Source organism: Cenococcum geophilum, assembly GCF_001692895.1.
Source record: "Cenococcum geophilum 1.58 unplaced genomic scaffold K441scaffold_44, whole genome shotgun sequence".
Lineage (NCBI taxonomy): Eukaryota > Fungi > Ascomycota > Dothideomycetes > Gloniales > Gloniaceae > Cenococcum > Cenococcum geophilum.
Window position 1 is genome coordinate 1,396,139 of NW_027137602.1, and position 72,089 is coordinate 1,468,227.

At 36.7% G+C, this 72,089-nt stretch overlaps 6 protein-coding genes across 6 annotated transcripts; 3 read left to right on the forward strand and 3 right to left on the reverse strand.

The window, feature by feature from the left end:
- Positions 1-8,814: 8,814 nt before the first annotated feature.
- K441DRAFT_577650 (uncharacterized protein) lies at positions 8,815-9,129 on the forward strand (the record flags this gene model as incomplete). Its single annotated transcript, XM_067644250.1, has 1 exon — positions 8,815-9,129. A coding segment is annotated over one exon (315 nt), but the record flags the coding sequence as incomplete, so codon positions are not given.
- A 7,946-nt stretch (positions 9,130-17,075) lies between these two features.
- K441DRAFT_577748 (uncharacterized protein) lies at positions 17,076-17,681 on the reverse strand (the record flags this gene model as incomplete). Its single annotated transcript, XM_067644258.1, has 2 exons — positions 17,076-17,237; positions 17,634-17,681. Coding segments are annotated over 2 exons (210 nt in total), but the record flags the coding sequence as incomplete, so codon positions are not given.
- A 22,833-nt stretch (positions 17,682-40,514) lies between these two features.
- K441DRAFT_577938 (kinase-like protein) lies at positions 40,515-40,778 on the forward strand (the record flags this gene model as incomplete). Its single annotated transcript, XM_067644270.1, has 1 exon — positions 40,515-40,778. A coding segment is annotated over one exon (264 nt), but the record flags the coding sequence as incomplete, so codon positions are not given.
- A 317-nt stretch (positions 40,779-41,095) lies between these two features.
- K441DRAFT_577491 (uncharacterized protein) lies at positions 41,096-41,326 on the forward strand (the record flags this gene model as incomplete). Its single annotated transcript, XM_067644243.1, has 1 exon — positions 41,096-41,326. A coding segment is annotated over one exon (231 nt), but the record flags the coding sequence as incomplete, so codon positions are not given.
- A 2,381-nt stretch (positions 41,327-43,707) lies between these two features.
- On the reverse strand, positions 43,708-44,087 carry K441DRAFT_577710 (uncharacterized protein; the record flags this gene model as incomplete). Its single annotated transcript, XM_067644255.1, has 2 exons — positions 43,708-43,918; positions 43,966-44,087. 2 exons carry the CDS (start codon positions 44,085-44,087, stop codon positions 43,708-43,710), a joined length of 333 nt encoding a protein of 110 aa, XP_067500385.1.
- A 10,686-nt stretch (positions 44,088-54,773) lies between these two features.
- On the reverse strand, positions 54,774-55,001 carry K441DRAFT_577860 (uncharacterized protein; the record flags this gene model as incomplete). The annotated part of the gene is made up of 1 exon (XM_067644266.1): positions 54,774-55,001. A coding segment is annotated over one exon (228 nt), but the record flags the coding sequence as incomplete, so codon positions are not given.
- Positions 55,002-72,089: the final 17,088 nt, after the last annotated feature.

Consider the following 72,089-nt stretch of genomic DNA (forward strand, 5'->3'; position numbering starts at 1 on the left):
CCTAAAAAGAGAAATAGGGGAGTACCTCTTTTTCCCCTAAAAAGTCAAGAAGCACTAGAAGCTTAGGCACTTAATAGCATATTATTCCACTTAGGGCCTTAATTAGAGATTCCGTCTAATAAAGCGCCTATAGACCCTACGTATAATTACAAAAAGGCTTATAATAAGTATTATAAGAATGACGAGGATGACGAGGATAACGAGGAAGATTTCTATGGGGATAGAAATGACAGTCAAGTCTCTAGGGGAAGTAGTTAAGGTAATTATCCTAACAATTACCCTACTACTTCCCCTCTTTCCCCAGCAGTTCTAAATATGTAGTTTTAACGACTAGTAGCAAATCTAATAGTTATTAAAGACAATATAGCCGATCTAGACTCAGAAGCTAAGGGCGATAAAGCTAGTAATGCTAATAATAAAGCCAACGAAGTTGACAAAGCTAGTAAAGCCGATAACCGACCAATACCTTATAAATTGGGTATATACTTCCCCCTTTAATCTATAATAGCCCTGTTTAACAATTAGTAAATAACGGGAATAACGGCAGTAATAAGGACAATGAAGAAGATAAAGAGCTGTCTTCGTTAGAAGCGTTATAAGAGGAGGTACGCGCACCTACGCACAATTATACTACACCTTCAACGCTAGACGGAAATTAAACTAATAATTTAGCTAAGGGGCATCGCATCAGAACCGCTCCGCGGTTTAGGTAAGAGCTTAGGACATTAGTAAGCGTTAGTTAAGAGTCTTTAGGAGCTAAGAAGTTAAAGAAGCGGAGGTTTAATTAGCTTAAGCAACCAAATAACACTGATTATATCTCCGATACTTCCGTTAGCAAGGGCAGCAAGGGCAGTAAGGGCCTACGACTTAGAAAGTAACGAAGATTACTAGCTTCCCGGAGGGCCTTGCCTCCCAGCCCTCCTACCCCTAACCTTAACGGTGGCGATGACCGTATTAAGGAGCGAGCGGCCTCTACTACGCGGCCTATTAGCCCTTTACTTCAGCAATCTTCGTCTTTCCGTAATATTAGACCACCATAAGATAAGGTTAACAGCTTATCCGAAAAATGCGATTATAGCAATAATAATAAGGACGGCGAGAACGTTATAGACGAAGGCAAGGCCAAGAACTATAGCGACAGAAGTGATGACAGCGGCGATACGGTTAATGATAACGCTGGGGGCGGCGACGGCGACGGCGGCGACAGCAGCGATAGCGACAATAGTAGCGATGCCCGCGGTTGTGTAGGGCGACAAAAATTGCCAGCCTCTATTAGTAGTTAATTAAAGCTAAAGCGTGCTGCAAAGCACCTCTAGCGGTCTTACTACTCCTCTTTAATTTTATCTATGTATACGTCCGACCAGAGCACTGCGCTTATTAGCGATTATTATAAGCAGGTTAGATTCCCTATATAAAATCGCCTCTATACCTAAAAACCGCTATTAAACTCTAACTCTAGTAAAACGATACCAGAAGCCATATTAAATAATTTAAAAGAATTATTAATTTGGGCAGTTTTTAGGCGCTAGAAAGATGGGTCGTACATACTAGATATACTTGCTTAATAACTCTACTTACTAGTTAACCTGGTTAAGCAATCTCAAGAACTAAAGCCTTAAAAATTAAAGCCTTAAAAACTAAAGCCTAGAATAAAATTTATAAAAGAGGAAGACGCGCTACTTACTAATTTAAAGGGGGAATAGAATCTTTTATGGGAATAGATTAAAGACCGCTTTCTAAATAGAAGTCTTAGATCACTACAGGCGCATTACTATTTGAAATTAAAGGCCTGGCCTGCCGTGTAGAAGAAAAGGGGCCGGCCTACTAGGCGGAAGAGATAGCAATGACGGTGGTGCCCTTTTTCTAGCTTAGAGGTCTATTTCTTATTATATATTCTATTTCTAGCTTGATCTATTTATGGCGCATTTCCTATTATATAAAGGATGAATAAAAAGGTCCTCAAGAGCATTACTTTTCAAGGGCGGTAAGCAAAAGCCATTTATATCACTACTTATAACGCTATAAACAATAAAGAATGCAAGGCTGAAACTACGTTTACGACTTAGCCAGCCAATTTAAATTATGTAATACAGCTGAAACCGAGCGGCAGTCCGAATAATATAAAGTTAGGCGTTAATAATTGATTAACTTATGTATATAACGTAAAGGCGCATAAACTGGCTGCAGTTAATTTGCCTTATAAATAAGAACGAGCCATAAAAATCCAATCCTTATAAGATATTTTATTCGGCAGAGGGGCTATATATATTTAGTAACTCTAATATATAGCTAAAATGCGCGTTATAGCGGACGCCTTACCCATTCTACTGTTCGGCTAGTGGCCTAATTATATATATAATGTTCTGCGCTTAAAAGCTTTAATAGTAGGGCAGGGTAAATCCGGCTATAGCTCAGCCCAAAAGGTAGCCGCTTAGCAATTCTTTTATATAAGCCTTCCCGTCGGGCACCAACCTCTAAGCAGCCATAAACCTATCAGCTATAGTAATACCTCTATTTTCCCTTATAAATTTCCTCTAACCCTACTCCGCTAACCGTCTATAGCGCAGCTCTATAAAGCCGCTCTCTATTTAAGCCTACAATCCACCTCTTTTTATATTTCTTACGTTCCGCCTTTTACAATTATCTAAAAATTCCATTCTCGCCATTAAGGTAAATATTAGCTTAGCTATTTTATCCTATACAGTATATGCCTAATTACTTATATCTTCTATAATAGTTATACTTTAATGCGCATATGCTTTACGGCCTTTTATTCTAAACAAGTTTCTAAATTAGCCGCTATTCCTCCTTAGACGACTATCTATAATTGAGAACGCTTTACAAAAGACAGTATTTACTTAATATTTCACGTCTACAGAACACCTAATCCTAAGGTGCGTCCTTAGTAATACTTAAATCGCGGACCAAACCCGCTATATCCTTAATGCCGGTCTCCATCACAGCCCTAGAGTTTAAAGCTGAAATATTTAAAAGTTATCTGTATAATATAAGTAAAGTCAGCTTAAGAGGTCTAGCTAGGGTTAAACTTCTGGGGTTTATATCTATATGTGACGTAACGTGCTTATATCGCTGACTTAAATAAGTTAAAACTGGGGGTGCTAGCTATATGTTAGTAACTACTCACCATATATTATAGACTATATCGCTTCCCGTAAAAATATTTCTTACTATAATAGCATATATAGCTTAGGTCCCTAATTAGTATACTTAAATCCTATATACCCTCAAAATCCTATTTGCCGGTGGCTCCTATATCTTTAAGTGCGCCAACCCCTCTCTACTATAATAGGGCAGCCTATGTTCTAAGTAAATCTAGAGGGAGACCTTGCGCCAGTACCTGGCGCTGGCTTAGTCTATATTGGCAGTCGTAGTAATAATAGGGAGGGAATAGGTAGACGGCTAATAACGGCCATACACGCTTAAATTCTAAAAATAGTTAACCCATTTATAACCACTAGAGAGAGGAAGCTTCTAGAAGAACGCGCTATAACTAACTTATTTTGGTATAATATAAAATATAGTACGACTAGCTAATATATAGTATCTTATTATATAAGCACGCTAAATCCTTACGCTAAAATATAAAGCATACCTCGGCACGGAGAAACTTTAAAATGCATACCTTTTAAGGGCTAAGCGTCTTTAAATCTTAAAATTATTCTTCTCTCCTAATAGGAGTACTATATTAAGGTACCAAAATAAAATATTACGTAAATAGTTATAGTAGAGCAGGGGTATAAAGTAAATGCAATTCTAGGCGCTCTAAAAAGAACGACCAACAGCATAATTAAGAGCGTAGTATTTTTTTTAGCCGTATAATAGCTTTCTAGGGAGAAATATCTAAAGAATAGTACTAACGTCCGTCCCTGGGTTACGTAAAACCCACTATACCGCAAAATATAAGGGGTACTTTAACTTTAAGCGACTATAATCCTGCGCATACGCTAATATTTACTATAATTCTATATAAGTCGTATACAGCTACTTTTACATATTTAGAACCTCTCCTACTAAAAAATTACGTTTATATTATCGCCTTCGCGCCTAATACGCAGAGAGCCTTAATTTAGAGTATAATAATATTCCTTCTCTAGAGCACTGCTGTTAAGCTCTTAGTACTCCATAATACTTATAAACAGTCTTATTTAAGTCTTAAAGACTTACTATAATGCTAAAAAGTTATTATCAGCCTTATGTCTACTGTGGCGCGCAAATTTATATATAATCGCTACCCCGGCTAGTACTTCTAATTAAAGCGGTTTCCAATCCTAGCTAGTGTGAAACAACCCTATACATCTAACACAATCATCGCCTATATAATTTACTTATGTTATCTAGTAAGCCGGGCTTATAGCTGTCGGGTATATAGCTATACAAAGACTTAGCAAGAGGGCCGTTTCAGCCCTACAGCCTAGCGATCTAACTTAACCTTAGCTACTATAAGCCTCCCATTAACTAACTTACTTTTATAGATTCGCTACCTTATAAAGGTCTAGTTAGTGCGGCTCGGCCACCCTCCCTACTAGCAGGGGCGAACTTAAAGTATTTTATGCTTTAATTACCTACTATAAATACCGCTAATTATGCTGCTACTGGGCCCGTCTTATACTAAGTTAAAGTACGGGCGTTAGTATAGTCGCTAGCGAAACCAGCTTCCCCCTTTTAGCCCTACCTAACAAATCTAGTTAAGTATTAGGTGCTTAATTACATTACTAAAACTAAGCTTATTATTAAGGCGTTGTTTTTAAAAGCTTTAAACACGTATAAGAATATATATTTTGCTCTTTATAACGTAGGTAATAGAGTTATAGCAATTGTAATAGTTATAACAGTTCCTAAAAAATTTCGTCTGTGCGTAGTAGGAACTCCTCGCATATAGGCTGTAACACTCATATATAGTTATACTAAATAGCCCTAAGAACTGCAATTGCATCTATATATAGCCATCGGCGTTATATCTCGTTATTTATAGAGGTAGACACTCTACACTTGCATAAGCAAGCGAAAGGTCGTAAAAGGTAAAAATAATATTATGGGCTCGTAAAGTTATTTATTGGATTTCAGACTCCTACCCTCCGACTTAGGCACCCTTCCACTTCCGGTATAGCCCCCCTTACTTACGCTTACTTATCCTAAGCTATGGCTTGAAAATTGATTATACTAGTCTAAGAGCGCTAGTACGGTTTTACGCTTAGCCTTACGTTTGCTAACACCTAAGCTTTATATTACTCTATTGCTATAACTTAGTCTTAACGATAACGCCGTATATTCGCTAATCTCAAACCTAGCGAGACCCCCTCCGTCCTTTACCTACATAATATTACAATAAAGACACTTGCTATTATTGGCCTTCTTAGAAACATTATTTAGTTTATAAACTTTAGCGGCAAGCTAATCTCAAAGTTAATACAATACTCCTCCCCCAACGCCTATTTTACCTATCTCTATCACTTACACATTTAGCCCTTCCGCCTCCTTTCACCGTCTTTAATTCCAGTAGGTAGATACTAGGTTGGCTATACTGATAGTATAAAAGGATGCTCCTTCCTAATACCTTTACCTATATATCCATTACTTGCACAAACAGCTCTTTAACATCTCACTATAACGCCTATATTCGTTTCGGGCGCTTTGCCGTGTTTAGGTAGATCTTATTTACCTTTTTTAGAGATTTAAATAAAGGATTTGCTTTAGCTTTAGGTATTTATTAGCCGATAATGAGATTTCCTAGCAAAGTAAGAGCCAGAATTGCACCCCTAACTAGCGTATTACGGAGACTACTAAGGGCATCTAGCTGGGGAAGAGAGCTATACCGATATATAGTGATGCGGGTCTCGCACTCCGTAAGGTGAAAAGGCCTTAAGAAACTGCGCTAGAAAATGCATAAATTTAAATATATAGATAACGTAGGTAATAGGGTTATAAAGGTGACCCTAGTTATAAAGGTTTGCAGGTTTTGCAAACAAATTTCGTCTATGCGCTTTACTTTATCTATACTCTAACACTTTAATATTTAACTAGGGTCACCTTTATAACCCCATTACCTACGTTAAGTAGTTATATTATTATTTTAAGACTGGGTTAAGTTAACAGATATATAGGCTACTAATTAACTAATCCTTTTAAAAGCAGTATTAATTTCTAAGCGGAGTTAATTTCTAAGCGGAGTTAATTTCTAAGCAGAGTTATCTCAGGCCTAGACCTTCTTCCGATATTTAACCGCGTACTAAGCCGTTTTGGGCTTTACCTTTATTAGAAGGTCTAGTATACGCTTTTGATTTTCGGTAGAAAGAAACAGGCTAAAAGGGCCAAAATACACCTTTCTACTCCCAAATCTATTAACTACTATAACACTTAAAGCTCTTTATAATAGCTAGAATAACTAAATCAACTGCGATTAATAAGACTACATTATCCAATTTCCTAAATTCGAGTTTATTGTCGCGCTACTGCGTACGTCAAACTATAGACCCTATTCTATAAGGCTCTATATAAAGGCTCTACATAAAGGCTCTATATAAAGGCTCTGCATAAAGGCTCTATATAAAGGCTCTATATAAAGACTCTATATATAGAGGCTCTGCATATAAAGGCTCTATATAGAGAGGCTCTATATACAAAGCTTTTATATATAGAGCCTCTATACGTAGAGCCTTTGCATAGGGCCTTTAGATATAACCCTAAATTCTGCAATAACTACTAGGCCAAATTAGATAATTTTTGCTGCGTTTAATTCGCCTTATCCAGTTTTATAATATAACGTTGGCCGTTAGTTCATATAGGTATTAGTTAGTAGTTAATTAGTAGGAGATGTTAAGTAGAGAGATATAGGGCAATTAGGCCAAAATAGACCTCTCTACTCCTAAATCTATTAACTACCATAATACTTAAGGCTATTTATAATAGCTAGAATAACTAAATTAACTGCGATCAATAAGACTATATTATTTGATTTCTTAAATTCAAGCTTATTATTGCGTCGTTACGTAAAAGGTCTCCCTACAGCGTATATATCCCTATCCTATACGCTATTAATAAAGGTTTAGTAGTAAGCAAACCAACTAAATCGTTTAGATTTAACGCAGTCTTAGTAAAATAAAGCTAAAGATTTAATTAATTAATCGCGATACTAATTCGTGATAATAAATCTCAAAATCGATCTATACTTTATTCCACGGTCTATTAGTTTAATTAAGGCATCCCCGCACGTCTACGACCCGTTATAGTAATATAATCTAGGTAAGAAGCTATAAATTCTACAGTAGGCGTTCGTTTAAAATTTTAGTATTTACGTACGGGCCATATTCGCTACTAGACCTCAACAGCGTATAGGATAGCGTGTATGTGCATTTACCCATAAGATAGAAAACTTTAAAATTAATTATCTCTATTAATTCTTTACCAAATTACATAAAAATGAATTCATTATCTTTATAAAACGTGCCTCTTTTAGCTCCTACAACGCTAGTACGACAGCCCTATTGTATAACACTCATAAGGCGCGTATAAGGTAAAATTAACCTATAGTATATCTACCGGGACAATATCTTATTACTATTAGCATAACAGCAGCTTACCTTAGTAAATAAGATTAATCGATTAACTAATTAAGGGCTACCTCCTACTTATATAATGGTCCGAAACTTTGCTAAGGATATAGTTAAAAAACGCCCTAGAAAAAATTGGGCGTATAAGTTTATTAAGCGGCATTAAAAGGTCTTAAAATCTGGCTTCCTAGCGGCGGTAGATTTAAGCCGTAAAAAGGCGGATAATGTATATTAATATACTCTTTATTATAAGCTAGTTTATAGCCTCCTAAATACTAGTATTTGTACTAATATTTTAAAGGTTTAGGCTAAAATTAAGTAATATAACGTCCTTCCGTAAAATATATATAATATAGATAAAAAAGGCTTCCTAATTAGTATCCTTTAAAAAGTAAAGAGGATATTTAATAAGGATTTAGAAAAAAGGGGTAAATTAATTAGTACTAGCTAGGATGGTAATTATAAATAGATTACGTGCCTAGTAACAATCTGTATAGACGGGATATATATTCTACCCTCCCTTATCTACTAGGCTATAATAGGCAACATCTAAAATACCTAGCTTAATAATTTCGAGCCTAACGAGCTAGATGCGGCCTATTTTGCAAGTTTACCTTTAGGGTAGACAAATAACAAGCTAGGGATGGCGTAGTTAATTACCGTTTTTAATTGCTTCTCTTTATTAATAGGCACGGTAGCCACGCAAATTGCACTTAAATTCGCCTATTAATTACAAAAGAGATAGCCGGACTACTTAGTGTTCTAGATACCAGTAACAAATATTAAGAGCATACTAGAAGTATACCTAGAAATTAGTAAGTAGCTATAGATCCCTAATGTCGAGCAGGAGTAGGGAAACGTTTAAAAGCTTATTTAATATCGCTTAAGCCAAAAGAGCTCTGGGGAATAGCTATTAGTGTTTAACAACGCGGACAATATAGCTATTTAAATAGATAAAGTGGACAATATAACCGGCTTAGGCCGTCTAATTGATTTCCTACCAAAGAGCAAACATAGCTCTATTCTATTTACAACCTAAAGTCAAAAAGCTATAGTAAAGTTAGTAGGCAAGAATATGGTCTTAGTTAGTAAGATAGACAATACTATAACAAAGGACTTGCTTAAGAAATCCTTAATCGACTAAGACCTGTTAAATGATAATTAAGCTATAGCGGATTTGCTCTAAAAACTTACCTATCTCCCCCTTACCGTTATCTAAGCGGCTGTATATATTAATAAGAACTAAATAACGTTCTTTAAGTATATAGTACTCCTTGATAATATAGAGCAGAATATTATTAATATCCTTGGCGAAGAGTTTAAGGATAAAGAAAGATATAAAGATACTAAGAACCTAATTACGATAACTTGGCTCATTTTATTCAAGCAAATTCAGACTTGCGACTTATTAGCGGCGGAGTATTTATTATTTATGTCGTGCGTTAAAGCGAAGGATATTCCGCATTTACTTCTCCCGCCAGCGCAGTTATCTAAAATAGCTGTTAATACTATTAGGACGCTAAGCGCTTACTCCTTTATTACTAAATATAAGATAAATTAGCTGTTAGACCTTTACTGACTTATATATCTTATAACTAGAAACTAGTTACAAACGGAGGGCTCTCTTAGATAGTAGACGGCTAAGGCTTTTAACTAACTAGAGGAGGTGTTTCTAAACAGTGACTATAGAAATAGGAGCGTATAGAGGATATATTTACCATATATTTATTACACTCTTAAGACCTAGCTGGATATAGATATAGTATTTAATAAGACGCCGTTACTCTAGAAATTCGGGAAGTGCGCCTATAGAGATGGGAGATATAAGGAGGCAGAAAAGGCTTTTATGTAAGTAATACAAACTTAAAAGAGAAAGCTAGGTATAGAGTATCTTTCTACGCTATAGAGTATAAGGTACCTAGGGTCGACGTATAGGAATTAAGGGCGGTAGAAGGAAGTTAAAGAGCTAGACGTATAAGTAATGGAGACGAGTTTAAGGGTACTTAGGGCGGAGTATCCTTTTACGCTGACTAGTATGGCTAACCTAGGGTCGATATATAGGAATTAAGGGCGGTAGAAGGAGGCTGAAGAGCTAGACGTGTAAGTAATAGAGATAAGAAAGAGGGTGCTTAGAGCGGAGTATCCTTTTACGCTAACCAGTATAGCTAACCTGGCGTCGACGTTTTGGAATTAAGGGCGGTAAAAGGAGGCTGAAGAGCTAGACGTACAAGTGATAGAGATAAGTTTGAGGGTGCTTAGGGCGGAGCATCTAGATACACTAACTAGTATAGCCAACCTAGCGTCAATATATAGAAATTAAGGGCGGTAGAAGGAGGCCGAAGAGCTAGACGTGTAAGTAATAGAGATGAGAAAGAGGGTGCTTAGGGCGGAGTATCTAAACACGCTGACCAGCATAGCTAACTTAGCGTCGACGTATAGGAATTAAGGGCGGTAGAAGGAGGCTAAAGAGCTAGATGTATAAGTAATAGAGACGAGTTCGAGGGTGCTTAGGGCGGAGTATCTAGATATACTGACCAGTATAGCCAACCTAGCGTCAACGTATAGGAATTAAGGGCGGTGGAAGGAAGCCGAAGAGCTAGATATATAGGCGTCGGTAGCGGCTAGCGGAGGCGTAGCAGGATTAGGGATAACTTTTTCGTAAATAATAAGCGCCGGGGACCCTTATAAGGAGCCTAACGGTCAGCTAGTGATTAATATTAGCTAAGCGGGATAGGGAGTAATAGAGAAGGTGGTAAATACGGAGGTAGTAAAACAAACTATTATATAGGGTATAAGTGATGTTAAGAGACTTACGGGGGCCACAATTAAGGACTTCCGCGTATGGCGAGCGAATGACAATATAAGCGTTATTAAATTCTTAGTAGAAAAGGACAAAGAGGCTATATTCCGGCAAACGACTACATAGTAGCTTAAACCGCATATCCCTAGGGCAAGACTTATCGGACCTAAGTGGTATGCGGTTAAAGTAGACTAGATTGAAGTAGCTCTAGCAATAGACATTAACAGCGGGAAAGTAAGCAAGTTAGCTATAGAGCGGTTTGGGGAGGAGAACGGGGTGGAGGTATATATAATAAAATAGCTCGGAAGACTAAGGCCTAGTAGCCAGCACGCGTTAGTAGTTGTTAAGGTAGCGATAAAGGAGGACACGGAGAAGCTTCTTAGGCTAAACAGTATATCATTTAGTAAAGGTGCGATTGTAGTGTCGCCATTTAAAGAGCGACGCACTCTAGTAGTATATTTTAAATATAGAAGGTTTAGACATAGAGCTAAAGACTATATATAACCCAACACGTGCGATATATATAGCTAAGAAGGTTATCTTTAATACGAGATAGTAAACCTACGCTATATAAACTGCCGAGGCCTATATTAAGCCTTACGCCGTAAATACCTAGTATATAGGAAAGAGAAGGACAGAATTCTTACAATTTAGCAGCATAGGTAACCGGGTCCGTATCCTTATCCTCTATCGAATTTCGTTTTAGATCTCGCCTTAATACGCAATCGCCGCCACCCTCTTAACCTACTTATTAGCATTAGGCCGTTTAAGAATAATATAACTTAGTAAACTGCTACTAAGGGAAGCAGCTATTATAGTTATCGGCAATAGTAGCTAAGGAGGCGCTCCTTAAGGGTATAAACGGATATAGGTAGGTTATAGGATGGAATTTCGATATATATATACGCTCTTTATCTCTTAGGTTTGTATACTCTCTCTTTATTTCCTATATTAATCACAGCGTTAAAAGACAAAGAAATAGCCCTTATAGTTAGCTACTAAATTAAAGCAGGTATAATTCGTATCAGTTTACTCTAGTTAGCGCTTAGTAACGGCTTATACCTAAGTTAGACGGTATATGGCTATAATAGAACATATATACATATATATATATATATAAGAGGCGGATAGAGCTAGAGGGCTAGAGCCTACCAAGAAGTAGTTACAGAGATCTTAAAGAAGCTTTAGCTAAGCAATATCACGCTATACTAGATTTTAGGCCACTTAGGGTTTATAGGAAATAAGAAGGCCAATAAGCTTACTAAAGCAGCGACAAGACTAAAGAGCGAGGAGCTACTATAGAGCGACGGCCTCCTATAATACCTTGTAACGCAAGCCTTAAAAAAAGCTAAAATAATAATAGGACCGCTTTTAATAGGAAGATCTAATACAGGCAAGTTTATAAGGAAGATTGACGCAGCACTCTACCTTAGAAGGGCTATAGGATTATACTAGTAGCTAATTAGCTCTGAAGCTGCTATCCTTACGCAGCTATAGACCGGTAAGACATTTCTAAAGAAATATCTCCATAAAATTAATGTATTAGAGACGGCGTTATGCAACTATAGGCTTATAGAATTAATATAGCACTTCCTCTTCTCTTACAAGAGGTGGGCATAGTAGAGGATTAAACTAAGAGAGTAGTATAGAGATTGATTTGGGGACCTATTATATGCATTAGGAGGCTACTTACGCAGATAAGAAGGAGGCAGGAATATTAACGGCCCAATTAAGCGCTAGAAGCCAGACATTAGCGTAGTTAAAGCTATAATTGAATTTATAAAGGAGACTAAACGTTTATACCTTAGCGTATAAGATACAGAGAGTATAAAAGCCAACGTTAATAAGCAAAAACTCTTAAGAATTCCTCCTTTAATTACCTAACCGAATATACCACGAGCCTCCTCTATACATACCTCCACTAATACATCGCCGATTAAAAAGCATATAACGCTAGAATAGCCCTGCGGACATAAGGCGTCAAAAACTACTTACTTAGGCTTGCCTCTAAACTCCAACTTTCTTCTAAATAGTAATATATTACTTTCCTTTATTTCTTTAGTTAAGTATGGCGTTAAGTAATAGATATATAGTTTTTATAGTTGGCTTCTAAACTAGAGCAAGCATATTAATAGTAGAAAGTATTTAGTTAGCGCTCTATAATGGCCTATACCCTAAATAGTGCATAGCTATAATAGAATATATATATATACATATATACATATATACAAGAGGCGTTAAATTTCCTAAAAACCTATAAGATGGAGTTATAATAGTTATTACTACTAGGTCGGCGGACGCCAAGACACTATAAGCATAGCCTTTAGCCATAACTAGATAAGATTACAAGTAGTTTAGACTAGGTACCTAGAACAGGTCCTACTATAGGAACTAAAACGGGCCTATAGTTAGCCACGACCAAAAATCGGTAGGTAATGACTTAGAAGTAAGAAGTGAATTCGTATTATATAGCTGTTCCGTATAGTAAAAAACGAGCGACTTAATCTAATTAAATGCTATTACTCTAGGGTATCTAACTTATTACTTACCTGCTAGAGAATAGACTTTATACAAAAATAGAGCTATCGATCCTCCCTTAGCTATTGCTTTCCCTCTAGGAAAACTACTTTCCGCAGCTCTTTTATGTAAGGGATTAATAATACATAGTAAGTCGTAACGTTCTTATTTACTTCCTTTATAAACTTATCCTCTTTATCTATAGAGCCTTTCTTAATCTTTATAAGGGTTTTAGTACTTTTAAAATTCCACGACTAAAACTTTAACACACAACAGTGCCTATTTAAACTAGTGTAATAAACATAAGCCCAAAATAACACCTAAAAGAACAATTCTAGGTCGTATATAAAGCTATAGTCTTTACTATAAAGCGCGCCAATCGCTATAAATACCTTAGTCCTAGTTTTGCTCAGAGCTCTAAATGCATTTTTACGGTCGGTTTTAATAGCAAGGTCAAGATCAATTAAAAATCCGTCGTCCTCTACTATATTTAGCATAATATTCCCAATAAAGATATCTTAGTAGAGGATACTCGCATCTAGTAGCGACTCGTGCCCTAAGAAATTAGCTATGGCTTGGAAAGCTTTGCCAGGCACTTACCTTTTATACCACTAAGTAATCCCACCAATATACCACGTGGAGAACTTAATTTATAAACGCTTTTTTTAAAATCTTATATAATAAGTCGATGATAAACACAATTTCTTTATTAGTGTATATTCTGCTTAACTAGCGAGTCCAAGTATAACTATTTAGGGGGGCGCATCGATGCCTAAATACTGCTTAATGACCTCTTCCACGGTATAGTTTAACTACTACTCCTACTCTTACCTCTTCTGGCTCTAGAGGGACTAGACATTTTTAAACTTATAATAGCTTCGGAATGTACTGCCCATCGCTATTAAAGTGGATTTCAGCTAACTATATCGCTTAGTCCCCTCTATACGTTTATTAAAACATCGTCCACCTTATCATTAGTAAGCACCGTCTTATAGTAGTAATACCACGCCATATTCTTTATATCGGCTTCCGTTACCTTCTTAAGTAAAAGGCCTTCTTTAGGCCGTTCTTTATATTCCTATAAGTCCTTAATTACAATTTCACGGCCCGCTCTGTCCTAAAAGGAGCCCCTCTAACACCTCGTTACTTAACTAGCAACTAAGCGCTGTCGCCTTATAAGCTCCTCTAGCCAGATTTACTCCATCTAGCTATTCTGTCAAATATATATATAGCTTCCGCTACCCTTTACTATAGTAGGATTGAAACCTAGCTCTTCCTCCGTTATCTATAAACACCCTAAGACTACTATAATAAACGTCTCGCCCTCCTTATTAATGTCAAATGGTATAGACCTAATTACCCTAAGCCTGTCGAATTCCTATAAATATATAATAGAACTGTATAGGGTAAAGCCTAGAATGAACCATTGCGTATCTTATACGCTAAATATCTCTCGACTATATCTTACAATATTAAGCTAAGTGCTGCTATAATTATCCTCCCGCGGATTACTCTTTAACTCGCTAGGTATAAGTATATAGGACTAATTATAGCTATACCAATTTCCCTCTTCTAGCTTATTATTTGCGTTATATACTAGACCAATGTTTAGCTTTTGCTTACTAATTAACCTAGGAATGGGCTTATTCGGAGTAGTGATATAATAGTAACGCTTTAAGGGACGGAAGCCATGTTTATCTATAAGTAGAAGAAATTGATCGATATAACAGTAAAGGAATTATAGTACCGCCGTTTCCTTATATCCTTTTGGCCACTCTACCTAACTAACGCTTTCTTAAAATAGTTCCGCGTCCTTGCAGCTTTTTAATACCGCCGCTATAACCTTATAAAGTTGCGAGATCTTTCTAAAAAACGTATTAAGAACGTCCGGATAATTAATTATAAGATTATCCTCCACTTTACTCCTAAGTATAAAATCTACATTCCTCCTCAGATTAGATGTGTCTGCGAAACTCCTAGTATTAAACAACCAAGGCGTTTGCTAAAATGACGCGGTATATAGAGGGCCGGATAGGGGAGGTGTTAATAGTCTAATAACGGTTATAAGCGCCGACTTTGTAATAACATTATAGACCTAGTCCCAGATAACGCTATTAGGCTTATTATTAAGGACTATATAGAGGAAAGGTATAACCCATTATACGTTAAGATCCCTGGTGTTAATAGCTAGGTTAAGTTAAGAGATATTGCTAAAGAGGTTCTTTTCGCCGCTACTAGATAGTAGTAGATAAGAGGCGGGAAGGATTTGTAGTGCTAATATAAGATTAAGGGCGTAATCTTAAAGGACTATATTTATTAGTAGAGCATTACGTCTAATCTAGCCACCTTACCTTTATAATTTACTTAATCTAGTACTATAATAGGACTAGAAGCGGTAAGCTCCTAGGAGAGTAACTAGGTAAATTTACGGAATATATCTAACCTATATCCTATAGGCTTTGTTTTAATTATCACTAATTACAGTACATCTATTATAGCGACAAAGCGTGACGGTTAATATACTTAGAGGAGTATAATACAACTAATAGCCGTATAATAAGCGGCAATGATTTATAAACATTATAAGTCTACTATTTAGGAAAGTTTTAAGCGTAGAGGGGGAACGCTTTAGGAACTAAGAAGTTAAAGAGAGAAATAAACGCATAGCGGCTTTCCGCGAGGGTTAGTACCAAGTCAGGATTTCTATAGCGAATTGGTAAAATAATCTGCTAGTGGCCTAAGTAGTAGGTAGTACTAAATGATACCCTATAAGATATTTAACCTTAATTCCGAAAGAATAACTAGTTAATAACATATCCTTATAACACCTGCTATAGTGGCAAACTATTATAACCCCGTAGCCGGAGCGGGTTAGCTACCCTCCTTACTAGCGCTAGCAAACCATAAAGAGCTTCGGGCGAATTCTTTTATTAGAAGTACTGCTACCTCTTTTATACCTAAACAGTATAGGGAAAGATTAAACGCTATTCGGCTAAACATTTCTCCTAGCTATATAAAAGACCACTCAGACTTGGCAACCGTAGATTTAGCGCCTATATTCTTAGCCTTATTAAGCTAAAGATAGACCACCACACTTTCTATATTATAAGAGCGGCCCCATAGCCTTATAGAGCTATAAGTATACTACTATATATTTCTTATTAAATCTAGTCACTTTACTAAGCCTTTATACTTACCCCTCTAACTATACCTAAGTATAACCTCCACCTACTTGCCCTTAATAGCGGCGGCGGTGCTTTATAAATAAAGGTGCGAAGATATTCTTAATTAAGCTAAAGCATATAGGATATAATACTATATAGTTTTATTATCTTTTAACCGGCCTATATAACTTCTAACTTTTTAATTAAAGATTATACCCCCCAGAATTAGAAGCAGTGGCCTATTATAATAGGTATAAATATTATAGGAACTTATTAGATCGCGTTTAGTATTTATATATTAGGCTTATATAAGAGTAGTAGTAAAATAAAGATGCTAGCGTAATAAGGTTCTAGTACTATATTATAATATATTATAGGATCCGACTAAGTAGTAAGGGAAAGGATGGTAAGATATATAAACTCCATTTAGATATATTTTATTTATCTTTAACCAAGCTTTTAAAGAAGCCTACGTTATTTAGAGACTGGCGTATTTAATCGTGTGATAAAATATAAGATGCCTTAAGATACTATTAGTATGCAACCACCCGTTGCGTCTATTAAAGTATTTCTCTTGCTCGCTAAAATATCTAAGGCACTAAGCCTCTCCTATATATTTTAACACTCTTAATAATTATGCCTAAAGACCTTCTAATAGCCTACTAGAGCCCTTAAGTATATTACTCTAGCTCTACCTATATCGCCTTAGCTAGTAAATAGTAGGCCTAGATTGTAGATAGTATTAAGCGCTGGTATATAAGATATAGCAAGTTCTAGACTAAGCGCCTTCTTATATCCTTCTAGCGCTCGCTAGTATATCTTCTTCGCCTCGCCTAACTTGCCCTAGGATTTATAAAGGTTGCCTAAGTTATTAACCATATTAAGTGTTAATATATAGTCCCGCCTAAGTACCTTCTCCGTTTCTTTTAGCGCTTGCTAGTATATCTTCTCTATCTTACCTAGCTTACCCTAGTCCGCGTAGAGAAGGCCTAAGTTGTTAACTATGTTAAGTGTCAATATATAGTCCTATCTAAGCGCCTTTTCCTTTCCTTCTAGCGCTCGCTGGTATATCTTCTCTACCTTACCCAGCTTACCCTGGTCCGCGTAAAGAAGGCCTAAGTTATTAACTATAGAGAGTATTAATATATAATCCCGCCTAAGCACTTTCTCCTTTCCTTCTAGCGCTTGCTAGTATATCTTCTTCGCCTTACCTAGCTTGCCCTAGTTCGCGTAGAGGTTACCTAAGTTATTAACCGTGTTAAGTGTTAATATATAGTCCCGCCTAAGTGCCTTCTTATATTCTTTTAGCGCTCGCTAGTATATCTTCTTTACCTTACCTAGCTTACCCTAGTCCGCGTAAAGGTTGCCTAAGTTATTAACCATAAAAAGTGTTAATATATAGTCCCGCCTAAGTGCCTTCTTCTTTCCTTCTAGCGCTTACTAGTATATCTTCTCCGCCTTACCTAGCTTACCCTAATCCGCGTAGAGAAGGCCTAAGTTATTAACCGTAGAGAGTATTAATATATAGTTCCGCTTAAGTACCTTCTTATATCCTTCTAGCGCTTATTAATATATCTTCTTTACCTTGCCTAGCTTGCCCTGGTCCGCGTAGAGAAGGCCTAAGTTATTAACTATAGAGAGTGTTAATATATAGTCCCGCTTAAGTGCCTTCTTATATCCTTCTAGCGCTTATTAGTATATCTTCTCTACCTTGCCTAGCTTGCCCTAGTCCGCGTAGAAAAGGCCCAAGTTATTAACCGTAAAGAGTGTCGATATATAGTCCCGCCTAAGTGCCTTCTCCTTTCCTTCTAGCGCTCGCTAGTATATCTTCTCTACCTTGCTTAGCTTACCCTAGTCCGCGTAAAGGTTGCCTAAGTTGTTAACTATAAAGAGTGTTAATATATAGTCCCGCCTAAGTGCCTTTTTATATCCTTTTAGCGCTCGCTAATATATCTTCTCTATCTTACCTAGATTGCCTAGATCTTTATTAAAGATTATAAGACAATGTATTAAATCTAGGGTTAATATATACTCTAGCCTAAGTGCCCTTTTCCTTCCTTCTAGCGCTTGCTAGTATATCTTCTCTACCTTACCTAGCTTGCCCTAGTTCGTGTAGAGGTTACCTAAGTTATTAACTATAGAGAGTATTAATATATAGTCCCGCTTAAGTGCCTTCTTATATCCTTCTAGCGCTCGCTAATATATCTTCTCTGCCTTACCTAGCTTACCCTAGTCCGTGTAAAGAAGGCCTAAGTTATTAACCGTATTAAGTATTAATATATAGTCCCGCCTAAGTGCCTTCTCCTTTTCTTTTAGCGCTTACTAGTATATCTTCTCTACCTCGCCTAGCTTGCCCTAGGATTTGTAGAGGTTACCTAAGTTATTAACCGTATTAAGTGTCAATATATAGTCCCGCCTAAGTGCCTTCTCTATTCCTTTTAGCGCTTACTAGTATATCTTCTCCGCCTTACCTAGCTTGCCCTAGTCCGCGTAGAGAAGGCCCAAGTTATTAACCGTAGAGAGTATTAATATGTAGTCCCGCCTAAGTGCCTTCTTATATCCTTCTAGCGCTCGCTAGTATATCTTCTCTACCTCGCCTAGCTTGCCCTAGTCCGCGTAAAGAAGGCCTAAGTTATTGACCGTATTAAGTATTAATATATAGTCCCGCCTAAGTGCCTTCTCCTTTCCTTCTAGCGCTCGCTAGTATATTTTCTCCGCCTCGCCTAGCTTACCCTAAAATTTATAGAGGTTGCCTAAGTTATTAACTGTATTAAGTGTTAATATATAGTCCCGCCCAAGTACCTTCTCCTTTCCTTTTAGCGCTTATTAGTATATCTTCTCTACCTTACCTAGCTTACCCTAGTCCGCGTAGAGGTTACCTAAGTTATTAACTATAGAGAGTATTAATGTATAGTCCCGCCTAAGTGCCTTCTCGTATCCTTCTAGCGCTCACTAGTATATCTTCTCCGCCTTACCTAGCTTGCCCTAGGATTTATAGAGGTTACCTAAGTTGTTAACTATAAAGAGTATTAATATATAGTCCCGCCTAAGCACCTTCTCCTTTCCTTTTAGCGCTCGCTAGTATATCTTCTCCGCCTTACCTAACTTACCCTAGTCCGCGTAGAGAAGGCCTAAGTTATTAACCGTAAAGAGTGTTAATATATAGTCCCGCCTAAGTACCTTCTCCTTTCCTTCTAGCGCTTACTAGTATATCTTCTCCGCCTTACCTAGCTTGCCTTAGTCCGCATATAGCATTCCTAGCCCGTTAATTGCACCCAATATTATATAATTATGCTTTATATCCGCTCTACTTATATTAGTCCTTCCTAATCTAACCCTATATCTACTACTTACCTTATAACCTACTAGCAGCACCACTACGTATAAGTTAAGAGCCGACGTTATATACCTAAATACTCCTTCTCTAACCTATCTGGTACTACCTACCTAACTACTACTACCGCTAGCCGGGTAAAGACCGCACGCTATTCCTTATCCTATATATAAAATGCCCATTTATACACAACCGGGTAAGTCGTATAGCTCGCTATATCCTATATACCCTTAACTAGAGAATAGCTATATAAAAGCTATATTACTATAATAAAATCAACTTCATCGTTTATAACGTTAGGAAGCCACTCCAATAAATAACCCGCCATAGCTCTAGACTGCATACTTACTTCTATAAAGAGACCGTACTATAGGTCTTTATTATTAAGATATACCCAAAGTAGCAGCAAGTTAGCTATTACTATGCTTTTTACCCGAATAGCATAGTAAGAAATTATCTATATCGTCCACACGCTACAGTTAGGATAATCTTAAAGTGGTATACTGGCCCGGTCTTAGGATTCTATAAGGCTCTTCTATTACTGCTTATAGAGCCTAATATATCTCGCGATACTAATTCCGCTCTATTGCAAATATATACTAGCCTATATAATTACTAGCGGTAAGCTATTTAGGAGCCTAAACAGCTCCTCGCTTTCTATTAAATCTACTCTAAAATAGTTAGCACTAGTGTTCTATATAAGCAACACAATTACACTATAGCGTTATTACCTTACTATATCTGCCCCTATACCGGTTTAGAAACAAAGCTTCCGCCTACTTCGTATTAAGCCTTTTTAGCCTCTATGACGTACTAAGCTGCTCTAAGTTAGCGAGTCGGGTTATAATTAGAACTGACCCGTAATCTACTCCTAAAAGGTAACGGGTAATATTATATACATTAGGGTCGGCATTACCCCCTCCTCTCTCTTAATTGACATTATTAAAGATTATTAGCTAGTCCGTATTATCCGGCCGGCTTAGCCAACTTATTATATCCTTAATAACGGCATTGATATCGCTAGCACTTATAGCGGAGTACACTCTACTACCCTCTGCAATTTAGCCTTCCGGAATCCTGCTTATATAAGTTATAATACTCTACTTAAGACTATCTTCGGTTTTACTATTAAGCTAAAACACCAAGCTAAACTTCCGGTGGTGCCTCCTTGCGAACTCTACGGCAAGTTATATCTTACCTATTCCGCTAAGCCTATAGAGCGCAAACACCTTCTACTGGCCGTATTATCTCTATAGGAGAAGGGCTTATTTAAGTTCCGCTATATTAGACAGCCGATCTATAAACTTGTTTACTATAGGTATACCTTATAAACTAAACGGTATTTAATAGTTTTTTATATTTAGGAAGGAGGCCGGTTAGCTACGGAGTATAAGCTACGTTATAACATACTATATAAAATACTAACATTCTCTTCCAGATATGCTATTGGCGTAAGCCTTTATCTACTTAAATACTGCTTAAGACTTAATATATCGATCTATAGCCGTAATAATCGCATTCTTCCACTTTAAGTCTTCTAACCTAATATTCTCTAGTCCTCTTAATATATTAAACCGAAAGTACCGCCCAGTGTTATCTAGCCTTAATTTATTACGGGAGAATCGCTCTACTATCTTTTCCGTCTCTATAGCAATCGCTAGAAGGCTCTAGCTAATACTAATTACATTATCCTTAAACGGCGTAAGCGATAGAACGCTCGTCCCAATCAACGCTAAACACTTAATCTTATCTTTAAGCGAGCTAGATAGCTATATATCCTAGGCCTCATTCTATACCTTATATACTAGGTTATTCGCCCCTATAGCCCTATTGACAAAACTCTCCTCAAAATCGCCGATTATAATAGGATTGAAGAAGGACAAGGCTGCTAACGTCACTCGGCCTACTTCCTATATCTTAGTTATACAGAGCAGTCGTTCGCGGCCGTGTGGCGAGCGGTAGCTAGTAAGCCGCACTATATCGCCTATCTCGTTACTTATTATACATATAAATCTACATCCTACTCGTTAATATCACTACAGCCTCGCGTATAGGTGGACGACTACCTATACTTTATACTTTGTATCCAGAGTATCCCCTAACAGTGCATCCTCTACTAGACCTTACCTTATAACAATCTCTTTAATCGCGCGCTCTAGCTTATTTAAATTAAACCGTCCTTAGACCTAGCTCTTAATCGTTATACTATATCTCTACTTCCGGAAGATCCTATCCGATAGCAAGACATATACGTTAATGCACTCATTAACCGTCATTTAAAGCCGACTAAGTATAATTACTATAAGCCTGCGCTTTTTATTAGCCTTAAATCTAGTAAAGTTATTAATACTAACCCGCTAGTGCTGGTGCCTCCAATTATATCGAAGTAGTCATAAGGCTTCGGCGGCGATTCTAGGTCAATAGTATCTATTAGCTGCTTTAAGATCTAAAGCGTTAATAAGCCATAAACGCCGCCGCCATTAAAGGCGAGTAGGCGGAGGTTATGCTTAGGCATAGTTAGAGGGGTAAGTAGGAAGGCTTAGTAGAGCGACTAGATTTAATAAGAAATATATAATAGTACACTTATAGCTCTATAAGGCTATAGGGCCGCTCTTATAATATAGAAAGTATAGTAGTCTATCTTTAGCTTAATAAGGCTAAGAATATAGGCGCTAAATCTATAGTTGCTAAGTCTAAGTGGTCTTCTATACGGCCAGGAGAAACGTTTAGCCAAATAGCGTTTAATCTTTCCCTATACTATTTAGGTGTAAAAGAGATAGTAATACTTTTAGCGGAAGAATTTACCTAAAGCTCTCTGTAGTTTGCTAGCACTAGTAGGGAGGGTAGCCAACCCGCTTCAGCCACACCCTTATTTTTGTGGCGTTTCCCAGATATTAGCGCGGTTAAAGCTATAATCTAAGCTACGATCTACTTTATAAAGGAGGTATAAGTAGGACGTTTACACCTAAGCAAACAATAAGCCGATTTTAATGAGCGAATACTTCTAAGGATCCCCTCTCCTACCTATACCTCCTATATATTTCACGTTTCTATATCCTTCTATATCTAGCTTATACTATAACTCTAATAATACGCTTTATCGCTCTCCCGGTCTTTAACCTATTAAGCTAAAGGCTATCCCCTCGCCTTCGCCTCCGCCATTTACCCCCTAATAAGCCGCGGTTCTACTATATTAAAGACGCCAAAAGGAACGTAACACTCGGCCTAGTTAAGGCGATACAGTTTTAATAAAATTTATTAGCCCTAACCACCTAAATATCGCTATAAACGTAGGCCAAAGCCTATTAAACTCCGCGTCTAAGTTAAAGGCAAGCGATCTAGAGTATAATAAGGCGTTTAAGGAAGTAGAGGGTTTAAATACAATAGATGGTATTTCTAATTCTAACTAAGAAGAAAGCGACCGCACCGCTATAAATATAGAGCCAAAACCTAATACAGCCTAAGCTATAGAGTGCTTATACGTAGGCTAGGTACTCTTAGTAAACACATAATTAGAGGTAAAAATAGATAAAGTTGAGGCAAAAGGCTTACTAGGCTAAGAAGTAAGCCAAGTAGTATACGGAATAAGGGCATTTAGGGGATTTTTAGGTGCTGTCTCTAAGTAAAGCAATATTTGCCCTTAGTAGCGTAGTAGGTAGCCCGGATACTTATATGGCTAGCTTGCTTACCAAATACGTAAGAGTTTAAATATAATTACGTAATATCTGCTAAGAGAGTAATAAAAATCGGGTATTTGTATTACCTTGATTACATATCTAGAAATATTATCATTGAGATTAAATTACTCCTGTCTTTAACCTTTACTTTTCCTTTTAAGTAAATGGCGTAAAAAATCCTAATCCAGTAATAAATTTTCCGTACAGCTTTCCTATCTACTAGCAAAGTTATTAAGAAAACGCTAAACATCTATATAATACATCTTTTAGCTAAGACAAGACGCCACGCCAAATTTATAAGGCTAGTGCTGCGAAAGACTCGCCTACGGGAGCGCCTTTACCTTTAATATATATCCGTTGACGAGAATATAGGTAGGGGTTTTAGCATAGTTTAATTAACTTAGTAACCGCGCTAACCCGAATACTAAGTAGCGGAGGCAGTGTATTACCGCCATAACGCCATACTTAAGACCGTTTATTCTAACACCAACTATAGTTCCCCATTTACTCTACACTCTTTATTCTTTAATTTTAGGAAGTAGACCCTTAATAAGGGTGTGCCGGAGCGGGTCGGCCGCCCTCCCTACTTATAGTGGCGACGTCTAGTGCCAGGTCATTTTAATTACCGTTTATATAAGCTATAATTATACTTATAAAGCTAACCACCTCCGCACTCGCACTAGTACTATACTTGTAAATTTTAGACCTATTTAGACGTTGCCGCTACCTTAAATACAATATACCTAATTTCGACACAATCCTTTCTATTAAACGGCATAGGCCGGCCTATTTGGTATTAAAAGGAGCTAATAATACCTATTAGGGGTGTTAAAGTTCACCTATTACCTATGCTTAAGGAGTACAATTACCTAAAGGTTCTATAGAAAAACCATTTATAATTGCCCAGTTACTTTACAGCCTCTTATATAAGTATAGTAATCGCCGGTCTGTATAATAGTGGTAAAATAGTATATTATCGCTATATTGCGGGACGGGAGAGAGTTAGTTAGGGCTAAGAGTATACTACCGCTTAATTTTTCCGTTCCGTTGGTGCTTTAATATCTTTAGCTATAGCAAACTATAAGAGAACGCGTCTCTATATAAAACAACGTCACTTTAGCCAATAGCCACTCCGTGCCCTACTTACATTACGGGATTTAATTATATAGGTAACTCTCTATTTCCTCTCTTAGGGTTTAGCACTAACAGACTTAGTATAGCCTATATTTAACAATTACCTACCCCCCAGCTATAGACGTAACGTACCGCCAAAGCCTTTCTACCTAAGTTAACAGATTATAAAGTATAGTTTGGAAGGAGTAAAAGGCGTAAGCTTGCGGACTCTTTTAGCTTCCCTTAGATCCGGGGTTAATGATATTTAAATCTATTATTAGGTACTAGGTTCTCCATCTTTAATACGCGATTATAGTGTAATTATCTAGTAGAATGACGGGACCGATATAGAGCGGACATGCATATAAGAGCCAATAATTTATTAAAATATGGTCTTTATCTGGCGGGCTGCTGCTAAGCTGCCGTCAAGGATATTAGGAAGTAATTGGATATCTTCATTCTTTTAACAGTTTAGACTTTAAGTTAAAATTTATACCTAATAGTGAACGACCAGAGTTGAATCGGCTGCTAGAAGTAGTGAAGGAAATTATTACGGAGGAAGTAAGAAATAATGGTTGGAGTGGTAGAATATAAACATAGGAGTATTTATAAGCGCGCATTAAATTTATCTTCTAACAGCTAGTACTATTTAGTTTTAATCTAATAAACTGCGCCAAATATATAGTGCTTTTCGACTCCAAAAAACGATAACTAGACCCCCATCACTACTATCCCTCTTATTTACGGCCCCTAGTATTAGTGTTATAGCTACCTTCCCTAACAAAACTTATATTCGCACTTAAAATAATAAAGGTGCGTATATACGCAAACTTTAATAGGTCCATATCTGGCTCCACATTAACACTCTCTTACTATTAGTAGTGCTATATAAATATAAGCAGGTCGACCTAAAATCTCAGGTTAAGAAAACTCGTATATAGATTGATCTATATAGAAAAGAGACTATATATATATAAAGAAGTCATCGTCAGCTTTATCTAATCTACAACCTATTTAGTTAATCTATTAGAGCTTTAAACGTTAGTCGTTTAATTAAGGACTAATGCGATAACTAGGGTTCTAGGTCGATAGATAGTTCATAGGGCGCGTATAAGGTTAGTATAATACTTTCTTATTTAACGTAATCCACTACTAAGTAGCGGCCACTACCATGTGGCGGCCCTATTAGAACTTACAATACCAAAAATGTGAATTCCTCAACTACGAATAATTGTATTTACTATAGCTATCTACTACCTACTTATCTAACGTCTAGGGCACGTACGAGCTATATATTCTGTTAATTTGCATATACTACACTTACGCACTACTTGTTGCGGTTATACGACCGCTGCCTCTACTGCCCCCTTCTAGGCAGCTTATACACGAGATAGTCCTTTTACTCCCAATAGAACACCCCCCCTAGCTATATACGTGCGCCTAATTGCCCTCTTCCTTTTTTAGCGTTGGTTTTCTATATATAGCTTCTTATTTTCACTAGCAAGCAGTATAGCGCTTAATATTGCCGTTTTGTATCCCTTAACAAGCTAGCCAAGAGCTTATTCTATTAGACTCGGTAGACTATACGTACACTATTTAAGATAGCGCTTTAGTAGGGCCGTCTGCTATTATAGTTTAGCGATATATAAAAGGCATAATTCCTTAAGCGCGAATGAAGATTTATAGACAAGGGAAATGTAGCGAGACTTAAGAATTTCTTTCGGAAGAATGGTTGCGATTACTTAGATATTCAAAATTATCTTCCTACCGTCATCGATTAGGAGCAGCTTAATACTACTATTTAACTTTTAAAAACTTCCGCCGAGGCGCTAATGGGTTATCCACGTAATAATTATATGGAGCTAAACTTTCCTCCTAATATTCTTTCTTTTAGTAATACAGTATCCGCAAATATAGAGTCTCTAGATTAATTAGATGTCTTACTTACTATAGCTTTTATTGTAAAGTAATTCTACCTAATTAGATTGGTAGAAGCTCGCATATAGCTAGAATAGAATCACCGGCTTTAACTAGTCCGGCAGACTAGATATTAGAAATAAAGAGCGAATATTAAAACTAGGTTATTGCGGCCGGGCTACTTCCCACGCTCTAGACGACATGCTATCCTAGGCGTATCCTAAACTTATAAGGTATACAGTTAAGTATAATAAATAGCTAACTACCCTAAAAAATAGACTTAGTTAAATGGTTTAATTAGGAGTTATAAAGAACTTAGTAACGTTAAAGCATCCTTAAAGGATATAAGACAATGCGGGATTATATACGCGACCTTAAGATTTATAAGTTATTCCTCTTTATCCTTAATTAATCTACCATTATTATCTTTTACATTATTACCTAAAGTATTATAGCGCTTCATCGCCTCATTGATACCAAATTCGCCTTTACTAACCCTCGCCCTTTATCTTTCCGCTAAGTGAAAATCACTAGAAATAGACCCCTAAGCTAAAAAGGTAGTAGTGCCCAAAATAAGAATATATAGACACTTGGATACCGCTTAGCGCCTAACAGGTCCTTATTTCCAATCGCTGCTTAAAAGGTACTATAGTATTGCGTTAAACATATAGCCGCGTATAGTTACAATCTTTGCTATATATTTAACAGCGACTATATATAAACTTCCTATCGCATTTTGTCTTCGCAACCCAGTAATTAGAACACGGTAATTAATACTTAACTTCGGGACTTTTTAGAGTAGGTTTGATATAAATTAAAGTTTCTCTATTATAAGTAGTCCTAAAAGCCGTCAGTGGGGCGAGCTGATTTGACTAAAATTGCTCTCTTATATCCTAGAACTATATGCCTAATAAAGTCTAATTTTAGGTAACTTGCTCAGCCTTTATAAAGCTTAAAGTAGTATTATCGCAACAATCGTCGGAAGTTATTAAGGTGTGTTGCTATGCAGATAATTAAGGCTCCAGATACGTTGTAAGAAAGTGCCTATAATTTATTTCTGTCTCTAGGATGACTATTAACGTCTCTTTATCGGACTAATATAGATATTACGAATAAAAGGTCTTTATCTAGTCTTTAGAGACGCCATTAATTGCTAGTAAGGCCTAGAGTTGCTCGTTCTCTTATTATATAGTGCTTTACATTTCCTAGAAGGCTTTTATATTCTAAACTATAATATTGACCTGCCTTTATAGCTTAACGCAGTTTTAGCACTCTCTTATCTGCTATAGTATTATAGTAAAAGCTCTACCATATAGGTTATTCCTAGCGGCTAAAGGCAGGAGTTTTAGCAATAAGTTAAATAAGTAAGTAATAGTAGAAACGGAGGAGTAAAGATACTAATAAGCCTATAACTAGAGGGGGGATATTAAACCTTAAATATAAGAAGACGTTACTTACTATAATACGTTTTATGCTTATATACAAAGTTCCCGCTATACCGTAGGTGGTAAAGATCGGTAAAGGTTAAGGCCTAATTCGGGGTCGCTAAACGGGGCCGCTATAAGATATGCGGCTATTAGGGGATATAAGCGCGCCGCAAATATATATAGAGATGTGAAAACAGCATATAATGGCTTATTTTAGCGGTGAGTTCTAAGCATTAGAGGTAGCCGCAGTTAATATTAATACAAATCTTTTGCTATACTATTTACGGACTTAAGCATAGTTCTATTATAGGGATCCCTACTTAGGTTACGTTTTTAGGGCTTTAGTAACAAAAATGTCTTAACACTTAGATCGATTCCTTCCATTATTAACCAAAAGTATCCTTTAACCTCGCTGGAGATAGCACTGGGAATACTAATAATACTAACACTTGCAAGACCCAATAGAAGGACTCTATACGTTTCGACATTTATACTGTCCCGCTATTAGCAGTGCTATAAAACTATAAGCAGGTCCGCTTATATAGGTCCAACTTATTACATCCCGCGTTATATTCCATTTCATTTCCCCCTCGCACGTTATATAGGCCTTATGTTTGCAACATAGACACTTTTCTTAGATCTCTACGTATGGACCATCTCCGCAATAATACTACCTTAGCAATTAGGATAAGCTTAGCAATTAAAATGGCTAAACTTATATAATACCACTCTTTATTCCCTATATTCGAACAATACACGCATACGGTATAGCCGTATAGATAATAATCATTTATAGGTTAATCTACGCTTTTACACTAACACTATTTTCTTTATTAGGAAAGACTATGTCTGGTGTAAAATTTCTTATATAGGACTAAGTTTGTACGGGTGCTAATTATACAGGTGCTAATTATGCTAGTATTGATTATACTGGTGCTGATTGTGCTAGTGCTGATTATACTAGCGCTGGTTATACTAGTGCTAGTTATACCAGTACTAATTATGCCGACGCTGTTTCTGCAGATATATTACGGACGCAATTGTTTTAATACGGATTTAGCCCATCTCCGTATTTATCCTAATCTATTAATTATTATAGTATAAGAATATAGTGGGCAGACTTATACTATAGTACGTTTTATTTATATTACATGCGGCCAAGATAAATTAGGCATAAAGAATAATAGTAAGTAGTGCGGCTAAAGTTATATTCTATCTTATCTAAGATCCTAGGCGCAGCTACTAGTGTAATAACGCCTTATACTATAAGGGGGCTACCTAAGCGGGCCACTAGCGCTCCCTACTAGCGTTGGCGTGGTTTTAGCTATATCGCGTATAGCTTATAAATAGTAATCCTTAAATTATAAAGGTAAAGAAGCTGCTAAAATACGTAGGCAATATACTATAAATAGAGGCCCTATAAAATACTAAATAAGCACCTGTTTTAATATAGTAATGTGGCGATATAAGCACTAGTAGGAGACGCTTATAGGGAGCGCTAGTGGCCCGCTTATATTACCCCCTTATACGCCTTATATAACGCCTTATACAATACCTTAGCTTAGCCCTAAAGCTTCTTATATAAACAACACAAAAAGTGCCTTACATATTCGGATCGAAACTTTAGAATTAATTAAGAATCCTTAATATAATTACGCTCGCCGTTTTATACTATAATGGAATTAAAAACACTAAAAATACTTACAGTTTATTAGATGGATAAGTCACTTATAAGAACTCCGTCTTATTGCAAGAGGCTCTAGAGCCTCACTATATATACTAAATAGGTAGTAAAAGGCTAATGATAATTTATAACTGTTACTTAATTATTACTAGGTCGATATTACCACTTAGTTAGTAATAGGTAATAAATAGGTAATAGAATTAGGTAGTAAGATATACGATAGTAAGAAATAGGGTAGTAAGTTATAAGATAGTACCTTCAAGGTTAGTACCTAATAGTAACATTGACGGTTAAAGCAGATCCTATTTCATTCCTCTCAGAGTCTAAATAGGTCGGCACTTTACGCAGTTTAGATGTTAATAACTATTACAGTTCTCCCTTTTTATATAACGGTTACATTTGCACTATACCTACTATTAGACTATATAATACCATTATAAGGGTACCCATACGCATTCCCATCCTGTGTATCCCTATAACCGTTTCTCTACCCCACTATCTAATTCGTCTTTAGTAGATTTAGAACTCGCGTTATCTATTACTTCCTTAGCAGATCTAAAACTAAGATTAGGCTTTTCTTTAAGGTTTTCTTCAATGCGGTTAAGTTACACAGAAGTTTTATTAAGCTTTCCTTTAATTTAGTCATATTGTATAGGATCTTTCTCTTACCTAATAAGCATTTCTTTAATACGGCCAAGCTGCGTTAAGACCTTCTCTATGCTGAAAAATTCTCTACTAGAGATATAAAAAGGCTAAAAGCCTAGAATTTATATAGTAGGCAGGGCAGAAAATAGAAGTCTCGGTATATGCTATAAGTTTAGCGCGCTTATGCCACTAGCCTACTAATATAAAATTGTTACTATCTATAAGGTATATATACTAGCTTTCTATTTCGTTTAGCTCCTATCTCCACCTCTATCCGTCACTTTTTACCGCTAGTCTACATGTCGTAGTATAGCCTACGTCAACTAAGTAACTTAGTATGGCTTCCCCTTTCTGTTACCTCTCCTTTTTCTAAGACAATAATCTCGTCGGCGTCCTTGATTGTATTAAGACGATAAGCAATAATTAAAGTTGTTTAACCTTCTGCTTAACTTTTAAGTGATTTACAAATCAGCACCTCCGTTAGATTATCTATAGCAGATATAGCTTTATTAAGAAGCAGAATCTTTAGATCTTTAAAAACGGCCCTTATAATAGCAATGCGTTAACGCTTACTGCCCGATAGTTTAACACCTTCCTCCCTAATCTTAGTATCGTATTAGGTTTTAAAACCCATTATCTAGTTATATATATAAGCGGCTTTATAGGCTTCCTCAATTTCATTAGCCTTAGTATTAAGCCCGTACCCCACAATTTCCTTAATTGACTTATTTAGTAAGTTAAGGCTTTAGGGTACAATTGCAATATTATCTCGTAGGCTACTTAACGTGACATTACAGGTATTTTGGCCGTCAATTTTAATGTCCCCTTTATTAGGGTCGATAAACCACTATAAGAGCTTAAAGACTATAAACTTGCCGCTTCCGCTTCGTCTAATAAGCGCAATAGTCTTCCCGCCCTCAACTGTAAAACTGATCTTATTTACCGCTGGCCGGTCACCATCCGGGTAGGAAAATGAGATATTAGTAAATTTAATACGCCTAGCGGTAACCATAAGGCTTATTACTCCTTCTTTATCAACAACAGATGGCCTAGCTTAAAGAAGTTTAGAAAAACGCTCTCCTAAACTAAGGTAATCTATAAGAATATCGTATAATCTTATATTAAAGTTTATAAATTTAAACATACTTAACTAGGATTAAATGAGAATAATTAAGCTACCTAAAGGTGCGAGACCCTCTGTGATACAAAGAGCTAAGAGCTATATCGCGATCACTAGGCCAATTGTTTTCATTATATGCTCCGCTAAATTAGCAAACAAGCGCAGCCAAGACATTCGCCATATTAATATAATAAAATCCAATAACACAAAGGAAAGTTAGCGGTTCTCGTAATCTTAACAGTTAGCTAAAGTTACCAGCTCCTAATGTTTTATTACTTTATATTTAATCCGGCTTTCCCTATATTATATTATAGTATAATTTTAACACATCTAAAAAAGCTTAGGATTCTTAGCAAGTTCGACCTAGATTTATAAGACGACTATAGCTATTGTAATAAGTCCAATATATCCATTAATAAAGTGCGATAGATAGACTGTAATAGTAATAATATCGATTATAGAAGGCATTATATCAAATAATAGGTAATCCACAAGATTAATAAACCGTTCTCCTAGGTTTATAACCTCCATAACTTCTACAGAGCTTTTATCGTTATAGAAGTCCATTAATAGTTCTATAATATGTCTAAGGGCGCCCTCTTTAATATTGCGCTTTAAAGACGCCGTAACCTACGCCTTTACTAGCGGTATAGGCAGTATTATAAGAAAGTAAAGTAACGACCCTATATAGAACCAAAGTTCTTAAACGGGTAAGGGACCTTTAAAAACCGGTTAATAAATGCTATTAAAAAACGATACGAATACACACACCAAAAGGCTTAAGAGCAGTTAGAAGTGCACCTAGTAATATTAATAGTAAAATCACTAGTAGCCTATTCCAGACTTATATAATACCCACTATATAAATAAAAAACCATATTTCTAGGCCCTTTAGCTATAGGTAAGGTACGATTACCAAGAGATCCTCTATATAATGCCCCTAGCTTTTAGTGTTACTAGCTTAAGGCTATTCTATAAGTAGCGGCTTAGCTTTAGCAAGCTAAGGTATTCTATATAGGATAGAGAGCCCAGTTAATAGAAATATCTATAAAACTAGTATTATAAGACGCAAAACTCTATAGACATTAATTGTTAATTAATTAATAGCGAGGAGGATTAAACGGGTGGCTTTAAGGGTATAGGATGTTAGGAAAAAACCAAAATAATAATTCCTTTTCCGAGGTAACTAAACTATTTCGAGATACAAAAGCATCTAAATGCTATACTATATAAGTATTGGAACTTCTAAGAAGGTCTAAATATCCGATTAGTATAAAGCTATATTCTATATAGAGTAGGTTTATACACATATATATATAGTAATTTGCTAGAATATAGCGTAAAGGATACCTTCTATAACCTAGCAGCACCATTAAAATCTACCTATAGTTGTAAAATTTAAACTCTTACATAGCTAGCTATAACTCCTACCACTATCCACAATATATAAGCGGGCTGCTTTTTTTATATAACTAATAACGACTACGACCTTAAAGACTAGATGGTGTAGAAAAGGAAGGAAACGGTTAGAAGGAAGAGATAGATATAATTAAACGTCTTAAATCGCTTTATATTTTGGAGTAAGATATAGGGATATAGAAGATTTTAACATTTACTCTCTATAATATTTTGGTGTAAGGAGGTAATAATAGATAAAGGTCGGGCGGGAGGTCTTAGAATAACTATTTATGCGGTAAATAAGGATTAGGCTATACTAAATACAGCCTATACCTTTAGTCGGCACTATAATAATAAGGGCGCTTTAGTTGGAAGCTTCCGGATTAAACTTATATACATATAGCTTAATCCTACAGGTAGGTAAACTATTAAAAGTGATATAACTCTATAATCCAGATTAAAAGTAAATTCTTACTATTAAAGGCCTAAATAGGTAATTCTTAGTCCTAAAATATAACCTAGTGCGTAATAAAGGGCATAGTATACTTAAGATTAACTAACCTGTATATATATACCGAGATCGCAGACAATAGAGTATTATTTATATATAGAGGTGGTAAACGCTATAAAAAAGGGCAAATACCACCTCGCTTTATAGATAGTAATTAAATGCGGGGCTATTAGTAATCTATAAAGTCGGGAATGGCTTAAAGCCGTTCTAAAAGGCTAGACGGCATAGAAGGCGGTATTAATAACCCATTAGGTAGCAATAGGACGCCACACGCGACTTTAGCCTTATAATTATCGCTAGCTATAAGGGGCTTAGTTAGTTAAATAAGGCTTACTACAAAATAATAAGCAAAGCTATTAGATTTAGCTAGCTAGTGAATACCTAACCAAGCCCCACTAAGCCCCTCTACTAAAAGGCATTATTAAATCTTTTCGTTACACTACGGTAACTTACGCTCGCAAAGTAGTAGGTATGCTTCTATTAAACTTTACTAATTTTAGATACTAAGATCTCTAGGCAGACTTTGCTATCCTAGCTACTTAATTATACGACGCCCTATATAATACTCCCTATATAACTCCCTATATACCCTCCCTCTTTATAGAAACTATTTCCTTAATATAGACACTACCTATACCCAAATATTTAGAGGAGGTCCCACTAGACGCTCTTAACTATATCACTTTAGTATCCTTATATCTTAGCGGTAAAGGAAATATTTAGGTTAAAGCTTTAGAGCCTAATTTAGAGAAATACGTTATAAAAGAGCTAGGTAATAAAATTAAGGCTTTATTTTAAACAGATATAGCTAAGCTTTATACAACTATAAGCAAAGCTAGTATAGATTTCTGCACGTATACTAACTGCTAAGCTACATTTAAAAAGCTAGGTAGTTTTTTATTCGAAAAATATAGCCAGAATAGAAATACTAAAAGATTAGTTTGTCATTCCTCTTAATATCCAGAGCCTACCAGTATATATATCCACCGATAGAAATATATCCATTAATAACGCCACCTATAAACATATCATGCTATCGCTTAGATATACTATCTTTTACGCATCTAGTAGACCGGCTTTTATTAGCAGGGACGTAGTATTCTATCTCCTATTAGCCTAGTTAAAATGCTTCTACACTAGGATTAAGTAGGTTAAAGTTATTAAGGTCTAGTTTGAAGTTAGCTAATCCTAGCGTAAAGGCGGCAAAATCTATACCGAAGTTTGCGAAGTCTGACTAGAAATTGGCGAAATTGAAATTTTTAAGCAATGTCTACTAATATACGTTGCCTAGTGAGTTAGTAAGGCTCTAAACCAACATTATCCAAATCTCACCAAAAATGCTATAACTGTTCGTCTTAATAGAGTCCGGATAACTTGTCCTACCTATATATTTTTACACCATCTAATTCGCTAAATATGCTTCTAGTTTAGCTAGAGGCTGCGAGTAAGACTTAGGGAAGGTTTTTTAATTACTAGTTTGTTTAGGCCGCTTTAAATAAGCCAATCCTAAGTGTATACTTAGATGCCGTTTTATAGGCCCTAGTAACTCTAAGTAAAGTCAGTATAGTTCTAACTGGAAGTCGCAGATCCCCTTCACTACTTTATTTACGTTATATTTCTTCACTTCTTTAAGGACTAGTTTCTTAATGGGTTTGAGAATACTAGCTAAGCTAAAGGCTTTCTTTAGGAGGCTTTCTATCTATCTAGGGTAGTATATAAGCACTAAATAACGCGAACTTCAGAATATAACTTACTTGCTTTAAAAGATGTAATCTATAAGTAGGAACCAAGCGCTCTCTCCTAGCGTAGCGCCGATAAGATAACATAGTTACCTAAATTTTGCCTACGTAGTGATATCATTAGCCGTTATAGGACGTGCTAGTTCACCCATAACTTATATATAAACCTTTTTAATAAGTGGACTAAGTGCCTTTCCATGGGGTAGAAGTCCTATATCGTTTTTTCCCCTATTAGTAAACCGGATCAGAAGATCGCGGAAAAATAGCATAAAGAAAATCCAACAAATAGCGTCAGCTTCCTTTCGATATATAACTTTTCGTATATTATAGATTTTTTAGTAAAATTCTGCCTTTAGGTTGGATTGTTTTATTCCAGCTTTAACATTTTCAGACTTAAATACAATACCCCTTAGTCTAGATCCAGCGACTTTAGGTTCGGATTTAGTGCTTTTAGTTTTAAACTTAATATTATCAAGCTTAGATTTAACGCCGCTAGGATTAGATTCGGCGCTACTAGGATCGGATTTAAAGCCGCTAAAATTGGGTTCAATATTACTAAGCTTAATACTATTAGACTTAAACTCAACGTTATCAGGCTAAAGGCTCTAAGGCTTAAAGAACTTTACTAGTTCCTTTTTCTACTTAGCTAGTAGAGGTATAAGTAAAGTCCTAAATATAAGAGCCTTTATTTCATTTATAGCTTATTACATACGTTTAGTCCTTGACCTTATATTAGGGTTTAACAGTTTTTTAGGATTAATGGCTTTAATAATACCATAAAGAATTTCTACTCTCTTAAAAGAAGTTAGCCAAATAAAAAGAGTTAAAGATTGATGTTCCGCTTACGTCTTTAAATACGGTACGTAATATAGTATTAGGGTAATACTTGTTAAGGATGGCTATAAGGTTAACTATTTTTAGTTCACTTAATATTTTTAAAGTAAAGGAGGGTAGTTAGGATTAAATAAACGAGTGCGGGCTTAGCCGAAATAGTGTTTTTAAAATATTCCTAAAACATTTTAAAACACTATTTTAATTAGTTTTATTTCGCACCTATTAGCTAAGCTAGTCTAAATCCCTTCGTCCCCTTATATCTTCTCCACTTTACCTACTCCCATCGTCGCTTATCCTATCCATTTTCCTATAGAATTAAGTAAATAGAGTCTACCACCCGCTTCCCCGTTATTTTTATTATCGCATTAATAAATAAAACTGCGAAATTAGTAAGTTAATAAAACCGGCCAATACGGATAGTTAGGATATTGGCGATCTCCTCCACGGACGTCTATAATTAGGGGGTTTTGGTATTAGCGCCTTAATAAAGTGTTAAGGCTTTTAGGTTTTAAGGTAGCTAAAGCTAGCTAAAATAAGGGGTTAGTACCATTACTATATAGCAAGCGTTAGCTTATAAGGCTATAGATATTCATTTACCTAATCACTCTATATATTACGCCCTGCTCTATTACCTTACCTTTATTACCTTCTTATACAACTCTATCTATATATATTCCTACTAGGCTAGCCAAATACCATACCTCCGGTACCTACTCCGCTGTTCATTACTCTTATATATATTAGAAGGGTATAGACCCTATTTACTTAGCCTTATTTTATCTAACTATTATATCTAAGTAGGAAGTTACTCAAATTGCACAAATTAGGGTATTTAGACATAATATCCTAGTGAATGTTTTAATACATAAGTACTTCCTAGTAATACCAATATATAAGCAATCAAGGTATAACTTTAAAGAATTTACATTGGCCCAATTTGCGCAACTTCTAGGGGGGGAGGCCGTATTAAAAAAACTAGATTTGGGAGTTACCAGAACTATAGAAACTTAGTCCTTAGTACTAGAGATATCGCGGAAGTTTAAGAGTCCTGATTTTAATATAGTTCTCTTTTACGCGGTAAAACCAATAGATTTAGCTTTTTAGGGTTTTCGGCTCGCTTAACAATTTTGCCTAAAAATAGACAATAATAGGGAAAGCAAGCTGATCCGAGCTTCTCGCTTATAAATATATTTTCTAAAAACTTACTATTTAAAGCACTTACTTTCACTATAGTCTTTCTAAGGCTTACTTTACTAATAGTGACCCATTTACTTATATATATTCTATTGGGGCAAAAAGCTAGTAATTCGTCATTAATCGTAGGTAGCATCTAGTTATACTCCCTAAGTCGATAACTAAATAAAGAAGATAAGTTAGCACTAAAGCGAAATATCTCCTTAACCTTCTACTTAGGGATAGGCGTAAGTAATAATACTATACCCAGACCGCCACCATAGAGGCCAAAATAGTGCCTATAGCTGGCCAATGGTTAAGGGGGTGGTGTCTATACCACATACGCGGATATAACTTAATAAGGACGTGGAAACTAGGTTGCATTAATAGAATGCGGATCAAATTAGATAATACAAGTTTATATAGGTTTAATTAAGGAAGGCTAAAGGCAAGTATATATATCTAATAAGTTTTCTAGCTTTCTTCCACTATCTTATTAGTTTTCCTTCCAACTCCTCTTAAATTTATTCGGATTTACTAAAATATATATACTATATCTAGCGTTTACAATTAAATTTTCACAGAATATCTTAACCAGATTGGCGAAATTAGTTAGGATTTTTCTACTTAAATTCATTCTATAGCTATGCCGGTAGATAAAACCTATCAACTATAAAACTAGGTTATTCTTAAGGTAAAATTAGCTAATAATTTATTTAGGTTCCTAGGAGGCAATACCCGGCTTATTATAAAAGGGGCGACACAGTTTAGGTAATCCTAGGAAAGGACTGTTCTTAGTACGGTACTCTAGTAAACTAGTTAGAGTATTTAGTAAAATACTTTTTCTAGCAATTTCTATATAAGGCTAATATATAAAGTACCCTAAAGATAGCAGAGGGCTAGGTTTATAGGTAATAGAGAAGGTAGGGGTTACTATAAACACTAAGTTTCCTAATTTCCGAAGATGCTTATAGTAGTAAAAGTGACATTATATATATTTCCAATATATATATTTTACTTCTTTCTAGCTTTATTAGCTATATATATATTAACTTATAAGGGGAGCTATCCTATAGTTAACATTTATAGCTATTTAACTCACTATACATTACTAGATATGTAATTACACCTAAATTTACTATAAGTGTACTTATCTCCAGTATACTATAAAGGCTTAGTGCACAAAATACTAAAAGACAGGAGTGAAATGCCTAATAAATATAGTCGCGATATAAGAATAAATACTTCAATACATTAATATATAGCTAATGCTCTCTATAAATAGTACAGGATTAACGAAAACAGTAGTTTATCTTAACTGTTTAGACAGTAGCCTAAGTAAGCTAAAATGACTATTTCTTCTAGGTAACTGCTATAGCAAAATTAAGGGTACCGGTAGGTATAACGGCATTAATAAGCGAGGCTAAGTCCTAACCTAAATGATTATATCTGGAAAACTAGGTAGAGCTATACACTACTATCTATAAGGGCCCTTCTAACTATAGTGACCTTAGAGGTTAATTGGGTAAGCGAAGTTTATATAAATAGCTAAAGGAGACGAGCTTGGATTTGATTAGATACTAGTTACTTATAATAGGTAAAGTAGTCACTACTCTATTAGCTAAGGCCAAATCTTACTATATAGTCCAACATTTAGAGCTATAGTTATTACCTTCTAGGAAGGTAAGAACAGTGCTAAGATATAAAGCTAGGACGTTATATCGCCAATTAAATTAAACATTTAGCTTATAAACTTAAAGCGGTTATAAAACGGGATGTGTACCTTACAAGTCGCTAGTGGCTAGTGGCTAGTATAGCACGTACCGCCGCGGCAAAATTCTATTCGCCATTATTAACTGCGACGCGTTTAATCTCTACGCCTTCACTATCACCGCATCACTTATTAAAAAACTATCTCGCTTGCTCAACAAATCTCCTAAAAAAACTCCCCTGTTTTATATACGTCCTCCTTATAGTTAGGGACACTTAAAATCTTCTACCGTAATAGCCCTATAAAATAGCCACGCCCACCAAATTTAGCGTACTACCTATTAAGGCTACAGATCTAGCTAAACTCCTAGAAGAAGAGGCCCGGCGGACTCCTAAGATCAAATTCCCAACTAGCGACGTTTAGCAATTATACTAATAGTTATATAAAATAGAACATAATAGATTCCCACCAAGCCAAGTTAACAAGCTTTAACGGAATATCACTTAGCCTAAATACTAGGAATGCGAAGCTCGACATCTAAAGGACGCACTTAGTAAGCATATCTGGCAAAATGCTCTTCGCAAATATAATATAGATGAGATGCCTTCTACGGATAGCTGGCGGGGCGTTATAACATTCTATATACGTCTCTTAAAGTAATACGGGCTCTCTTTAAAGCAAGTAAGGGAATGCCGACTATTAATTAAGACCCAGACCTACTAGCAGCCCGAGGCAAAGCTTCTTTAGGAAGTTTCGGCCCTTTAAGAGATATAGATGGTGGAGAAGCACTTAGCGAAGAGAGTATAATAAGCACAGCAGTCGAAACCAACTACTAGATTAGTTCCAGCTAGCAAGGTATTAGCTAGGATAATAAGGCCTAAAGCTAGCAACTCTATAAGGGCGAGGGTGGCAAAACATAGGGGCAAGGTCGGCGCTAAGGTACGCTAGGTTTAACCCTTTATATTATTATACAATCTAGATTAACTATTCCTCTATTTTAGCACACCACCTATTACAAATTAGGGGCCCAGCTAATATATCGTCAGGATCCTAGCACCCCTTTAGTATAAGTCTATAGGTCCTCTTATCCCCACCACCCACTAACGCCCGCCCTATAATCTCGTCAATTTATTTCCCATCTCTATAACTATAGCACCCACTAAAACTGTTAATCTCTCTAACGTTATCTTAATTCTTAGAAATTTTAAGGGTACACCTAATATCCTCATATTGTCTAAGAATTCACGATACGAGTTTACTCCCCCTATTGATGCTCTTCCGGTAAACTAGAAGGGAGGCTAGTCTAAGAAGTAGAAGCTTACCGGCCCCTTTTTTGCCCTAACTTTTAAAGATCACTACTATCTAGATAGATGCTTCCTTGGTTCTTCTAGCAAAACCAAGATATATAACCTCTAGCTTATTAAGAATAACAAAACCGGTATTAGTAGGCGGTATATTAGGTTTAATATCAGCCCAGTTATAAGTCGCCTAAGAGTGAAGACGCTGTCGACAAATCCTGTTTATATAATCAATAGTAATGGCCGCAAAGTAGTCCTCACACGGGGATTATTTATGGAAATCTCCGGCCTAGTCACTATTAATCTTCAAACGGCTAGTTTCCGGGCATAGCGTCCAATCCTATTACGTGAGGAAGAAGGCAGTTAGCAAGAAAAGGCCGTAAATTTTACTAAAGAACTTCTAAACTCCCTACTAAGATAACTCTCTAGTCTTAAGGCTAAGACAAACGGGAACTAAACCAGCAATCTTAGATTTGGAAAAGACAATACTGTATATATACAGAAATGGGGATTAAAAAGGAAAGGAAGTCGCGTATTAGTTATAGGGGTATAGGAATTAAAGTCCGAAGTTATCTTCGCCGCCAAGGAGCCGTACTTAAGGAACTACAACAACAGCATAGTAAGAAAGGTATAGGAAGAATTAAGAGCAGAATATAAGAAGATAATCAAGCTTAGGGAGTATGTAAGTAAACGCCACCGAAACTACATTGCCGTTAAGTGCTGATTAATTATCCTTTTAGCCAAACTTAGTAAAAGTAATCGACTTAATACCACTAGAGAATTAGTAGCCACCGTAAATAATTATGGAGTGGATCCCGTATAGCCTTAACTTAATAAAACCTAACGCTTACAACATTCCCAACTTTATGCTTTAGGTCTATAACGGAATAGTTGCTATATATAATAAAGATTTTGCTTATCGGGACCTAAAGCCGAAGAATATCCTTATTAAAGCCAACGACAACGGGCTTACTCCTAAGATCGCCAACTTTAGAAAATTGAAACTTAAGGCTTTGGAAAACATAACGACCTTTACTGGCTCGTTATTATATATAGCCCCCGAACTCTATATAACAAACCTGCGTTACTCTAAAGCCGTTAATATATGGTCCTTTGGACTTATTATACTAGAACTTCTAACTAACTAGGAACCCAACTTAAAGACATAGGGCTCCTATAGCCTACTAAGTCCCAGACAGCATAATGACTGGGTCTATAATATAATCCCTATCTATGTAGCAAGTACGCTAGAGACGTTTAGGTCTATGCTAAAGGGGTTATTATATAAGGAACCTAAGCAGAGATAGTCCGCTAAGGAATGCCAGAAATGGCTGCTAGAAATTGTTTTAGCGGGTATAAGTATGTAGGGAGGTACCAGCGACAGCAAGAAGCGGCCAGCACCGGCATTTAAGGACGACGGCCGCAGAAATATACGGAGTCAGCATCCTACCTAGTCGACAATCTCCCCAGAGAGACGCAATCCCTAAGCAACCTAGGAAATAAACTTAAAAGCCGATATAAACACACAGAAAAGATAGAGAACCTTAAAGAGGCCATTCTCATAGCGCGGCAGGCGGTTGACGTTACGCCTAAAGACTATCCAGATCTCGTAGCCATGCTAAACAACCTAGAAATCAATCTCAAAAGCCAATATAAATGTATAGGAAAGATAGGAGACCTTAAAGAGGCCCTTTAGGTAACCCAACAGGCCTAGAAATATAAAAACGCCACTCCCTTTGTTTATATACGTGCCTCCACCTAGGCCCTTTAGCTGCTTCAAAGTCAGGGGGACGCTGAAAGCGCCTATAATCTCTTAGCGGAGGCTATAAACCTACTACCTTATGTTTATAATAGATCCCTAGACCATTAAAACCAATAGTACGTTGTCTCGCACTTTTCTAGACTGGCTACAACTGCCTACTCTCTTGCTCTCTAAACAGGTAAGGGGCCTAGAGCAGCTTTAGAGGTACTAGAGCAAGGATAGGGAGTAATCCTTAGCCTTCTTATAGACGATTAAAGCGACACCTCTAAACTAAAGGCGGCCTATCCCTAGCTATATAGGCAATACAAAAGTCTTCGCTTAGAAGTAAATAAGCCTGCCGAAAATATTACAGATAACCGTACGCGGAGGACTGCTTTAACAAGCCGATTAGAAGCAATTACAAAGCTTAAGAAGTACGTATAAGATATCCAGCAACTTCCTAGGTTCGGCCAATTTTATAAAGGCCTCACCGCCAAGCAGATGCAGCGCTATTCCACAAAAGGTAGCATTATAATGGTGAACATTACTGACCTTAGGAGTGATGCTATTATTATTACCGCCAACGTGTCTAAGGTCCTCCCGCTTTTAGGTTTAAGCGCACGCGAAGCCAAGGACTAGATTAATCAGGACCTTATTACGACTTCGTTAAGCGACTAGGGCTACAAAAACAAAGCCTATCTTCAATTCTTATCGTGGCTGTGGCGCGGGTGTATAAGGCCTATATTAGACGAGCTTTACTACTACGTATAGCCTTCCGCAGAAGACCTACCAAGGGTTTAGTAGATCGGAACCAGCCTTACTAGTTCCTTCCCTTTCCATTCAGCCGGCGACATCTTTGCTAGACTAACGGAAAGTGCGTATTACCGGGCTATTTCATCCTACACGCCAACAATTAAAGCCCTTCAATATGCCTAAGAGCATGCCAGAACCACTACCCCATCTTACTACGATCCTTAGAAAGCAGCTATTGTAACTATACCTAAAACCCCTAGTGCAAGTAATATTCCTAGGACAAGAGCGGAGAGATCTAAGGTTATAGCGGCTATAGGGCCTTCTATTTCCATATAGACCCTAGAGTACCTAAACATCGTAAGCGCTATAACTTAACTCTAGGAGTGTAATATCGCCTACTTCGCCTGCCACGGGGTATCAAATCCAGTTAACCCTTCCAAAAGTGGCCTAATACTGTAGACGGCTAGGATATCTACTTAAGAGCCAAGGTAGGATATACTAAGTATTCGCGAGGTATCTTAGGCCTACTTCTTGCGGGCGGAGATTGCATACCTTTCGGCCTGCTTAACTGCGTAAAACTAGGCGATAAGGCTTTCAGACAAAGTGCTTTACGTTATTAGTGGGTTCCAGGTCGCTGGATTTAGGCATATAGTTAGGTGTTTATAGCCGTCTAACGATAAGGTATATATACGCCGTCCTTTACTATAGTAGGATCAAAACCTAATTCTTCCTCGTTTATCTACAGGTATCCTAAGACCGCTAAAACAAACATTTAACCATCCTTATTAGCCTCGAACGGCCGAGATCCCACCCCTCTAAGTCGGTCAAACTCCTATAACCGCATAATTAAGCCATAGAGGGTAAAGCCTAGAACGAACTGGCGGGTGTCTTATATACCAAATACCTCTTAGGCATATTTAACTAGATTAAGCCAAGTGCTGCTATAATTGTCCTCTTACGGGTTGCTCTTTAGTTTACCCAGGATAAAAATATAGGACCAGTTACAGCTTTACCGGTCACCGTCTTCCAGCTTATTATTAGGGTTATAAACCAGGCCTATGTCCGCCTTTTGCTTGCTAACCGATCTAAAAATAGGCTTATTTGGGGTGGTAATACAGCGACGACGCTTCAAAGGGCGGAAGCCGTGTTCGTCTACAAATTGCAGAAATTGGTCAATATAGCGGCGAAGAAATTACAATACCTTTGCTTCTCCGCTCCCCTCTAGCCATTCCAGCTAGCCAATATCCTCTTTAAACAGCGGTAGCTCTATATCTTTACAGCTCTAGAACACAGCCGTCGCTATATTATAAAGCTGTGAAATTTGCCTAAAGAACGTGCTAAAAACGTCCGGGTGGTCTATTCTAAGATTGTCCTCTACTTCACTTTTTAGTATAGGGTTAACATCTTTCCGTAGGTCAAACGTGTCTATAAAACTGCCTATATTAAACGTCTAAGGTGTCTGCTAAAAGGAGGTGGTAAATAAAGGGCCGGACTAAAAAGGCGTCAATGGTTTAGTGACGGTAAAGAGAGGCGTGGACTCTGTAATAAGTCCATACACCTTATCCTAGATAAGTTTGTCGGCCTCATTCATTATTAAGGACTGCCTTTAGGAGGGGTATAATCCGTTCAATATCGAAATCATCAAAGCCTATTATTGTGGGGAATCTTAATAGATCGCTAAAAAGGTTTTTACTGCTATTTGTGGAATGTAACAGACGAGCCACTAGGAGGGTTTGCAACGCGGATATAAGACTAAGCCTAAGGTTTTGGAGACCTATATTAGTTAAATGCGCTCTTTAATAAAATAAAAGTTCTTACCTTTATTGCCCACTTAATCCAACAAGTCTACGCAGCAAGGAATGCTCAAATCCCTACACAACAAGTTGAAAGAACCGCGAAAGGCATTTAGTCCTTTACCGATAGGTTTTGCCTTAATTATCTCTAACTTGGACCGATTGACCATAACGATAGAGCGACAGGTAGCCGACGCAAAAGGCCACTCTATAAGGAGTAGATCCCTATATAAACACGGTAATATAGAGAGGCTATAGGGAGTATTTAAGCGGAGATAGGAAAGAGTTTGTGAATAATAAGGTTAGGACACGGACCGCATACTAGCCGTATGGCGACAGTGCTAAGCTAGAATTTCTGCGGAGCTAGCCCAGAATTATTCGGGGCAGGCATTTAGGAAAAGTATTTTACTAATATCCGACAATTATCGCACGGGTCAGCCGTAAGAGGCTTAGTATAGCTCTCGACCTTAACATGCGCCTAGGTAACAAACTCCCCTACAAACATGTACATAGTACAGAACTCTTTCGCTTTATAATTAAGGGTCTACTTCCTAAGATTAAAGAATTAAACTATACCAAAACCCCTAACCTATATCCTTATCAGCGGATACACATTAAAGGCACAGGCGCTCCCGTAGGCGGGCCTTCTATAGGGATTAGCACTAGCCCCATAAATTTAGTATAGCGTCTTATTTTAGAGAGATGCATTACGTAGATACTTAGCGTTTTCTTAATAACTTTACTGGTGGGTAGGAAAGCTATACGGAAATTTTGTCACTAGATTGGGATTTTTTACGCCATTTACTTAAAAGGAAAAGTGAAGGTTAAAGATAGGAGCGAGGAGGTTTGGGGGATTGAGTAAACCCTAAAAATGGAAGACCTAATTTTAGGCTCTTAAAACATCCAAAATTAGGACCCTCTTAGAAGCTAAAAATAGCCGTTCATTTACACCTAAAACTAAATACTTAATTTTTAGAGCCTACTTAATCCCCCTCTTTCTTTCTCTATAAGTCTAGACAGCAGCCTTAAATATAACTCACATAATACGGCGCAGGGTAACTTATTAAAGCGTAAGCTAGTAAGGCTTAGCGAAGCATACCAACTAATTAAAAGCCAAGAAGCTAAGGATAAAAATAAATCCTAGCGATTCGCCTATTTATAGAAGCCCTTACGGTTCTATTCCCCTAGGGCTTTATTCCCCTACGGGATTATTCCCCTACGGGATCATTCCCCTAGGGCTCTATGCCCCTAGGGGATCCTTCCCCTAGGGCTTTATTCCCCTAGGGCTTTATTCCCCTAAGGCTTTATTCCCCTAGGGCTTTATTCCCTTAGGGCTTCGTTCCCCTAGGGCTTCGTTCCCTAAGGCTTTATCTTCCCTTAGCTCGCTTAGAACTACCCTTATATATAAGGTAAACTAAAAGCAATATATAGATCGTTGGGGTTCGCCAACGAAAATTTTAACCCAAATTTATACTTAATAGGCCCTTATTTAGAGGCTTTTAATATAAAGGCTTTTAATATAGAGGCTTTTAATATAGAGGCTTTTGGGTTAAAGACTTTTAATATAGCTTTTATAGTTCGTAATTAAGATTATATTGGTTATAAATATAGTATATACTTAGACTGCAGAGCTTTAATATAAAGCCCTCTGCTTAAAATATAATAGAGTAGTTAATTATAATTAGAGTTTAAAAATTTAGGACCCGAAAGTAACAGACCACTTATAAACTTGGGTTAATAAGCTTATAAAGCTATTTATAAAGCAAAAGTTCTACTCTACTTATATTAAGGTAAATAAAGAGACTTAAACGCCGCATAGAGAATATAGGAAAGCTCTCTTAGAGCTCTTATTAAATATAACTTATAGAGCTTATATACCCACGATATTAATAAGTACCTATAAGTAGGAGCACTTATAATTATGGGGAACACCTATAATAAAAGGGAGTATCTATAATAGGGAGTACTCCTAATAGTAAGGAGTACCTACAATAATAAGGAGTACCTACAATAATAAGGAGTACCTACAATAATAAGGAGTACCTACGACAATAAGGAGTACCCGCGATAAAGGGGAGTGCCTATAAGTAGCAGTGCCTACGGTAATAAGGAGCACCTATAATATTAGGGAGTACCTATAATAGTAGGTACCCATAATAGTTAGGAGTAATGGGGAGTGCCTACAGTAATATGCCTTTGGCCGGTTTTTAGTGGCCATCTCTAAATAGTTAGCGTTTAGCTTACGTGTTTCGCTTACGGATTTCACAAAAAAGTATACTTATTAGAATGTATACTACGTAGTCACGTACCCCTAATTAGTCATCCTTGTAATGGCTTATCAGCCCCCTACTTAGGCACTACAATCTTTATAATCCTTTACCTTTAACACCTATAAATTAACTAACTTTATATACGATTAATAGGCTAATTAAGTGCACTTAGGTAATACCAACAATGCTATTTAATTAGTATTTATATCGCTTTATTTTTATAAATTAGAAAATAAATACTTTAATTATAATGCAACTCTTAGCTAAGTTATAGTAATTACTAAAAATCTCTACAAGAGTCTTTACTATAGTTAATTTTAGGCCATCCTAAGAAGAAACATCCCTTTAGGATGCCCTACCTAAACCTATATTATACTAGTTTAGTTTTAGCAAATTACCTTAATTACCTAGCTCGTAAGATCTTCTAGCTCGCACGATTACCTAGCTCGCATAATAGTTCCCTACCTTTGTATACTTGGTAGTGATAAGTTAGGCCGGCCTATGACTTATTTAGTCCTCTATAAAGAAAAGACCTATTACTTTCTAATCCGGATATTTTAGAATTAGCCTTTATTAGCCTACCCTCTTTAACCTAGTTAAAATATACTGGCGTTTTCTTAACTGGTGTAGGATAGAACTTTTCCTTTAAATTAGTTAGTAGTCCATATAGCAATAGAGAGAAGAGGGCCTACTAGATCTTATAGGTTTAGAGGCCATAAAGGTTAATCTATGGACGTATAGGTATAAAATCGACCGTTACGCCGTATTAGGATATAGCAATCTGCATTATAGTCTCACTTTAATCTATTAGCCTTTTATAAAAAGGTCTCCTTTTGCTTTTGAAAATTCTTAGTTATAACTTGCTTTAACCTTAGTAGTAACCTTTACTTTAAACACATTACCATAGTACTAGATAATTAATGGCCTGTTAGCGTTTTATGGGGTAACTAGAGTACGAGTTAGCTCTAAATTATATATTAATAAGGTGGGAATGTTAAGAATAAATATAGAATCTACCCTTTAATATTGGCCTAAGTTTTAACTGAAAACAAGATCTCGTTTTAAGAACTGGATCCGATTTTAAAAACTATATTCTAATTCTAAAGGCTATATCCCAATTCTAGGCTCTAGACGTACTAAACGTAACTAAAAAGATATAGTATTAAGCTAATCGGATTATTTTTAGTTCTAGCTTAAATTGCGATCCTAAAAACCGGATCTAATTCTGGAGACTAGATCCTAATTCCGGTTTTAGGATAGGTTAATTAACTACTATAAAAAGGGCGTAATTTTAAAAACCGGATCCGGTTTTAGGAACGGGATCCAGTTTTCAGGAAATAGATCAATTAACTGCTATAAAAAGAGGTTGCCTATATCTATATTTAGCATATTAGGTTTAGCTCGTTTTAGGATTAGCTATATAATCGATTATAGGCGCGTGTATAACCAACCTAACAATTAACCCGCTCTTACAGCTACACCTTACCCGGCGCCCTTAGCATCACTATATTAAAGCCTCGCTCTATTTAAGCCTTATATATCGCGGAACAAACTAAAGCTAATAATTACGATTAGTTATAAACTAATTAAAATCTCAATAGAGAATAATGTTCCCCTATTGCCGATACCCTAATAAGATCTATAGCTTTTTGTCTTTTATAGCTAGGTAATAGGTTCCCTATAACTCGCAATAAGGTTAATTAATTACGCTTTAAATTCCGTTAATTTTAAACTATTATACCCTCTATTCTATCTTCCGTATATACTTTAAGAAGCCGTCTAGTGCTCCCACGAACAATCAATTATATTCTATACAGCGGTAATAACTCAATATGTGAAGTCTTTAGGTGGTATACTGGGAACAATGGGAAGTCCTATTAATAGTACTCTTAGCAGTTAAGTTGCGACAGTATTGGCTGCATAAGGGCTTACATAGAGGATTTAGAGACCAATTTCACCACTTTTGCATTTTCTCGAGAATCTAAATGTTTCCGAAGATCGGTTCGACTAGGAAATCTTGCGCCATAAATAGCTCTCTAATGCCTTAATATCTTCATAGTGTTATTTACCTCTTTTTCCAATCCCGGATACGAAAACTAATTAATTAAAAGGGCTAATCCGTTAAATATAGCTTTAAACGCAGCCACTGGGGGTTTACAATCAGTTTTAGGTATATTATAGTTAAAAATAATATAGGCTCGTCCTGCTACTCTTGTAATTAAATGCTATATAGGTTTAGTATCTATATTAGTATTAGCGAAGCCAGGTATATGCTTATAGAACGCCTAGATTAGCTCTGTGTCCGCATTACCAGTATTAAACTAATAAGAGTTAAGCAAAGCTAGAGTAGTAATAATAAGAATTCGAACCGGGGGCAAGACCGAAGACGTCGCTATTAGAGCGGAAGAGGCCATAAGTACGTCTAAGAAAGTATTACTACGACTCTAGAGTAGGGTATATATATTTAAGACACTTTCCTAGCCGATCTGGAGTTCCTCTAGTCCATATAATATTGTTACCCAAATAGCTTCCACTATAACCATTTATCTCTTCCTATATATCTTCCACAGCACACCTACAGCCTTAATAATAATAGGTGCGAACGAGATATATAAAGCCGTAAGAACTAAGGCTCTTAATAGATAAAGAGTTGCTTTTAAACTCTAGCCATTCCTTAGGATCGCAAGAGATTAAATAATTAAACTAGTTAAGGCTCTAAAGTATAAGGACGTTTTACTAGTAAGTATATTATCTCCACCAGATCTGCGGATCGGGTTAGCTAGATTAAATTAGTCTACTATAGGGCGAAAAATGACAAAAATAACCCTGTATATATTAAGTAACTATTTCTACAATTGTTCTGTGTCGCCAAGGCAATCTCTATATTTTAGCTAGCGGCTTTAACTAAGCTATATATCTCCCGCTACGGGCTCCTTTTAAATCAGGTCTCTATAAAACGCTAAGCTCTATATACCCAAACCAACCCGTACAGGGTTTCCCCATTAATTTAAGTAGTGTCTTTCCAAAGGTAAGGTATAGAGGCTATAAAGATACGCGTTCTATAGCTTATATTAAGGCTATATACTCTTTCTACGTTACGTAAATGTATATAAGCTAAAGCCGTAGGATATATATAGATTGATGGCTAATTGTAGAACAATAATATAATTAAGCGAAGTTTCGCTGCATATAAGGTAAAGCCGGAGATCCTTTAAGACATATAGAAGGACCGGAACGTGTTAAAGCAGATAGTATACTAAGAATAATAACCCCGTATAAAAAGACTTGTAAAGTACTACTAAAAATAACAATGTAAAGATATAAAGGGGTGCGAGAAGTAGTTTAAGACAAGACGATAATAAAGTGTTTATAAACGTAGATACATATCCTATTTACCTAACGCTGTGCCAGACCCTACCTTTGTATATATCTTTAAGCACTTTATTTAGCTAAAATAAGAAAAGAAAGTAAATTTAGCACTTAAGGATTGCAATATAGCTAAGCATAGGACTATAAATTATCAATCTGGCCTGCTCTCCTAAAGCCAACTACAAAAGGTAAAGGGAGTAGAGAGAAAGAGAAGAATAATAACTAGAGAGCTACGTATACAGACTCTTTTATACACTTACCATAAAATCATTCCAGAATTCTTTATTCGCAGTAATAGCGATTTTTAGATATAATATGCTAATATAAGTATTCTTATAGCTCGCTAATGCTTAAGCCATTAATATAGTATTTTTAATCTATATTTAAGGGTTAGCGCGGCATTACCTTATATACAAACGGCTTACCTCTTATCCGTTAAGTTCTAGGTTTGCTAGGTATTTAAGCTCCTTTACATTATACTTTACATCTCCCTCCTTCGTGCTTACCTTTACCAGAAAGCTCCGCCAAATTGCCTTTCACGCACTTATATACAATGGACCGTACCTAATTCCGTAGTATACCCTACTTACAATCACTTTATTAAACGTCTGCACTTGGTTTGTCGTAAGAAATAAGATCCCTTAGTAGTATTTGAGCTAGCGTAAGAATATAGAAACTAACGCGTTGTGGGTGGTATTCTTAACTGTGCGCTATACTAGGAACATATCCGCTTTATTAAGAAGCAAAATAGCTTTCCAGCAACTTCCTATCTTAAAGACAGTAGATAGGAGACTCTTAACGTTAACCGAGTCGGTACCTAAGTATCCAGCAGCAATCTAATTAGTTAGCAAGTACCACTAGCGAACGAAGAAATAAAAGACTTACTACGTAGAGCAAAGTTTTAAGGGATTCTGCAATCGCTTTGGCTATTATAGTTTTCCCAACACTAGGTAGCCCACTAATATAGCATATAAGCAACCCAATTAGTAAGCTATAGATAGTAATGTACTACAACAGTAAAACAAGCCCGCGTCCCTTGCCCTGCATAAAATCATCAAAGAAATCATCAGAACCCCAGTTTAAGTAGGATTTAGTAAGCGCCCAAATGGTTACCTTTTTTTCGTTAGGGATTCTAACATTGTTAAACAGAGACGAGCCCCATTTAATATCGCTAATATTAGCAATAGTAAACTCCACTATAGCTTATAAGTATAAAACCGCTTCTATAGATTCGGGATAACCTACGGAATATTTTGTCGTTCAGACTGAAGCCTAATATGGTTGGGCTAAACAAAACGAACTTATAGTCTTCTAGTTTCTCTAGATTAATATCTACGTATTTGACCTGGCAATTTTCATCTAAGCGCGGCGATTTAAAAGAGAAAAAGTCTAACGCAGTTGCTTTCTTCTCGTTAACCCGCCTTCTAGGGTACTTAGGGTTAAATTTATAAAAACCGACCGCATTGATTATAATCCTACTCTTAATATAGTAGATATATATTTTACCTTTATCGTCAATCCGAAACGCATCGCCCTTATATTCTTTATAGTAGATTCCCCTTAAGGAAAGAAAAGTACAACTGCGCTAAATTAGCTCTTTTCTAATGCTTTCTGCCTTAGGGTAAAATTGAAGAGGATATACCGTTAGGAGATCGATCCGTATCATTCCCCAAAACTTCGCGATCTAAATCCACCCGATAGCTTCCCTAATTGTTTTTCTATCGAAATCTAAATAGCGACCCTTGACGCGGAAGTGTTTAGAACCATTTATTTCTATTATCTCCTCGCCGTAATTATATTTAAGGCACCTTCCTATATAGGTACCTCCACAAATAGTATAGACCTCCGAGTTAGGTTTAAACAGGGCCCAGAGAAGATTATATATTATTTCATTCCTCTTTTAAAGTAAATCAAAGCGCTTAGAAGTCGACTTATAGGTCGTCCTAATGTAATCTACCAAGAGGTCTAGATGCTTTAAACATATAGTGTCCTTATCATCGCTTGCCTGGCTTTAATATAACTCCAAATCTAAGAGGAAATAATATAGGACGTTCTGTTCAACTTACGCGTAAAGTAAGCTTCCGAGCTTAAAATATTAGGAGCACGTCAGCCAGATTTGCTATACTGAAGGTATATCCTCTATAAGGAAGATTCCGCGGACATCTTAAAGGATCGCCCTTAGAATGTCTCGTAATGACTCAAATTTAATATCAATATAGGAAGTTAGGTCTTTGGTTTTCTTATCTATAATCTCGTTATAAGTAGTGGGAGACACTTATAGAATACGCCATACTTACTAATCCGAACCCAAATAACGAAGACATATTAGTCTAATTCATTCACCTCACCCTTTGCGGCCACTGGCTCCGCAATCTTATATTAATAGGCTTTCTCGTCCCAGCTATAATGCCATAGTGTTAGCCAAGTCCACTTATATCTCCTTAACGACTTACACTTTATCCACTCTCTTACACGCCAACCTCAACGCTTATAATTTGGCTTCGTCGGGTTTAGGCTGTTCTGTTATCGTAGTTTTGGTAGTCTTAAGTAAAGAAGCAGAGTTAGGCAGCGCCTTCACGGCTACGAGTATCTTAAGTATCTTTATAAATCGCTAGGCAAGATCTATAATAGTAGCATCCTAACCTGGTAATAGAGTAGGGCTGCTCGGAGGAGTGTATATAGGGGATTTAGAAGCATTCGGCTTAACGACTTTTAATACAATTAGCATTGTTACAAAACTTAGATAAGGTTGATTCGATATAATATAAAGGTAAAAGTCGAGCGTTTAAGAGAGGTCGATGGTACTAATCTCTCGAGGAGGGTCTGCTCATTCTTATACCTTTCCATCAACCACAACTGTGCCGCAAATATTCGCTATACCCCTCTCTAGCTATATAAGCTTTCCCTTATTAATCCAAGAAGCCGCTAGGTTATATATATTAATATCGTTCCAATATAATAGAGAGCCCAACTAAGTAAACCCTACGCGGTAGGTTTATACCTAGCCTTAAAGTATATCTAACTTATATACGGGTTCCGTTCCGACGGCTAGTGTTTATTGATAATATATAAGTAATGCCCTGCGCAATGTAAAAGAGAAATATATTTATTACTGCCGTATATATAAAGAGATCGCTACGCACTAGGGATCGCGGCTCTAATCCTAAAGGGGTAGATTACTATTTAAGACAAGCGAGTAGGGGGACTTTAACCAAAGTGAAGATATACATTAAATCGACAACGGAAGCTGGGGAGCTAGTTTAGGCATTCTAACAAATACAATTAGAGCAATCCTTTCATTTAGCTCGGCCTCTATACGCCTAATAAGTCGTAGCGGAATAGAGATGCTTTAAAGGAAGCGCAAATAGTTTCAATCTACTTAGTTAATACGCTAGAGCAAGAGTAAATATCCTAGAGAGATGTGCTGCATAGATACGCTGCATAGATATGCTATTTTAGACAATAGTAACTCGTTCCTTCAGCACAAGGGCCAGAGTAGTAAACTTAAGTAATTAAAGTCGTGAGGTACGTCCATATCTTAGATCTAAGTGAAGGGGTTATATACGCCAAAAGGAATAATAAAGAGTGGCTTAGCTGTTAATAGTGTTATGCAAACAACTATAATTAGTACCACTAAGGTTTACTTCTACAGAGTATAGAGCGGAGGCTCCACTTAAAGATAACACAATCCTAGTCACTCGCTTTCCACCCTTACTAAGTTCGATTTTATCGCACCGCCTATAAAGAGACGTACGTCCAGCGCAGCATCCTACTTAAATGCTTATTCCCTCGCGCACAGCTAGAGGTAGAATCTCTTTACCACCTTTAAATAGTTCTTTCCCACATCAACCCTTAGAGAGTTAGCCGTCCACTCACTGCCATAGCAAAGTAAGTTTTGTCCTGCATTTTGACACTAGAAAGCCCAACACTCTTACAACTATTAAGAAACCTAAATATCGGCCCACTCCTTATAAAAGATCGAGTGAAACCTAGATAAGGTTAGAGAAGACCTCTAGAGTTATAACGGTCCCAACCTCATTTTCGACGGCGTGCTTTAGAGGTTGGCCCGGCTATAAGCACAGACAAAAGTTCTAAGATTATTACATCCTACTGCGGAAATGCTACGCAGGCAACTAAGTAATAAGCCTCTTCTAAACCATTAAGCCACTAGAGTAAAGCACCTTATTAAATTCGTCTTTAGAGGGGCAGCCCGTGGAAATGAAAGATATATACAATTATATAAGCTAAAGTATAATGTCTTAAAGTTCTATAGATTATCTTATAAGGTCAAGGATATCCTAGAACTACCTACGGCGCAGTTTAATATCCTTATTAAGAACGTCGCAGACTTTATACATCGTCAAAAATTCTTATAATATTTATACCGCGACGACATTAACAAAGCTGTTAATAGCAAGTTTGATCCTAAAGATAATGACTTATTTAAAGAATTCTTAAAGTGTTAGTCCGCTTTTTCCCCATTTAAAATAGTGTGGTTATTTGGAAACTGACTAGATTATTAGCCTATGTTAAACTCCGACCTATAAAACATAGGCGGGATAAATATATATAACCTTATATTTTATTTAATGGAATAGTATAACTTATTGCAGCAGCGCCACTAAATATACATCCAGGTACTATATTAGACGCTTAATAAGCTAAACCTAACACATTGCATATACTTAGAGAAGATAACAAATCTTTATAAAGGTCCTCTAAATACGGCGAATTTGTCAAAGGTTAGTCTGCTAGATTAGTGAAAATAGCACAACTAATTATAGCCAGCAATTGACAATCTATTACGGGATAATCTAGCAAAATATAGAAAATGGAGGCGTATCGAAGATAAAAGTAAGTAAGAGAAACCTACAGCAGCTGATTTATTATCGCCATCTAAAGAAAAGAGAGGTAAGGAGAATCCTTTAATATATATAAGGCACTGCTAATAATTTTACTAATAGAAGTAAGGTTTATATATATAAATGCACTAGCTAGTAACATATCGAAATTGCTTAAGCTATTTAGAACGGCCGTCTAAAATAGTCAGCTATAGAAATGAAAAAGAAGTTAAGAACCGGAATTAGAAATAATAGGATGCTAGCTAAGTTTATTCCTAAAGGATAAAATATAAGATATCTCTTTTACTATCTAGTGTGGTCACGAAGACGGATACTAACTAAATGAAATCTTTAGTTTACAACTCGCACTATCCTCCTAGGTTTTAAAATATACGCTCACACCTCTAATATAATAGGTATACCCGGTAGGAATCTTATAAGGGGCATATTTAGTTATAGGGACTTCGTTATCTATATTGTCTATATATGTTTTCACATCGCCTATTTCCTTATTAACAATCCTAATATACCAGCCTTTAAAGTATATCGTCCTGTCGTTAGTGGGATTAAGGGGGAAAAAATGACTTGGGATATCCTTTTCTTCTTACCCGGCAAGAGCTTCGTCACCTCTCTAAATAGATATATAAGTTAGCTATAAGTACGTTAAAGGGAATAAAATAGATATTTAAAATATCTAACCGCTATAACTAACGATAAGTAGATAATATAATGCAAAAGGTTTTAGTAGGGACACTAAGTCAGCTAGGGAGAAAGGCTATAATTCACATAAAGATATATTAGCCTATTAGTAGCTAAGGATAAAATGGCCTAATTAATATTCACCTTAATAACTGTAAGAAGGTAATAGGTAGGTTACTATAAATAGAGCAGGCAAGAAGCACAAAAAAGAGATTAATTATAGGCTTAAACGCGGAGCGACTTTGCTAAATTACGCCGCGAGCGATTAGTAAAGTAAAGTCGAAGAGAGGGTATAAGGGAATATAAATATATTATTAAGCCGATAAAAGCGTATAACTGCTTAGGCGTTAGTGCCCAACAGGATGTTTATATAAAAGAATTACTAAGCGGCTGCCCCTTAGGCGGGGCCTATAGCCAGTTTTACCTTACCTAGAAAGCTACCGTCAAAATCTATAGCCCTACTAAATATTCTAGCCCGGTAAGTATTATATACATAACTAGCTAACCTATTAAATATTAGAACGGGTAAGGCGTCCGCTATAACGCGTATTATAACTATATATTAGCTCCAAGTCTATAAAATTGGACTTACTAGATATATACGGCCTTTTTCACCGCTTATATATAGCCTCTTACGCCTTAAGGGATTGTATAGTTATGGCCTATCCTTATTCGGAATATCTGCGTCCGTATTTCTTATACGCTGTCCGCCTATAGTATTAGTTAGGCTACTACACTATAATTCCCATTTAGATTATAATCCGTTATTAACGGATCTAGCTAAGTAGCTCCCTACCTATTATTTTGCGACCGTAAGCTCTTAGACCCTTAATAAAAAATTTTAGGGGGGTATAGGGAGCAGTACGCACGTGCCTCCCCCCGTTTTCTACAAGGGTCTAATTTATAAGAAAAAATTCTAGGTACTATTTTCTCTAGCCGAGGATAACTACGCTAAACCTATAATAGAATGGCCTATGCTTAGCGCTCGTTCACCATTTCACTATCTATTTAATAGGAAATCATTATTATCATTATCTATCCAAAGTCCTTAAGTGGAAACCACTTAGATAGAAGATATCCGCCCTATATAAATCCGGCTAAGCCCTCCGGGCTTAGCCCTACGCAGTTTAACAGAAAACCGAGTTTAACAGAAATGTTTACCCTAAATCCTATACACCAAATTCCTTATACATTTTCTTTACCCCAACCATGCCTACAGAATACGAAATTAAAGAGGCATACGTATAAGATGCAGTTAATTTCTATCGCAGTATAGATAAGCCTAATATCACTAAGGCAGCCAAAGTAAAGGCCATGCCGTATAAACGCGTCTATAAATCAAATTAATAGCATTAAAAGTAAGATAAAACGACGTAGCCCTAATTGTAAGCTTAACCTAGTATAGGAAGCCGCTCTCCTTATATATATCGATTATATAGACCGTCTTAGTTACTCTACTCTTATCTATTAGGTGTATAGTGCCGCTAAACAAATTCTTTACATAGCGACACGTAATAGCGAAGAGCCTTCTACTCTTAGGCGTAACTAGACTATACGGTTTATTATAAGCAATCCTTCTTACTATAAAGTTAAACAGAAGCCTCTTAAGATTAATCGCGCCGTTATAACTAACCCTATTACCATTAGCGAGTAGTATAAGTTATATTATAATATAGTAAATATACATCAGATCTAAAACGCAGATCAATATAACTTTAATAAAAGTGGATTTCGTATTAGAATTAAAGGCAATTAGTTTATTATAACGCGTCTAGAGGAGAAGTCTAGGTTTTAGTTAGCTAGTAAAACAAATCGCGATTTCGCGTCGTACTTAGAGGCTATTAGTAGTAATAGCTGCGTACTTCTACCAGCAGTTATACTTAAGGGAGAACAGATCCTCTACTATTATATTACGCACACAGATCTTTTAGATAATTACGCGTTAGGTATGCAAATAGTAGGCTATTTAAATGACGACTACGCGTTTAAGTAGATTAAGCATTTTGATAAGTATTTAAAGGCCTAGCAAGTAGGTATATATTAACTACTTCTCCTTAATAGGCACGGCTTACACCTTATAAAGGAGTTCGTAGAATATTATAATGAGAACCGCATTATTCTATTCGCAATTCCACCTTATATAAGCCACTTTCTATAGCCTTTAGATGTTATTCTCTTCTAGCCCTTTAAGTATAACCATTATAAGGCTATTAAGATGGCTACTTAAACTAGGTACACGGATTTTAATAAGGTGGAATTTCTATACTATCTAAAGTCTATTCGTAACGCTATATTTAAAGCCTTATCTATTAGATTAGTATAGAAGAAAATAAGGCTAATTCTATATAATCCAGAGGTTATACTATTAAAATTACGCAAACGCGTATTTATACGTCCTTAGACGCCTCCACCTATAGTATAACAACTACCCCTTCCTAAGCCGCTATTAACACTAACAACCCTACAGAGCGTTAAGCGCTTAATTATACAGCTATATACAATTACTAGTACACTAAATAGGAAGGAGAAGTGGCTATATAAGAAGCTATTACGTAGGGTATACCGGAATGCCTAGTGCTAGAAGCTAGCTAAGGACGACCTCTATAATATATAGGCAGCTATTTAAGCCCGTCAGAAGTAACAAAAAAAGGATTAACGCGTTATTAGTAAAGGAGGCTTAATATCTATATAGAATGGGCGCCTTAAAGTAAGCTAGAGGCTTAAAAAGGAAGCAAAGGCAACAGCATAGAAGGCTGCGCGAGAGGTAAAAAAGAGGGCTTAGAAAGACGTAACAACATAACTAAGTAGCTTAGGTATGTAATAATTAATATATAGAAGCTTTAATATCACTACTTTAATTACTTTTCCTTTAAAAGTTAAATATATAACGTTTATATATAAATCTACAGCTTTAAAATCACGTAGTGGGGCATATTTTCCGTTAAACTCGGTTTTCCGTTAAACTACGTAGGGCTAAGCCTAGAGGGCTTAGCCGGATTTATATAGGGCGGATATAGATTAGCTTTACTTTATAGAGGCAGCTACTTTAAAAGGCTAAAAAGGACTTAGAGCTACTTTATAAGGAAATACTAAAATATTTACAATAGAAATCCAATATATGTCCTTAAAAGCACCCTAGAGCCTTATATACAACTTAGAAAGCCCGCTTTCTAACGCGATCTAGGCTAGCAATTAATAGAAAATAAAAGAGATAATAGGAGAGACGATAACAGACTGCATAACCTAGATAATTCCTAAAGGAGAGAATAAAGACGTCTCTATTACTATCTAGGTAGGTCATAGAGCAATAGTTTAAGTGACGGAGAAATTCAAACTCTAATGGACTTGGTTAGCTATACCCAGCTATTTATTACTTCTACCTCGCATCTAGCGGGAATAGAGTATATCATATTTACCGTAGTATTCTTATATTCCCAGTTCGGAGGGGTGCCTTTCACTACTTTAGGATTTAAGATTCTGATTAATTCACCTTTGCATTGGATTTTTCTGTTATAATCTTCCGCACTAATATGCGAAACGCTATATAATCTTGTTACTCTCCCTAAAAGTCAAACTATATATTAGCTTTATTGTGCTCTAAAAGGCTTAGATAATCTTTAATATACCTCCTTAAATATAATTAGTTACTATTAATGTTCGTAGAGGTACGCGGGCTTAGAGAATATCTATCCTATATTATTAGTATTCTTTAGCTCCTAAAATAGAACCTTAATAGCTATTTACGGCTTATATTACCTTAGCTGTAAAAGTTTTTAGTCCTATACGCGTAAGGCAAGGGACAAGAAATATACACAATCCTCTAGTAATAGTGTCGTAACAGCTAAATACTACAAGTGTGTCCTTAAAGGAGTAATGCTTATTGCTTATAAATACTGTATACGTATCCTAAGGTGGAAAAAGCCCCGGGTTACTTTAGGGCTAAGGTAAAAACGTCATTAGTATAGAAATTAAGGGAGAAAGGCTATTATTCGCGCGAATACTATTAGCCTATTCTAATATAGGGATGGAATGGGCCCTTTTATACCTCTATGACTGCAAGAATGCTATAGTTAGCTGCGAAAAGAGTAGCAAGAAGTAATAGCGGATCGTAGACTTAACTATAGAGCGACTTTACTAGGTTATATAATGGGTATTTTAGCAAAGTAGATTCTAAGGAAGGGCGTAACAAAATATAAAGTGTGTTACTAGATCCAGAAAAGTGTATGGCTACTCTTAGGCGTTAATGCCCAACGATAAGTTCATATAGAGAGGCGCTATAGCCGGTTTTGCCCCACTAATATCTTTTTCGGCATTATATGCGTATTGAGCTGACTTATTAAGCAACGGAATAGGAAGGCGTCCGCTATAACGCGTATCTTAGCTATGTATTTAACCCTAATCTATAGGGTTAAAGTCGCTGGATATATATAGCTCTTTTTCACCACTTATAAATGACCCTCTTAAGATCTACAAGGGATCGCATAATCGTGGCCTGTTCTTATTTGTAGGGCAAACTAGTTATTCCACTAAACGCCTAGCCGCCCTAGCCTACGCGGCCCGCGATACCACATAAAACGTTGCCTTCTCGCATGCTCTACTATGCCGTCATTTAATTCCTGTCGCCGTTAGATCTTTTTTACACCGCCTTTTCGCCTTACTCGACGCTATAAGTCCTGCTGACGTCTAGTTGGACGATGTCTTTAGCGCTAGCGGTGCATATAAAAACCCCTACCCTACCCCCTCCTTCGCCTAATATACCTATAGACTACCTCCCCAAGCCGCGCAGAATAATGCCCTTATTCTCCCTCTGTTTTTTCGCTCGCACTTTAAAGCGTATACGCTCCCCTCTCGCTAAGATAAGTCCGCCACCAAACGGTTTATCGCCGACCGATAACCCTTGTCTTCCTGCCCTGCCTTAAAGCGCCTTTAGATAACCGCACGTAAAAAAGCTTCTAGCGTGCAGTCCTAGATTCGAACCTAATCTATACTAAGGGTTATACAAATGAATACAATTATAGAAGCCGAAAATGGCGGGGCGCTGAACAGAACTGTAGTATAGTAGCGTAACCAGCCGCCGAAGCTTGTTTACGGCATTTAAAAAGGGACGCTGTGGATGGTACTGCCTAAAGCGAAGAGCGCGGTAATAACTGGCCCCTTCGGCCTCGCAAGCTAGGATGATTTATCCAAATTTCAGAAGTTGCGATATTTATATCTTATTAATTTTCTCGCGTTTTATGTAGCGCAGCTAGTATATAGCGTAATTATATCCAATTTGTAGTACGGAGACTTCCGCAGGCAGTGCAGGCTATATACCAGTTGTCGGCTTCTAGCGTCGCGTTAATAAATTAAGCTTATGGTATACTGTCTGTACAGCCTATAATCCTGCCCCTCCTCTTCCGCCCTAATCTGCCAGGAACTACGGCGGATTTATTACTTTCTTTAGCACCGCTAACGTTCGGTATTGCGTCGCTTTCTATAAGGCTGTTAGTAATAAGAACGTTTGGCTAAAACTCTATATTCCGCAAAGTCTTATATTAAACTATTAGATTCCTTAAAGTCCCCTTTATTTAGCGATATCTGAGATTCCTAGCTTATAGTATAGGCCTCTATATCCGACACTATAGTTATAAAACTTAAAGCTGGGCTAGCGCCTAATGTATCACCCGCTAGATTACCTGCTGGATTACCTACTAGTACTAGTACTTTAGCTTTAATAGGGTTAGCTCTCTCGTTCGCTTATTAAATCGCCTTATCCCTCTACTCTTTTATCCAGTCTCTTAGGTTCCTATACGCCCTGGCACCCTATTAAAAAGTCTTAGCAGTATCGGCCATTGTAAAGGATCTCAGCTAGGTTATATAGTATTTAGGGCGACCCTCTGGCTATTCTAGCTAAGTCTAATCCATTACTCTTACGTTTACCTGCTTAATTGCCTTATCCCTCTACTCTTTTGCCCAATCTCACGCGTTCCTAAACACGCCAGCTCCCTGCTAAAAGGTGTTAGTATTCCCAGTTATGCCCCAGGTGTTAATTTAGGTTATATAGTATTTAGGTCGGCCTCTAGAACTAGTTGGCTGAATAAGATAGCTAGTGTATATCTTGAGAGTACCGCCGTAATAAATCGACGTAATAGTATAGGCGTTGTTGTCGGAAACAGGCTCGTCCTTCCCGTATAACTAAAGACTGTATATGCCTCTTGCTCCTAATGCGCCATTATAATAAGCCTATCGTTTAGCTACCGCTAGCAATCCATCCGGCCCCTTGGCCGCTAGGAAAAAGTTTAACGCGATAGGAAGGTCGTACTGTGTTAAAGGAGTGATTTGGCTACTAAGCTTGTCGCGGACTTTTCGAGTGAGCTATTCCGGGCGCGCGCTGTAGTAAATATCTGGGTTCCTGGGTTTAAGCGTGCCGTCTATTAAAGGGTCAAGGTTAGTAAACGGGATTCCCCCTGAGCGGCATCTAGCGTCCTTGATCTTGCCTTCAATAATGGGAATTACCAATTCTAATACTTGTTTTTCTTTGGCGGTATACACATCTACTCGTTTAAATTCTCTAAACTTTTTATTAGAAAATTGAGATAGCAAAAGAGACGGTCGAGGTTATACTAATATTTGTTTGAAATCCTCCTAGTTATTGGGCTCAGTAGGTACACTGCCATCAGGGTATTTATATACATTAGGATAAACAGCGTTATCAATAAGGTGTTAATAAAAGGCGCGGTCATAAACCCCGGTGCTCTTTGTTTTTATCGTAGTAGGCTTAGTGCTTAGGGGATTTACTAAACCCTATTATCGGCCCCGAGAACTAGACTAGCTCGAGCTTATTATACGATTAGAAGATTAGATAGGTTTGGGGTACTAAAGAGCGTTATTAGCTTTAGCGCCAGTTAATAAGTATTTTACAATATATACATTCCTTAGGTCCGACAGATCCGGACTACTATATTTAGTAAACAGCTTTACGTCCTTTAAGGTCCTCAGATTATAACAGCGAAGATAGCTAGCGGCGTCTTAGGTAGTTTAGCGATTTCTCTTTAACTTAGCGAGGAAGTTTTAAGTGGCCGGCTGGCGGACCCGTCGATATAGTAAACGGAGTGGGTTTAGAGCAGCTTGAGTATTTCTTCGGTCTAGCTCTCTTAACGCTCGTTTCGTTAACTAGATCTTCGATAGGTTATCCTAAAATGCCGCCAGTAGTTAGGATCCGCTGGGATAACTAAGCCTCCGCTTTTTTGACGCCGGTTACAATATTTCGTTCGGTTAAGGCCGCTCTAAGCGTTAACGTTTACGTAAACCTAAGAGTTGTGGTTTAAGTATTTAGTAATTGTAAACAAGACGGGGGACTACTTAAGAGGCGGGCGGGGAGCAGCGCCTATTTAATACGCAGCTCACTATATCCTACGACATAGTACGGGGGTTGGCGCCGATAGTTCTGTAATAGATAAGTCAGGGCCTTTAGAAGGGTTTAACCAATAATGCAGTCTAATAGGAAATCCTTACCACTAAGCTTGCCGCCGTGCCGCTCAGCTAGAGATATCGTAAGTAGTGGCTTAGTACGTTGTAAGGATATAACTACATCGGTACGGCGCGGGTGCGGCGCGGTGGAGTCAGTAAAGGTGGCAGGGTTTCGCTATACCGCACTCTAACGGTTGAGTTGGTGGTAGTATAGTGGCCAGACGCACTAACCTAACGTAGGCTTGGCGTAGAACGGTATCGGTGTGCTACGGGTAAAAAGAGGCCTACTGCGCTAGGAGGACGAGGCATTTCTAATCTAAGCCTAATGGGAGAATCGTAAGAATGGGAGAATTGTAAAAATAGGAGAATCGTATAATTAAGAGAACCGTGCGATCGAGAGGATCGTATAAATAGGAGGTTCGTAAGAGTGGGAGGTTCGTAAGAGCGGGAGGATTGTAAGAGCGGGAGTGGCGACTAGTAATAAGTTCGAAGATCCGTGTATAGGATAAATTATATAATAAACTAAACTTACCCCACAAAGCTAGTCGAAAGTTAGAACGCCCCGCCAATTAGCAGCGATATGCTAGCTTAACTCAGCAGTACACCTTACGAACTCTAGGAGGTCGTAAGACGTGCTGCTAGCACATGGGAGAAAGACTACGTGACATGACATTTGCGTAAAGGTGCGACAACTATAGTTAAGCTATGGTAGCCGCATATTCTAGTCGGTTTACGCTAGGCATTATAATAGTCCGCGCCAGAACTTGCAGAGAGTCCTCTATTGTCGCTAGCTCCAGTATAAGAACTAAGGCTTGGCCAGCTATACAAAACCAAGGCTACGTGCAGTTACTAGGTAATTAGATTCTAAGTAACAATAACCCTTCCATCTCTTATTCCATCTATTGCTTTATCACATCTATCCTAACGCGCTACTATTACCGTCGCGGGAAGCAATTAGCGCGGCAATTAGTCTTAATGTCTTAATTAGTGGTTAAGCAGTAGTAGCTAGTTAGGCAGCCACACGCATATAGGCGGAGGAGAGATTCTCCACAATATAACCGCAACTCTGGAAGTAAGCCTCGGGTGTTGTCATATTCTACCCTAGGCGGCGATCCACACGCTTAGGAGCATTCCCTATATCCCCGATGCATATTATAGGGCTTACATATCTATATACTGCTCCTTATAACTACCATAATTAATTAATCTCCGTATACTAATTTACCCCGTATAACGTCGGTAATAGGGTTATAACGGTGATATAGTTATAACGGTCGGCTACTACCGCCTTTTTAATATAGATGGAACACTAAAATACTGCCAAAATACTACTAAATGCCTTAAAAGTACCCGTTGGGTCGTGCACGATATAACGGCGTATATAACCCGACGGCGTGTATGACCCAACGGCTACTTCTAAGGCAATTTGGCAGTATTTCGGCAGTATCTTAATATTCCATCTACATTAAGAAGGCGGTAGTAGCCGACCATTATAACTATATCACCGTTATAAAAAGCGCAGCATTTTTATTAGGGAACACTTCAGTCTGCTAGAAATCTTTTAAAATAGCCAATTCGGCTTTACTATTATAACAACAGTAACTTCAAGACTTTATTTATACTATGTGCTAGTTCCAGACCCATGTTAGCCGTTATAGACACTATATAAAGACCCTTATAAATCCCTATAAAGAGGCTAAGAAAAAGGAAGAGGTATATAAAAGTAGGTTAGAAGATTTAAGCACTATAGGAGGTTTCTATTTTATTAAAGGATGCGATAAAAAGCCTAGACTTATTCGCGACGGTCCTAATTAGTTACTATTCATAGCCTAGTATATACTTAAGAACTACGCTAAACACTATATAGACGACCGCACAGACGGCGGATTTGACCCTAAAGCGGTTAACTAGAGTAAATTCTAAAGGATACCTTCCTTTAAAAGTTTAGAAATAATCTCGTAAAGAGGGAGTCGCAAATAGGGATCTTATGCGGTAGCATCTATCGCAATACTCCTAAGGAGCTAGTTTTCCGTATCATTGCCTAAAACAATTACTATCATTAAGAACATCTTTCTAAGTGCCTAAATATCATTCTACATTCTTACTTCCACAGTTTAAGATAATAGGTCGTCTAAATCCCGCATTTCTGGCGATAGCCATTCCTAAGTTACGCCTCTAATCCTACTAATATCAATAAGGATAGCGTTATTCTCTTTACTAATGACGATATTTATAGGTTTTAGATCTATATTCAGAACGTTCCTCTAATAAAGAAGGTTAAGCGCAATAGCTATCTACAGTGCCCATTGTCCCCATAGGCATTCCCTCTTTTATAACCATAGTATATCCCATATAGTGCCGTTTGGATAATACTTAAGAATAATCCCACGTAAGACGGCCGGTCTATTATCGATAGTTTTATATGGGTTTTTAGAGATAATAGCAGCGATTAGCTAAACAACAGCTTCCGTGCCACGAAATAGTTCCAAGTTTCGTAGCTCTTATTCTAAAACCTCACTATCCCTTAGCTTATAAAGAGGCCTGCCAATTTCCTTATAGATATATAATTCCTCGTCGCCATTAATATGCACTTTATACACCCTTAAAGCGAGTTCCCTTTCCTTCCTAATTCCTAATAGATCTTTTATAGGTATATTACCGCCACTTCTAAAGGATGGAAACCGTACTTAAGATAGGTCCTCTTATATCTAGACCCATAAATAGTCGACGGTAGCTATATATTTATTTCCTATATTTAGCGGTGTCTTTAACCAGAGCCTCTAGCTTTAAATAGTAGCGGTATTATAATCGCGTATTATATAAAGCTTTGTAACCGTATTATCCAGAAGCTATATATAGTCAAAATCGATATAAACACAGAGATTCTATAGATCTTCTCGCCGTTTCTATACTTTAGCAAAGGGTGCGGAGGACTAGTCGGATTAAAGCGTCCTATAAAAAGTGACTTTAATATACCACTTTAACTATAAGATCCGCGAAACGAGGCTTAGCCAGCGTTTTCAAGGCTTAGTCCCTTTCTTTAATAACGTCTCTCCGTAGCTCTTTGGTTTAAATTTAATAATACGCGAGAAGTAAGGCATATTCGCAGTTATAAATATTAGGTAAGGGTCCGGCACCTATTATAATCATAAACCTTAGCAATCTTAAAATATAGTATACTTATAGAATAATGTACATCCCTACATAGCGAGACACCCTATATAGCGAGACAAATAAAGGGTACTTTAACTTTTAGCAGTTGGAAAGCCTATACGCACAACAAGTATTACTATAATTCTATAAAAATAATCTGCTATAGCTAATTCTAAATATCTATAAACTACTCTTCCCCAAAAATTACGTTTGTATTGTTACCTCTAAGTCTAATTTATACAGCGCCTTCTTTTATAGCGTAACAGACTTCCCTCCCTATAGCGCCAACGTTAAGCCTTTTTCGCTCCAAATTTTTATAAAACGACCTTATCCTAGCCTTAAAACCTCCCTCTAATACTAGGAAGCTATTATTAGCCTTATACGCGCTATCGCGGGCAAATTTATACAGGGTCGCCACGCCGTTTAGTACCTCTAGTAGGAGCGAGTCTCTAATCCTAGCTAATACAAGATAACTCTATATGTCCCACCTTATTATCCGCGGGTAATTTATTATAAGATCTATAGCTATACGGATTACACAGGTGCTCGGAATATAAGTAAATCCGGCTTAGAATTAGGAGCAGTGTTAATAATTAGCCGGCGATTATTTAGTCAGTAAATACGTCTCTGCGTTAAAACCGCTTATACAGCTATTATATAACTTCGAAATACGGTCTAATACACAATAATCTTAATAGCCTCTAGCGAAAGACAGCTCTATACTACTACCTCGCCCTTAAACGCCAAATCCGCCTTTATTCCCTCTGCTAACCAAATAAAAGACATAATTAAGCCCACCCCATCCCTATACCTTTTAAGCTTACTATAGCCGATTCCTCGACCAAGCAGCAGCTAAGAGCTAGTTTTAGGTCATTAAAGGAAACCTAATAAGATAGAAGAGGTATAAGCTAAGATAAAATGCGGCGGCTATAGAAATTAAAGCCTGCGCTTTAGCGGGTGGGCTTAGTATTATTAGCAGAACGCCATCGTTAGAAGCGCATATAAAGGTAAAAAGGCTTAATATGTTTTGGTAATACACTATTATATAGTTAAACAACAAACGGTTCCTTATATAAGCACTGCAATCTTTAGAGCTATAGATATGCATATTGGTCTAGACTTTAAGGAATATAAGGAGTTTTAAATCATATATAGTTGTAAGGGAAGAGTACTAACAGAGCCGTAATAGTGGCTATACTTGGCAAGGCACTACGCTATCTAGGGTTACATACCGTCGTCTATTATCGGAAATAATCCTTATATCTCTTTACAATGCCATCCATTCCAGAAGATTATAGTAAGGGTATAGCCGGAGCGGGTCAGCCGCCCTCCCTACTAGCGGTAGCGAGTTTAAAGTATTTTAGAACTTAATTACCAGCTTATAAATACCGTTAATTATATTGCCATTAAATCCGTCCTATACTAAGTCAAAGTATTAGCATTAGAGAGTCACATAGGGCAGTAGTCTTGGCAGTAAGTTGTTTTAGAATAGTTAAACGCCAAATTAGATAACTATATAATAATAAAAACTGCCTTTATCACCTACTATAATGCTCCGTAACATCTTATACGGATAGGTTTATCTATTTAGTTAGGTAGATAAAGCCTATATATAGACCATGCCTTATAATTTAACATTTAACTTATATATGCATCAGTTCTTCCACCACGTTTTTTAGTACGAAGTTATTTATATAACACGCATACCAAGAGTCTGTCTAACTATATAGTCACTCTAAATTAACCTAACTCTAACCCTCTTATACTCGCTATCTGTACTAGTCGGCCTAATAACCAATATATAATATTCCGTCTTCTTTAGCCAATACTAATCTTTATAAACTTTCCTCCTAACAACAACATACCGTTTAGCTTAAAGGTCTTCAGGCCCAGTAATATCATACTAAATCTATCCCCTTTCCGTCTCACTTAAGTCCAAAATAGCGTGGCATCTCTCCTTTCTTTATAGACTACAGTAGTCAAACCTCCCTATATTAGTAATTAGCGCATATTTGCCCTTTTTTCCGAAAAACCTAAAATAGGGCTTCTTATCAAATCAGAGGTTATTAATCCAATTAATACTGCCAAAAAGAATTTCTATAAACTTAACACCCCCATTATATACCATCTATAACCATAATAGCATCTTCTAGGTTTTATAGTCAATTATCTCCGTCTCCTAATCAACATATCGCCGCCATAGGAGATTCCTGTAAAGGTAATTCGTAAAGATACTATATCTTTTTTTAGACTTTAAAGTATTTGCAACGCGAGTCTCTAATCCAAATATTATAACAGCTCTATCCGTTCTCTTTAAAAGGCCGCGCTTTAAGTAGTCCTTAAATAGAAAGTAAATAAACTCTATAGTACGTCGTAAGCCTAATTTAAGGAGCCGGTTTAGAAATTTTGGATCAAGTATAAAATACGCCTTCCGATATAAGCTAAAAAGCAGGATATTTAAGTTAGATAGGTGTTGCTCTATTAGACCTTGCTTCCGCTCTTACCTCTCTATTTTTATAAGATTTTCGCAGTATATCCCTTTTCCACATTTAAAATATATCTAATTAGCGCTAAAATAGATAGTTCGTCGTAATAAAACTCTTTCTTGTATTACCTAGGCTCGCGTATTAAGCTAAGCCTTCTCTATATTGTTATTAAAATCATCAATGTTAATATAGACGTAGAATCGCCGGCCTAAGGCGTCTAGAGCATAAATATACTTACTACTTACGTTCCGCTTAAGGAATCCCGCCTTTAAATCAACAGCCAAAGTTATAGCGATCGTACAGTAAGCCGAAGCGAAGACGTCTTCTATACGCTTAGCTTCGTACTCCTAGTCTTTTTTATTCTACTAAATTATACAAAGTAAGTCGATTTAGAGGTATTGGATGCCCAACTCCCAGGTTACTCAGACTGCGTCCCGAAATATCTTTAGCAGCTTAGAGAAACTGAAGACTTTTAGTCATACTTTAATGTTATTATTAGTTATACAGAATTGACGTTTATTCTCGCCGGTAAGTATGCCCTAGCAGTGGGATAATGCAACGTATTTTACTCTGTCTTTTTTCTTAGAATAGTAGAGGCGCACAATATTAGGATCGGGATCCCCAACGTAGAGAAGCCTAGTTAGTAATACTGCTTCGGATTCGGTATTATACTCGTTATAGTTATAAAACTTATCGCACTAACAAAGCTATATATAAAGGAGTGTAAAACGTATAGGGCTCTTAGCCTTAGGAAGAACTAAGAAGCTAGTTTAGATGCCAGTATTAGAACTAATTAAGTCTTCTATAATAAAAAGATATAGTTAGTAATAGCCTTACCCAGTATATATAAATTGGAGATACTAACCTAAATTAGAATATAACCGGAGAATTTAATACCCCTTACTTCCTATTTCCAACCCTAACCCTTTTCAAACGATATAAACATTTGGGTCATTATTACTATTAAGGTGGCGTTTAACAGCATAGAGGAGCAAAGCGCAGACCTAGCATTTTTTTCCAGCAGCACTAACCTCCAAAAGAGAAATATTAGAGTTATTACCTACAATAATACTGCAACAGTTACAACACTAAAAAGGTAGCTCCTTTAATGGTGCGATATTTAAGAAATCCCAAGCAAAATTATCATCAAATGTATAATGCTAGCTGTCGGTCTAGATTTTTATAAAAGTATTACTTTAAGCGGTATAGGTCAATATTTATAGGTCTATTTATAAGCTACACCCCTAGATATAATAGAATTAGCAGCCGCATTATATGTTAATATTCGCAGGTCTATTTATAAGCTACACTACCAAACAAGATAGAATTAGCAGCCGCCTCGCATATTAATATTCGTAGGTCCACTTATAGCCTATATTACCAAACAGAACAGGATTAGTACTAGCCTCGCATATTACTATTAGCGGGTTTACTTATATCCTATACCACTAAATATAATAAGATTAGCACTAGCCTCGCATACTAATATTTATAAATCTACTTACTCGCTACACCATTAAACGCAATAGGATTAATATTAGCCTTACATATCAATGCTTATAGGTCTACTTATAGCCTATACTACCAAACGCAACAAAATTAGCAGCCGCCTCGTATGTTAATATTCGCGGGTCTACTTATAGCCTATATTACCAGACATAACAGGATTAACACCAGCCTCATATATTACTATTTATAGGTCTACTTACATCCTATACTACTAAATAAGACAGAATTAACACTCGCCTCACATGTTAATATCCGTAGGTCTACTTATAAGCTACAACCCTAGATATAATAAAATTAGCAGCAGCATTACATATCAATATTTATAGGTCTACTTACGTGCTATACCACCAAACAAGACAGAATTAGCACTAGCCTTAATATTCGCAGGTCTACTTACCTCCTACGCCACTAGATATAATAAAGTTAGCAGTAGCCTCGCATATTAATATTCGCAGGTCTACTTATAAGCTACATTACTAAATATAATAGGATTAGCACTAGCCTTATATATTAATATTCACGGACCTACTTATAGCCTATACTATAGAATTAGCAGCCGCCTCGTATATTAATATTTTTAGGTCTACTTATAGCCTATATTACTAAACACAATAGGGTTAACACTAGCCTTATATGCTAATATTCGCGGGTCTACTTATATTCTATACCACCAGATAAAATAGGATTAGCACCAGCCTTATATACCAATATTTATAGGTCTACTTATAGTCTACACTACTAGGTATAATAGAATTAGCACTAGCCTTATATATTAATATTTACAGGTTTATCTATAAGCTATACTACTAGATATAATAGAATTAGCAGCAGCCTTATATGTAATATTTACGGGTCTACTTATAAGCTACACCACTAAATAAGATAGGATTAGTACCAGCCTCGCATACTAATATTCACAGGTCTACTTATAGCCTATACTACTAGATATAACAGAATTAGCAGTCGCCTCGCATATTAATATTCGCAGGTTTACTTACAGCCTATATTACTAAACATAATAGGATTAGCACTAGCCTCGTATACTAATATTCGCGGGTCCACTTACGTTTTACACCACTAAATAAAATAGGATTAGCACTAGCCTTATATGTCGATATTTACGGGTCTACTTACCTCCTACACCACTAAATATAATAGAATTAGTAGCAGCCTTATACGTTAATATTTTGCGGGCCTACTTATATACTAACCACCAAATATAATAGAATTAGCAGCAGCCTTACGTGTTAATATTCGCAGGTCTACTTATAAGCTATACCACCAAATAAAATAGGATTAGCACTAGCCTTATATATTAATATTTATGGGTCTACTTACCTCCTATACCACTAAACACAATAAAATTAGCAGCAGCCTTATACATTAATAATTTGCGGGTCTACTTATAGGCTATACCCCTAGATATAATAGGATTAGCACTAGCCTCGCATATCGATATTTACAGATCTACTTATAAGCTACACCACTAAATAAGATAGGATTAGTACTAGCCTTGTATACCAATATTCGCAGGTCTACTTATAGCCTACACTACTAGATATAACAGGATTAGCAGCCGCCTCGCATGTTAATATTTATAGGTCCACTTATAGCCTATATTATTAGACATAATAGGATTAGCACTAGCCTTATATATCACTATTTATAGGTCTACTTATAGTTTATACCACCAAATAAAACAAGATTAGCACTAGCCTCACATATTAATATTCGCAGGTCTACTTATAAGCTACACCCTAGATATAATAGAATTAGCAGCCGCCTTATATGTTAATATTTACTGGTCTACTTATGTGCTATATTACTAAATATAGTAGGATTAGCACTAGTCTTATATATTAATATTCGCGGGTCTACCTACCTCCTATACCCTAAATAAGATCGGATTAGCACTAGCCTTATATATTAATATTTACGGGTCTACTTACTTTTTACATTACTAAATATAATAGAATTAACACTACCCTCGCATATTATATTCGCAGGTCTACTTACAGCCTACACCCCTAGACACAATAGAATTAGCACTAGCCTTACATTTTTATATTTAAGGATCTACTTATAGCCTATACTACCAGGCACTAGAGGATTAACACCAGCCTTATATACTAATAATCGTAGGTCTACTTATAGTCTACACTATTAAATAAGATAGGATTAGCACTAGCTTTGTATATCAATATTTACAGGTCTATTTATAAGCTATACTACTAGATAAGATAGGATTAGCACTAGCCTCGCATACTAATATTCGCGGGTCTACTTATAGTCTACACTACTAAATATAATAGAATTAGCACTAGCCTCACATGTTAATATTCGCGGGTTTACTTATACCCTATACCACTAAATAAGATAGAATTAGTAGCAGCCTA